The following is a 65732-nucleotide window of genomic DNA, read 5'->3' on the forward strand; positions in this document are numbered from 1 at the left end:
AGTACACCCAAAACATGATTAGCCTTCATTTTCTACTCACCCCCATGCTGAACAACACTCTGGAGTACTTTTTTGATATCTCAAATGCATCTGGAGATCTGGGAGGCTTCTTGCTGTCTGCTGACATTCAAATAATGGAGGTCTATGGCGCCCGAGGCAGAAAGGTCCATAAAAGTCCACAAAAAACGTGTCAATATTCCTCCATACTGCTCGTCCAATGTATTCCAAGTGTCCTGAGTGGGTAGCGTCCAGAATTTACTCGAAACGAAGTCATTTAGAATGTTTTTAGAGCATAAACAGTAGTGTATAGGATTTCCTGAAAGCGCGTTCACGAGTCTACGGAAACCGCGGCAGACCAAACCAGATGAAAGTGCACATTCAGCTCGGCAAAGAACTCATGCTCTTCCTCAACACTGAAGTCCTCAGACATTTTTCTTTCGTTGTTTCTTTCTTTGCACAGGTAAACAGCACATTTCTTCTTCTACGCTTGCATTATTGGCAGAGCAGACGCTGAATGCGCACTTTCATCTGGTTTGGTCTGCCGCGGTTTCCGTAGACTCGTGAACGCGCTTTCAGGAAATCCTATACACTACTGTTTATGCTTGGAATACATTGGACGAGCAGTATGGAGGAATATTGACACGTTTTTTGTGGACTTTTATGGACCTTTCTGCCTCGGGCGCCATAGACCTCCATTATTTGAATGTCAGCAGACAGCAAGAAGCCTCCCAGATCTCCAGATGCATTTGAGATATCAAAAAAGTACTCCAGAGTGTTGTTCAGCATGGGGGTGAGTAGAAAATGAAGGTTAATCATGTTTTGGGTGTACTATTCCTTTAACACCATTGTTCCCTGAGAACAGACCAGTCCTTTGGTAGAATCATGCTGCAGACACCTGAGACTAAAGTGATGGTCCTCCTTTAGTCTAGATTAGTATTCCTAATCAATCAGAATGGCCTAGTCAAAGTCTGAATCTGTGGAGCCTTTGGTCTGTCTTAGCTAAAGAAGAAAGATCTGAACTAATTTCTGCAAATTTTTGTATTAGACTCTGACTGTTCAGCAGGTATAAATACTTTTGTGGAGGAACTTTATAATCTGCATCAAAGCTTTGATTTCTCCATCAGTGATGTTTTCAGGCTGGGTGGGATCCTCTTAATGGAAAGCAGCGCTGTGGGAGGGGCTCACATATACGGTGGAGCTCCTAAGGACGAAGCAACCAAAGCTGCTTCTCTGTTAAACTTTAGCAGAGGAATGTTTTGGGTCAAAGTTAAGCCCAATTCTCTCAGTCAGACTGAAATCCCAGCAGAGCTAGGCCCCCTCCCCACTTCTATCCCCAACAAAACAGCATCCAGACTTTATCCGTCATTCGCAGGGTTGGTAAAAAGGCAGGCTGGCCTCTCAATGAGATGAGGAGCATTTTTGGGGGGCAGCCTGCGGTTGCTGTAGCGATGTCATTGAGGGGTGAATAGCGCAGATGTCAGGGTAATCCTTCAGCGAGGACCGAGCTTCTCTCCTGCCCCGCAGCTCAGAGCCACATGCAGCTCAGAGAGACTTCAAACCTAAAGATGGAAACCAAAGAACCTGCAGCATTCATTAAAACTATACCTGCTTCTTCAGCATCACAGTTCAGCTAAAAGCTCTGATGAAAGAGAACAGCAGCAGCTGGAGAACTAGGTTCCTTTCTGGGATCCTTTTACTGCAACTAAAGGTAGATTTGCTTCAACAAAAACAGCTGAAAAGAACTGATCTGTTTTCTAGATAAATCCTCCGTCACACGATTAAGACCAGTGCATGCCTGACCTACGAAAAATCTGACTAGAACGCTGGTATACATTGGATCATTTATAAGCACGCTGAAGTACGCTCAAACACTTTGTCATACGGCGAGTACGTATGCCAGCGTCTGCCATCCGTGGGCCGTCAGTTCCAGGTCAGTTATCTGATGGTTGACGTACGTTCAGTGTCAGTTCCTCATCAGTCGTGGCGTCTAGCTGATCCTAAACCTCTGCGTAACTTCTCTCCAACGCATATCAAGGTATCTGACGTGTTCCAGACGAGCGCTGAACGTGTTTCTAACTTCCAGCTACTGTATAATGGCGTATTGGCAGCGTTTTGGTATAAAGGGGGTTCACAGGAGGAAAGCGTCAGTTCTCCTCCAGACTTCATCCCCATCATAGGGTGAGCCAGAAGGTGAGTGATGGATCCTCCCTGCGTTCACGCCCACCACCAACACACTTCCTAGCAGACATGACGCTCAATCTGCTGACACCAGAAACCTTCTTTACGGGATCAAATAAATCTTTCTCTGCAGGCCGAGCACAACCCAGGCGCATCGCTGCCCCCTCAGGACACTGGCTTGTGCATCATTTCATGGGCATTACGCTGCCGTGCGTTATGCAGAAGTTAGGGTGTCATTCTGGACTGGTAATAAATACTCTATGTATACTTCCAAAATAGAAAGTTCAGTGTATGCCAGCGTTTAGGAGAGTCTGGGACGTCAGGCAGATGCTGGATGAATGAGGAAGGTGTGACAGCAGCTTAACCAGTGAAGTTTCCAGAGCAGCAGCTAAGCCACCATCAGCCAGAAGCTTCTTTCAGGGATTCCATGAGTCACAGCAGATAGGACTCCATTGAAAACAAGGGTGGTCTGATTATTTTCCATGACTGGGAGGGGCTGTTTGGGTGTAACAATAAGCGGGTCAGTGGTGGGTTTCCATCAGAACCGCCCTGCGTGGTGGTTTCTGTCACAGCGATAGAAACACAGTGATAGCTGATGAACCTCTGGGCCTTGCTTTGCTCAGCCGACAGCAGAGGGGGAGAGCTCAAAGCTCCTCCAAGCACAGGAGGTTAGGAGATCTGAGCTAACCTCTGAAGCTAACCCTAACCTTCCTCCACCAAACAACGACTACCAATAAATAAAGACATAAAAATAAATAGAATATATTCTATCAACCATCATCGTGTTCATTACAGGAGGAGAGCGCATCCCGTTAGCTTCAGGACCCAATATGGCTGCTTGGTCAACACCATGCAGCAGGAACAGGAAACTCCAGGCGCTGCAGCAGGAACACCTGTTGATCTGCAGCCGGAGAGGGACCACAGCCAGGGTCTGCAGCCGTGGGTCAGCTGGGGGTTCATGCTCCCATCTGATGGAGTCACAGCAAAGGTCTGGTGACATGAGACCTGTTTGGAGAACTCGTGCTACAGTACAGGGCCCTGCAACCTGCAGGACAGCAGCCCCCAAGGACCCGCTGTGGGCATGGCGGCCATTACAGTCCCATTTTTCTGCTAGCTCAGTGATCTTCAGCTGCTCCAGAGAGCTGCAGCAAACAGCCGTCACTTTCTGCAACATCTTCTTTGCAGGACTTAAAGCAACAGGAACAAAATGAGGAAACATTTAAGCCGATTTGAAACCTTCAATTTAAAGAAACTTGGAATATGTTGATACCATTATTTTCACGGCATTCGTAGAAACCACCGCCAACCAGAGCAGGAAGATGTTTTAGGCACACTACTAAAAAAAAAAAAACACGTTGCTTGATTATTCACTTTAAAGGCCCAAGCTTTTAGCTCAAGTGTTTAACTTTACACAGAGAAAAATACAAACGCCCCAAAAACCTTTTTGCATTTAAGTACACTTAAAGTAAGGAGCTTTGTCACAGAGCAGATGTAGATCAGCCTGTTTTCAACGTGATCAGTAGTTTTATCAGTCAATAAATTATTTCTCTATGAAAGACAGGCTGTTACATGACAGAAAAGTCTGCATAACATCCGACCTTCTACTGCAAACGAGAAACGAGACGAAGAACTCAGCATCCAGTGGCGGCATAGATCAACTCAAGTAGAAGCAGCCAGTTGGAATGGTTGTAGTGCAAAGGCACACAAAAACTCTTCTCTATATATTATTCAAACATCTCTCCCTCTCACACAGTGCAGTCCAGGTGTGCCTCATTAGCATCCAATAAATATCCCTATTTACAGGTGTGCACCTCTGTCCTCTCTCTGCAGGTGTTGCACTTGACGTAGCAGCACCACAGGAACTTGCAGTTGCACTGCCAAACGTGGGAGTACTGGTTGGTGTTGTATCCCCGGCCGCAGCACATCAGGTCGCAACTGTTGGGTTGCAGGGCCGTCTTGTTGCACAGGCGCCCCTGCGTCCCCATGCTGCCAGTCAGCTGGTCGGCCTCGCAGTAGTTGGGCGATCTCTCGATGTAGACCAGCTCCGAGTCTTTAGGCTTGTGGTAGGAGTGCGGTCTCTTGATCTTGAGGAAAGTGGGACGCTTGTTGCGGCTGGCCCGAACCGGCTCCACGTGAACCGCCTGGTTGTACTTGTCTTTCAGGAAGTATCCCAGCTGCCGGAACTTGGGAAGTGTCATCCAGCAAGTCTTGGTGGTGCAGGACCCAGAAACGCCGTGGCACTTGCACTCCAGACGCATTCCCTTCTCCAGGACCTACAACACAGACCACAAGGCCATGAGAGGGTCTAAAGTCTCTTGTTTCTGTTGCATTTCAAAGCCAGTGCAGAGAAATATATCCCTTTGTTAAAAAGCACAACATTTTTTAATAATCATTGAACAGGTAGAGCCAAAGGTTCCAGGTATTTTGGGTGAATGTTAGCATCCTGGATTCTATCATTCTATGATCTACAGTGTGTCATTCTATGGATAATAGCTCTGCCTATTGGCTTCCAGTCAATCAGAGAACTAATATGAACATGTGACCAGTCGTCTGCCAAAGCTAACATGGAAATTACATCCAGCCCCTCTGCGTCTCCCTACGCAGCAACAGCAACTTTAGAATATCAGGTAGCTAGAAAAGAAAACCCAGAACAGACAAATGATGCGTAAAGCTAGCTGTGCTAATGCTAAGGTAAAATAAACATCAGCTGCACTATGTCTCCTGGACAACATCTGGTTCTGTTTCCTCATCCTGGTTCTGATCCATTGATGGTGTCCACCACTGGAGAACCTCTAGAACCAAATGTGCTGCTCTTCGTTCCTAGAATAAATGCTTCCTCTGACCTTCTTTATCACCACAACAACATCCAGAAAGTCCAGTTAACTTCAGGAATTTCTTCTCCTTCTGTCTCCATCTGTAGAATATTCCGGTGAGGCTCCAGAGACTTTAGAAGCCCCAAGTGGGCAGCAGGTTGTTGGATCCTTCCTCTCCTCCTGACCTCAGTGGACCTGCAGCTTCTCATCCTAATGCTGATCAAATGTTCTCCAGCCCCTAATAAATCCTCAGAGCTACAAGGGAACTGAGCTCATTCTGCAGATAAGATGAGTTTGCCCTGACCTTTGACCTTAACAAACCATCTCTTGACGCAGATGACTTGATCAATTATAGACCTATATCCAATCTTTCTTTCTCTTTCCAATATATTTGATTGAATTTTTCTCTTTTAATGTACAATAAACTTACAAACTTAACATTGCAGACATGAACCTCTGCATACTAGCATTCACTCACGCACTCATAATTCAAACCTGCATTTGTTCAAAAATACAAAACTCTTTAGATTATGATACAGAAAAAGTAATAAGACAATATGGAAATAAAAACTGTATTCAAGTCATCAATTTAATAAGCTCCGCCTTCAGTCTCTATAATCCTCATATATGGCTCCCAGAGGTTCTCAAAGTCTTGTTGTTTACCCTTGGCGATATATGTTAATCTTTCCAGTCCGAGTGAATTTGCAATTTCTTTTTTCCAGAGTCCCAGGGAGGGGGCGTCCATGCTCCTCCAGTATAATGCAATAGATCTTCTGGCTTGAAGAAGTCCATAATCTATCAATTTGGTTTTTGACTGTGATTGTCTAAATTCCACTGGGTATATTCCTAGAACACAGATTTTAACCTCTAATGGGACTTTAACCTTAAACACTTCAGATAGACACCTAATAACCTCCCTCCAAAACTTCTGGATTTTAAGACATTCCCATAAACAATGGAGAAGAGTTCCTTTTTCAAGTAAGCATTTAGTACACGTGTCTGGAATATCACTGGACATATGATGAAGCCTAACTGGTGTTATATAGGTTCTCATAAGCCATTTATATTGCAGGAGTTTATGTGTGTTTATCGTTTGTTTTTGCGCTTTTAAACAGGCCTGGTTCCAGTCCTCCTCATCTATATCTTCAAGAGTCTCTCTTCTCCAAGCGTCTAACTTGTCAATTGCTGAATCCTTAGAGGAAAGCATCAACAGATTATAAAAAACCGACAGAAAACCTTTCCCTTTTAAGTCCCCAACACAGATCTGTTCTATTTTTGTTAAGGGTGGAATATCAACTATTCCTTTCATTTTTGATGACATATAGTTTTTCAATTGTAAATATTTAAAAAAATGTTTTGGGGGTATTAAATACTTCTTGCTTAGCTGGTCAAATGTAAGCAACATGCCATCAGCATAAAGATCTTTAACTTTCTGAATGCCTTTGGTTTTCCATATTTTAAATCCTCCATCATTTTTTCCAGGGGGGAACCTTTCATTACCCCAAATCGGAGTAAATTGTGATAGTTCTGGTTGGTCACCTACATGTTTATGTGCTGCGTACCATGTTATAATTGTATTTTTTAAGAAAGGGTTCTTTGTGTTATTTTTTAATGTCTTTATGTCTGAAGAATATATGAAGGTGTTTAATGAGAGATCTGGAACAGATTGCTGTTCAATATCTACCCAAGCTGGAGGCGCCATCTGGCAGAAGTAATGGGTGGCTGATGTTAGTTGGGTGGCCATATAATACCATCTGAGGTTGGGGACTTGAAGTCCACCTCTTTCATAGGGCAAATAGAGTAGCTTTAGACGGAGTCTTGCTTTTCTATCACTCCAAATAAATTGATTAAATAATTTGTCCAAATTGTCATAAAATGAATCTGACAGTGGCAATGGAAGTGTTTGAAAATAGTACAAAAATTTGGGCAAGATTGTCATTTTTAATAAATTTATTCGACCTGTCATGGATATAGGCAAATTTGACCATCGATTTAACATCTCTGTGACTTTTTCCACAAGGGGTTCATAATTTGCTGCGTTTATTTCATTGAGGGATGGAGTGATCTTAATGCCTAAGTATGTAAAACCTTTTGTAGTTGTTTTGAATGGGGTAGTCACAATAGGACTTCTCCTTTCATCTTCATTAAGAAACATTAACTCTGATTTTGAGTTATTGATTTTATATCCTGAAAATTCGCCGAATTCTTTTATTAGATTTAGTAAATTGGGAATACTGGTCTTCAAATTATCTATAAAAAATATGATGTCGTCTGCAAACAAGGAAATGAGATGTTCTCTTCCTCCAATTCTAATACCTTATATTCCAGTATTTGCTCTAACTGCCATCGCCAGAGGTTCTATTGCCAATACAAAAAGCAGTGGTGACAGGGGGCAACCCTGTCTGGTTGACCGTTGCAAATTAAAAGGTTTTGACATGTTATTATTGGTTAAAACTTGTGCTGTGGGATCAGTGTATAGTAGTCTTATCCATTTTAGAAAGGCTTCTCCAAATCCATACTTAGGAAGCACTTTAAATAGGTAGTTCCACTCTATTCTGTCGAAAGCTTGACGTGCGTCTAATGATAGCATCGCTGTGTCCTGACAATTATGTTTTTTATGCAATATATTAAGAACCCGTCTTATATTATGGTAGCCTTGTCTTGTTTTAATAAATCCTTGTTGGTCGTCTATTATTAAATTGGGTAAATACTTATCTAATCTCTTAGAGAGTGCTTTACACAAAATCTTTGTATCACATCCCATAAGACTGATTCCTCTATAACAGGAACATTCAGTCGGGGGTTTATTTGGTTTTAGCAAAAGAGTTATTGTAGCTAACCTCAGTGATTCAGGGAGTATTCCAGCTTTGTATGATTCCTCATACATGTTGAGAAGCGGAGAGATTAATTTATTTTTAAATGCTTTATAAAATTCTGATCTAAAATCCTTGAGAAAGTAGTTGCCAAACAAGTGTGCGATCACTTCCACCATAATGAAGTTTTTGAAGAGTTTCAGTCTGGCTTTAGAGCTCATCATAGCACTGAAACAGCTCTGGTGAAAGTCACTAATGATATTCTCATGGCCTCAGATGATGGATCTGTGCTCGTCCTGTTGGATCTCAGTGCTGCATTTGATCCAGTTGATCAGAATATTCTTTTAGAAAGACTTGAATATTTTATTGGAATTAAAGGAACAGCACTAGACTGGTTTAAATCTGATCTATCTGATCGATTTCAGTTTGTTCACGTTAATGATAGAGTCAATGAATCGATGAAATCAGCTGGTTTTCCTTAGATAGAAAACTTTGAATCAATTTGACTGGATGATCCGGTGAACATGACAGTGACCTGAGACGACGTGTTGTGAATTGGGGCTATAGAAATAAACTGAATAGAATTCAATTGACGTCCAGTCAGGGACAAAACTAGAGCTCCTTCTGGAGGAACCACATACAGACTAACTCTGAAGCTTAAAGTAAAGACATGAATGAATGAATGAATGAACAATAACCTATCTAACAGTGAACAGCTCCTCCTAGATCTTCCCATCTAGATCTGTCCACCAGTATCTCACCCAGCAGTACCAGAAGCTTCTTGGCCGTTAGCGGTTCCTTCCTGTTCTCTGATGGTGAACATCTGGTGAACATCTGCTGTGGTGATTAGGCTGGTAGAAGAAGAACCTGAACATGGGGAACCATATTCAGGTTCTTCTCAGCCTCCTTAAGGTTCTGCTCATCCTTACCTTGCGGCCCACCTGGTTGTTGTGCAGGTTCATAAGCGTCCTGGCGTTCTGCTTGACCTCCCGTGCGTCCACGAAGACCTTGGAGAAGGCCAGGCCGTAGCGGAGGTCAGCAGAGCAGCCGCCCCACTTCCAACCCTCCTCCTGGTTGTAACTGTTCTTCTTCTCCTGGTCGCAACCGCAACCACTCAGCGTCCCTCTGGAGCAGGCCGCCGCCACTGCGTGGGCTACACCGGCGGCCATGATGGCGTAGGTGAAGGCCGCCTCCTTACTACCTGCAGGGGCAGAGAGCAGCCATCAGAGCCGTGGTCAGAGGCCTGGGTGGCCTCCTTACATACCAGACACTATGGCAAACGGAGCGGGTCAGAAACAAACCAGGCGGACCGGGTCAGAAACGCGCCATGCAGAGTGGGTCAGAAATGCCCCAGGCGGACCGGGTCAGAAACAAACCTGTCAATCTCTCTCAGACTGGGGCTCCATGCAGGATCTCAATGATGGTGGGGTCTCAATGATCCTATGCCCAGAACTACACTGGAGGAGCTGCTAAATGACCTGAATACAGCTGGGACCACCGTTTCTATGGTTACTGTTCTCTGAAATCATGCATGGCATGGAAGGTTCCCCTGCTTAAGGAGGAAGAAGAATGATGAGAACCATCTCAAGAACACCATCCCTACAGTGAAGCATGGGGGTGGAAGCATCATGCTTTGGAGGAGTTTTTCTGCACATGGGACAGGGTGACTGTATTGGGAGATTTTGGGGAACAACCTCCTCCCCTCAGTTAGAGCATTGCAGATGGGTGGAGGCTGGGTCTTCCAGCATCACAATGACCCGAAGCATACAGCCAGGATAACCAAGGAGCGGCTCTGGAAGAAGCAGATCTAGGTTCTGGCGTGGCCTAGCTAGTCTCCAGATCTAAACCCAATAGAGAATCTTTGCGAGAAATCTGACTGATCTAGAGTAGATCTGTGTGGAGGAGTGGGCCAAAATCCCTCCTGCAGTGTGAGCAAACCTGCTGAAAAACTACAGGAAACCTTTGACCTCTGGAAACTAATGCTACTGGAACAAATATTAAGATTTATTTTCTCAGGGTTGAAATATTTATTTGTAGCTGTATTATACAAATAAATAAAAGATCATAGATGGGGATTTCTGGAGGGAGGTTCTGGATCAGAGGAAGTTTCTGGACCAGAGGAAGGTTCTGGATCAGAGGAAGTTTCTGGACCAGAGGAAGGTTCTGGACCAGAGGAAGGTTCTGGACCAGAGGAAGGTTCTGGACCAGATGGAGGTTCTGGACCAGAGGAAAGTTCTGGATCAGATGGAGGTTCTGGATCAGAGGAAAGTTCTGGACCAGATGGAGGTTCTGGACCAGAGGAAAGTTCTGGATCAGAGGAAGTTTCTGGACCAGAGGAAGGTTCTGGACCAGAGGAAGGTTCTGGATCAGAGGAAGTTTCTGGACCAGAGGAAGGTTCTGGACCAAAGGAAGGTTCTGGACCAGAGGAAGGTTCTGGATCACAGAGGAAGGTTCTGGACCAGATGGAGGTTCTGGACCAGAGGAAAGTTCTGGACCAGATGGAGGTTCTGGACCAGAGGAAAGTTCTGGATCAGATGGAGGTTCTGGATCAGAGGAAGGTTCTGGACCAGAGGGAAGTTCTGGACCAGATGGAGGTTCTGGACCAGAGGAAAGTTCTGGACCAGATGTAGGTTCTGGACCAGAGGAAGGTTCTGGACCAGAGGAAGGTTCTGGATCAGAGGAGGTTTCTGGACCAGAGGAAGGTTCTGGACCAGAGGAAGGTTCTGGATCACAGAGGAAGGTTCTGGACCAGATGGAGGTTCTGGACCAGAGGAAAGTTCTGGATCAGATGGAGGTTCTGGATCAGAGGAAAGTTCTGGACCAGATGGAGGTTCTGGACCAGAGGAAAGTTCTGGATCAGAGGAAGTTTCTGGACCAGAGGAAGGTTCTGGACCAGAGGAAGGTTCTGGATCAGAGGAAGTTTCTGGACCAGAGGAAGGTTCTGGACCAGAGGAAGGTTCTGGATCACAGAGGAAGGTTCTGGACCAGAGGAAGGTTCTGGACCAGAGGAAAGTTCTGGACCAGATGGAGGTTCTGGACCAGAGGAAAGTTCTGGACCAGATGTAGGTTCTGGACCAGATGGAGGTTCTGGACCAGAGGAAAGTTCTGGATCAGATGGAGGTTCTGGATCAGAGGAAGGTTCTGGACCAGAGGAAAGTTCTGGACCAGATGGAGGTTCTGGACCAGAGGAAAGTTCTGGACCAGATGTAGGTTCTGGACCAGAGGAAGGTTCTGGACTAGAGGAAGGTTCTGGATCAGAGGAAGGTTCTGGACCAGAGGAAGGTTCTGGATCAGGGGAAGGTTCTGGACCAGAGGAAGGTTCTGGACCAGAGGAAGGTTCTGGATCACAGAGGAAGGTTCTGGACCAGATGGAGGTTCTGGACCAGAGGAAAGTTCTGGATCAGATGGAGGTTCTGGATCAGAGGAAAGTTCTGGACCAGATGGAGGTTCTGGACCAGAGGAAAATTCTGGATCAGAGGAAGTTTCTGGACCAGAGGAAGGTTCTGGACCAGAGGAAGGTTCTGGATCAGAGGAAGTTTCTGGACCAGAGGAAGGTTCTGGACCAGAGGAAGGTTCTGGACCAGAGGAAGGTTCTGGATCACAGAGGAAGGTTCTGGACCAGATGGAGGTTCTGGACCAGAGGAAAGTTCTGGACCAGATGGAGGTTCTGGACCAGAGGAAAGTTCTGGATCAGATGGAGGTTCTGGATCAGAGGAAGGTTCTGGACCAGAGGAAAGTTCTGGGCCAGATGGAGGTTCTGGACCAGAGGAAAGTTCTGGACCAGATGTAGGTTCTGGACCAGAGGAAGGTTCTGGACCAGAGGAAGGTTCTGGATCAGAGGAAGGTTCTGGACCAGAGGAAGGTTCTGGATCAGGGGAAGGTTCTGGACCAGAGGAAGGTTCTGGATCAGAGGAAGGTTCTGGACCAGATGGAGGTTCTGGATCAGAGGAAGGTTCTGGACCAGATGGAGGTTCTGGACCAGAGGAAGGTTCTGGACCAGAGGAAAGTTCTGGACCAGATGGAGGTTCTGGACCAGAGGAAAGTTCTGGACCAGATGTAGGTTCTGGACCAGAGGAAGGTTCTGGACCAGAGGAGGGTTCTGAATCAGAGGAAGGTTCTGGATCAGAGGAAGGTTCTGGACCAGAGGAAGGTTCTGGATCAGAGGAAGGTTCTGGACCAGAGGAAGGTTCTGGGTCAGAGGAAAGTTCTGGACCAGATGGAGGTCCTGGACCAGAGGAAGGTTCTGGATCAGAGGAAGGTTCTGGACCAGAGGAAGGTTCTGGATCAGAGGAAGGTTCTGGACCAGATGGAGGTCCTGGACCAGAGGAAGGTTCTGGATCAGAGGAAGGTTCTGGACCAGAGGAAGGTTCTGGGTCAGAGGAAAGTTCTGGACCAGAGGAAGGTTCTGGACCAGATGGAGGTTCTGGATCAGAGGAAGGTTCTGGATATGAGGAAGGTTCTGGATCAGAGGAAGGTTCTGGACTAGATGGAGGTCCTGGACCAGAGGAAGGTTCTGGACCAGAGGAAGGTTCTGGACCAGAGGAAGGTTCTGGATCAGATGGAGGTTCTGGATCAGAGGAAGGTTCTGGACCAGAGGAAGGTTCTGGATCAGAGGAAGGTTCTGGACCAGATGGAGGTTCTGGACCAGAGGAAGGTTCTGGATCAGAGGAAGTTTCTGGACCAGAGGAAGGTTCTGGACCAGAGGAAGGTTCTGGATCACAGAGGAAGGTTCTGGACCAGATGGAGGTTCTGGACCAGAGGAAAGTTCTGGACCAGATGGAGGTTCTGGACCAGAGGAAAGTTCTGGATCAGATGGAGGTTCTGGATCAGAGGAAGGTTCTGGACCAGAGGAAAGTTCTGGACCAGATGGAGGTTCTGGACCAGAGGAAAGTTCTGGACCAGATGTAGGTTCTGGACCAGAGGAAGGTTCTGGACCAGAGGAAGGTTCTGGATCAGGGGAAGGTTCTGGACCAGAGGAAGGTTCTGGATCAGAGGAAGGTTCTGGACCAGATGGAGGTTCTGGATCAGAGGAAGGTTCTGGATCAGAGGAAGGTTCTGGACCAGATGGAGGTCCTGGACCAGAGGAAGGTTCTGGATCAGAGGAAGGTTCTGGACCAGAGGAAGGTTCTGGGTCAGAGGAAAGTTCTGGACCAGAGGAAGGTTCTGGACCAGATGGAGGTTCTGGATCAGAGGAAGGTTCTGGATATGAGGAAGGTTCTGGATCAGAGGAAGGTTCTGGACTAGATGGAGGTCCTGGACCAGAGGAAGGTTCTGGACCAGAGGAAGGTTCTGGACCAGAGGAAGGTTCTGGATCAGAGGAAGGTTCTGGACCAGAGGAAGGTTCTGGATCAGAGGAAGGTTCTGGACCAGATGGAGGTTCTGGACCAGAGGAAGGTTCTGGGTCAGAGGAAGGTTCTGGACCAGAGGAAGGTTCTGGGTCAGAGGAAAGTTCTGGACCAGAGGAAGGTTCTGGACCAGATGGAGGTTCTGGACCAGAGAAAGGGTCTGGACCAGAGGAAAGTTCTGGACCAGATGGAGGTTCTGGGTCAGAGGAAGGTTCTGGACCAGAGGAAGGTTCTGGACCAGAGGAAGGTTCTGGGTCAGAGGAAAGTTCTGGACCAGAGGAAGGCTCTGGACCAGATGGAGGTTCTGGACCAGAGGAAGGGTCTGGACGAGAGGAAAGTTCTTGACCAGATGGAGGTTCTGGACCAGATGAAGGTTCTGGGTCAGAGGAAGGTTCTGGACCAGAGGAAGGTTCTGGGTCAGAGGAAGGTTCTGGACCAGAGGAAAGTTCTGGACCAGATGGAGGTTCTGGACCAGAGGAAGGTTCTGGGTCAGAGGAAGGTTCTGGACCAGAGGAAGGTTCTGGGTCAGAGGACGGTTCTGGACCAGAGGAAAGTTCTGGACCAGATGGAGGTTCTGGACCAGAGGAAGGTTCTGGGTCAGAGGAAGGTTCTGGACCAGATGGAGGTTCTGGGTCAGAGGAAGGTTCTGGACCAGAGGAAGGTTCTGGACCAGAGGAAAGTTCTGGACCAGATGGAGGTTCTGGACCAGAGGAAGGTTCTGGGTCAGGAGGAAGGTTCTGGACCAGAGGAAAGTTCTGGACCAGATGGAGGTTCTGGACCAGAGGAAGGTTCTGGGTCAGAGGAAGGTTCTGGACCAGAGGAAGGTTCTGAGTCAGAGGAAGGTTCTGGACCAGAGGAAAGTTCTGGACCAGATGGAGGTTCTGGACCAGAGGAAGGTTCTGGGTCAGAGGAAGGTTCTGGACCAGATGGAGGTTCTGGGTCAGAGGAAGGTTCTGGACCAGAGGAAGGTTCTGGACCAGAGGAAAGTTCTGGACCAGATGGAGGTTCTGGACCAGAGGAAGGTTCTGGACCAGAGGAAGGTTCTGGACCAGATGGAGGTTCTGGACCAGAGGAAGGGTCTGGACCAGAGGAAAGTTCTGGACCAGATGGAGGTTCTGGGTCAGAGGAAGGTTCTGGGTCAGAGGAAGGTTCTGGACCAGATGGAGGTTCTGGGTCAGAGGAAGGTTCTGGACCAGAGGAAGGTTCTGGACCAGAGGAAGGTTCTGGGTCAGAGGAAGGTTCTGGACCAGAGGAAGGTTCAGGATAAGATGGAGGTTCTGGATCAGAGGAAGGTTCTGGACCAGAGGAAGGTTCTGGATCAGAGGAAGGTTCTGGGTCAGAGGAAGGTTCTGGACCAGAGGAAGGTTTTGGACCAGAGGAAGGTTCTGGATCAGATGGAGGTTCTGGATCAGAGGAAGGTTCTGGACCAGAGGAAGGTTCTGGATCAGAGGAAGGTTCTGGACCAGATGGAGGTTCTGGACCAGAGGAAGGTTCTGGGTCAGAGGAAGGTTCTGGACCAGAGGAAGGTTCTGGGTCAGAGGAAAGTTCTGGACCAGAGGAAGGTTCTGGACCAGATGGAGGTTCTGGACCAGAGGAAGGGTCTGGACCAGAGGAAACTTCTGGACCAGATGGAGGTTCTGGGTCAGAGGAAGGTTCTGGACCAGAGGAAGGTTCTGTGTCAGAGGAAAGTTCTGGACCAGAGGAAGGTTCTGGACCAGATGGAGGTTCTGGACCAGAGGAAAGTTCTGGACCAGATGGAGGTTCTGGACCAGAGGAAGGTTCTGGGTCAGAGGAAGGTTCTGGACCAGATGGAAGGTTCTGGACCAGAGGAAAGTTCTGGACCAGATGGAGGTTCTGGACCAGATGAAGGTTCTGGGTCAGAGGAAGGTTCTGGACCAGAGGAAGGTTCTGGGTCAGAGGAAGGTTCTGGACCAGAGGAAAGTTCTGGACCAGATGGAGGTTCTGGACCAGAGGAAGGTTCTGGGTCAGAGGAAGGTTCTGGACCAGAGGAAGGTTCTGGGTCAGAGGAAGGTTCTGGACCAGAGGAAAGTTCTGGGTCAGAGGAAGGTTCTGGACCAGAGGAAAGTTCTGGACCAGATGGAGGTTCTGGACCAGAGGAAGGTTCTGGGTCAGAGGAAGGTTCTGGACCAGATGGAGGTTCTGGGTCAGAGGAAGGTTCTGGACCAGAGGAAGGTTCTGGACCAGAGGAAAGTTCTGGACCAGATGGAGGTTCTGGACCAGAGGAAGGTTCTGGGTCAGAGGAAGGTTCTGGACCAGAGGAAGGTTCTGGGTCAGAGGAAGGTTCTGGACCAGAGGAAGGTTCTGGACCAGAGGAAGGTTCTGGACCAGATGGAGGTTCTGGACCAGAGGAAGGGTCTGGACCAGAGGAAAGTTCTGGACCAGATGGAGGTTCTGGGTCAGAGGAAGGTTCTGGGTCAGAGGAAGGTTCTGGACCAGATGGAGGTTCTGGGTCAGAGGAAGGTTCTGGACCAGAGGAAGGTTCTGGACCAGAGGAAGGTTCTGGGTCAGAGGAAGGTTCTGGACCAGAGGAATGTTCTGGGTCAGAGGAAGGTTCTGGACCAGAGGAAAGTTCTGGACCAGATGGAGGTTCTGGACCAGAGGAAGGTTCTGGGTCAGAGGAAGGTTCTGGACCAGATGGAGGTTCTGGGTCAGAGGAAGGTTCTGGACCAGAGGAAGGTTCTGGACCAGAGGAAAGTTCTGGACCAGATGGAGGTTCTGGACCAGAGGAAGGTTCTGGGTCAGAGGAAGGTTCTGGACCAGAGGAAGGTTCGGGGTCAGAGGAAGGTTCGGGACCAGAGGAAAGTTCTGGACCAGATGGAGGTTCTGGACCAGAGGAAGGTTCTGGGTCAGAGGAAGGTTCTGGACCAGAGGAAGGTTCTGGGTCAGAGGAAGGTTCTGGACCAGAGGAAAGTTCTGGACCAGATGGAGGTTCTGGACCAGAGGAAGGTTCTGGGTCAGAGGAAGGTTCTGGACCAGATGGAGGTTCTGGGTCAGAGGAAGGTTCTGGGTCAGAGGAAGGTTCTGGACCAGAGGAAGGTTCGGGGTCAGAGGAAGGTTCGGGACCAGAGGAAAGTTCTGGACCAGATGGAGGTTCTGGACCAGAGGAAGGTTCTGGGTCAGAGGAAGGTTCTGGACCAGAGGAAGGTTCTGGGTCAGAGGAAGGTTCTGGACCAGAGGAAAGTTCTGGACCAGATGGAGGTTCTGGACCAGAGGAAGGTTCTGGGTCAGAGGAAGGTTCTGGACCAGATGGAGGTTCTGGGTCAGAGGAAGGTTCTGGACCAGAGGAAGGTTCTGGACCAGAGGAAAGTTCTGGACCAGATGGAGGTTCTGGACCAGAGGAAGGTTCTGGGTCAGAGGAAGGTTCTGGACCAGAGGAAGGTTCGGGGTCAGAGGAAGGTTCGGGACCAGAGGAAAGTTCTGGACCAGATGGAGGTTCTGGACCAGAGGAAGGTTCTGGGTCAGAGGAAGGTTCTGGACCAGAGAAAAGTTCTGGACCAGATGGAGGTTCTGGACCAGAGGAAGGTTCTGGGTCAGAGGAAGGTTCTGGACCAGATGGAGGTTCTGGACCAGAGGAAGGTTCTGGACCAGAGGAAGGTTCTGGACCAGAGGAAGGTTCTGGACCAGAGGAAGGTTCTGTCAGCTGCTGTTCCACCTCCACCCTGCAGAGGTGAGTCTGAGAGGCATGCACATGAAGACGGTTCCAGCCCATAAATCTCAGAGCTGCGCTTTGGAGATAACTCCTGGTGGAGCAGAGCTGGACCTCCTCCAGGTCTGATCCAAAATGACCTGGAGATGGTTCTGGTTCTGCTCAGTAGCTGACGCGCTTCCCGATCCCAGTCCGGTCCGGTTTCGGTCCGTCCTGGTCCCGGTCCCGGTCCCGGTCCGTACCGTACTTTTTGTGGACCTACCCACTCTGAGCTCCTTCCCGAACACCGTCCTCTCCCCCAGCGCCGAACAGTTCCAGCGGCTGTAGCGGAATTGGAACTGGCACTCGCTGAGGCCCATTTGGACCCCCTCTCCGACCGCGATGATGGCGTCGGGTCTGCTCTGGCAGATGGTCCGCTGCCGGGGGGCCAGGCCCGGGATGTTGTTACAGATGATGCTGGCTCCCAGAGCGACCACCGGCCACAGCCCCCTGCGATGAGAGAAAAGTTCTGACTGGAAACCAGAACCGAACTGGTGTCTTCAGCTGCAGGTGGAACCAAGGTGTCCAACCCGCTGGCCCCAGAACCCCCCAGAACTCACCCGATCTTCAGGTAAACCAGCCCGAGGCAGAGGAACACCTGCAGAGCGCAGCGCCGGCCCGTCCTGCTCATGCTGGCTCCGTCCTCCTTCGGTTCTCCTCCCGGTTCTGCGGGGTTAGGGTGAGCGGCAGCAGGCCCGCCCCGGAGTCAGGTGGGAGCCTGCGGGGGGGAGGGGGGCATTAGGACAGCTGGTTCCGGCCGCGCGCTGCGATCCAGTTGGACGTCCGCGTGCGTCTGGGTCTCAGTTTGCCTCGGTTCACATTTTCTATCAGGGCTGCTCCAGAGTGAGGAAGCTGCCTCCATCCTCTTCCTCAGCTGGTGGTCTGGCTGAAGCTTCCGGAGAGGTGGGAAGAAAAATCTCTGGAGCTTTAACCCAAACCTCTGCCGACCCAAACCTCAGAAGCAGAATCTCAGAGAACCAGAACCAAAGAGAAACAGAACCACAGAGAACCAGAGAGAACCAGAACTTCAGAGAAACAGAACCACAGAGAACCAGAGAGAACCAGAACCAAAGAGAAACAGAACCACAGAGAACCAGAGAGAAACAGAACCTCAGAGAACCAGAATCAGAGAGAAACAGAACCTTAGAGAACCAGAACCAGAGAGAAACAGAACCTCAGAGAACCAGAGAGAACCAGAACCAGAGAGAAACAGAACCAGAGAGAAACAGAACCGGAGAGAAACAGAACGTCAGAGAGGACCAGAACCAGAGAGGACCAGAACCAGAGAGAACCAGAACCAAAGAGAACCAGAACCAGAGAGAACCAGAACCAGAGAGGACCAGAACCAGAGAGAAAGCGAACCTCAGTGAACTAGAACCAGAAAGAACCAGAACCAGAGAGAACCAGAACTAAAGAGAAACAGAACCTCAGAGAACCAGAACCAAAGAGAAACAGAACCTTAGAGAACCAGAACCAGAGAGAAACAGAACCAGAGAGGACCAGAACCAGAGAGAAAGCGAACCTCAGTGAACTAGAACCAGAAAGAACCAGAACCAGAGAGAACCAGAACTAAAGAGAAATAGAACCTCAGAGAACCAGAACCAAAGAGAAACAGAACCTTAGAGAACCAGAACCAGAGAGAAACAGAACCTCAGAGAACCAGAGAGAACCAGAACCAGAGAGAACCAGAACCAGAGAGAAACAGAACCAGGGAGGACCAGAACCAGAGAGAAAGCGAACCTCAGTGAACTAGAACCAGAACCTCAGAGAACCAGAACCAAAGAGAAACAGAACCTTAGAGAACCAGAACCAGAGAGAAACAGAACCAGAGAGAAACAGAACCGGAGAGAAACAGAACCAAAGAGAACCAGAACCAGAGAGAAACAGAACGTCAGAGAGGACCAGAACCAGAGAGGACCAGAACCAGAGAGAACCAGAACCAAAGAGAACCAGAACCAGAGAGAACCAGAACCAGAGAGGACCACAACCAAAGAGAACCAGAACCAGAGAGAACCAGAACCAGAGAGGACCAGAACCAGAGAGAACCAGAACCAAAGAGAACCAGAACCAGAGAGAACCAGAACCAAAGAGAAAGCGAACCTCAGTGAACTAGAACCAGAAAGAACCAGAACCAGAGAGAACCAGAACCAAAGAGAAACAGAACCTCAGAGAACCAGAACCAAAGAGAAAGCGAACCTCAGTGAACTAGAACCAGAAAGAACCAGAACCAAAGAGAACCAGAACCACAGAGAAACAGAACCTCAGAGAACCAGAACCAAAGAGAACCAGAACCACTGAGAAACAGAACCTCAGAGAACCAGAACCAAAGAGAACCAGAACCAAAGAGAAACAGAACCTCAGAGAACCAGAACCAAAGAGAGAATAAGAACCAAAGAAAAACAGAACCTCAGACAGAACCAGAACCAAAGAGAACCAGAACCTCAGAGAGAAACTGAATCAAAACCAAAGAGAGAAGCAGAACCTCAGTGAACTAGAACCAGAAAGAACCAGAACCAAAGAGAACCAGAACCACAGAGAAACAGAACCTCAGAGAACCAGAACCAAAGAGAACCAGAACCACAGAGAAACAGAACCTCAGAGAACCAGAACCAAAGAGAACCAGAACCAAAGAGAAACAGAACATCAGAGAACCAGAACCAAAGAGAGAATAAGAACCAAAGAGAAACAGAACCTCAGAGAACCAGAACCAAAGAGAGAATAAGAACCAAAGAAAAACAGAACCTCAGACAGAACCAGAACCAAAGAGAACCAGAACCTCAGAGAGAAACTGAATCAAAACCAAAGAGAGAAGCAGAACCTCAGAGATCTAGGATTCAGAGTCTGACCCGACAGAACCAGGAGCCATCAGAACCCACTGAGGAGTACCAGAACCAGCTCAGGTCCAAGAAGTCCTTCAAGGTGAGATGTTGGATGAGTTCTGACCAAACCAAGCCTGGTCCTTCGCTAGCAGGACATCGGCCTCTGGAATGTTCAGCTATTTGGACCGAACCAGCTGGAAAATCTGATCTCCTGACAGAACCACCTTTAAAGGTCTGGTTAAGAGGATCCAGAAGTTCCTGGAAAGGGTCCACTGAAACAGAGCCCATTCAGAACCTGGCCATAAAAACCTTCCTGGCAGACGCTGCCACCTGCTGGTAATAGTGGAGAAGTACAGGTTTAAAACCAGACCCAATGACAACTGGCCCAGACAGAACCAGAACCAGAACCTCTGCAGCCGTGTTAACCCAAAGATCACGGAACCAGTTAGAGAGCAGGAGGCTTTATTTCCATGGTAACAGTTCATCAGAACTTTACAGAACAGATAAAGGTAGAAACCAGAAGGTCCGGAAGTTCCTCCCAGTGTTGGTTCTGACCCAACTTCCTACCAGGTTCTACAGAACCAGGAACCAGAACCAGCAGGTATCAGAAGTAAAGCTGCAAAAAAACTAACTTTTCAAGTTAAAGGAACTTTTCGAGACATCGAGGAATCCAACTTTTCTCCTCCTGGTGACTGCAAAACGTTTCTCCTCCTGCTCCTTGCAGAACGCTTCTCCTCCTGGTGACTGCAGAAGGCTTCTCCTCCTGGTGACTGAAAAACATTTCTCCTCCTGCTCCCTGCAGGAAGTTTCTCCTCCTGGTCCCTGCAAAACGTTTCTCCTCCTGGTCCCTGCAGAACATTTCTCCTCCTGCTCCCTGCAGGAAGTTTCTCCTCCTGGTCCCTGCAAAACGTTTCTCCTCCTGGTCCCTGCAGAACATTTCTCCTCCTGCTCCCTGCAGGAAGTTTCTCCTCCTGGTCCCTGCAAAACGTTTCTCCTCCTGCTCCCTGCAGAACGTTTCTCCTCCTGCTCCCTGCAGAAGGCTTCTCCTCCTGCTCCCTGCAGAACGTTTCTCCTCCTGCTCCCTGCAGAAGGCTTCTCCTCCTGCTCCTTGCAGAACGCTTCTCCTCCTGGTGACTGCAGAAGGCTTCTCCTCCTGGTGACTGAAAAACATTTCTCCTCCTGCTCCCTGCAGGAAGTTTCTCCTCCTGGTCCCTGCAAAACGTTTCTCCTCCTGGTCCCTGCAGAACATTTCTCCTCCTGCTCCCTGCAGGAAGTTTCTCCTCCTGCTCCCTGCAGAAGGCTTCTCCTCCCGCTCCCTGCAGAACATTTCTCCTCCTGCTCCCTGCAGAAGGCTTCTCCTCCTGCTCCCTGCAGAACATTTCTCCTCCTGGTCCCTGCAGAACGTTTCTCCTCCTGGTCCCTGCAAAACGTTTCTCCTCCTGCTCCCTGCAGAACATTTCTCCTCCTGGTCCCTGCAGAAGGCTTCTCCTCCCGCTCCCTGCAGAACGTTTCTCCTCCTGCTCCCTGTAGAACATTTCTCCTCCTGCTCCCTGCAGAAGGCTTCTCCTCCCGCTCCCTGCAGAACGTTTCTCCTCCTGCTCCCTGCAGAACATTTCTCCTCCTGCTCCCTGCAGAAGGCTTCTCCTCCTGCTCCCTGCAGAACGTTTCTCCTCCTGCTCCCTGCAGAACATTTCTCCTCCTGCTCCCTGCAGAAGGCTTCTCCTCCTGCTCCCTGCAGAACGTTTCTCCTCCTGCTCCCTGCAGAACATTTCTCCTCCTGCTCCCTGCAGAAGGCTTCTCCTCCTGCTCCCTGCAGAACGTTTCTCCTCCTGCTCCCTGCAGAACGTTTCTCCTCCTGCTCCCTGCAGAAGGCTTCTCCTCCTGCTCCCTGCAGAACGTTTCTCCTCCTGCTCCCTGCAGAAGGCTTCTCCTCCTGCTCCCTGCAGAACATTTCTCCTCCTGCTCCCTGCAGAACGTTTCTCCTCCTGCTCCCTGCAGAACATTTCTCCTCCTGCTCCCTGCAGAACGTTTCTCCTCCTGCTCCCTGCAGAACATTTCTCCTCCTGCTCCCTGCAGAAGGCTTCTCCTCCTGGTCCCTGCAGAAGGCTTCTCCTCCCGCTCCCTGCAGAACGTTTCTCCTCCTGCTCCCTGTAGAACATTTCTCCTCCCGCTCCCTGCAGAACGTTTCTCCTCCTGCTCCCTGCAGAACGTTTCTCCTCCTGCTCCCTGCAGAACATTTCTCCTCCTGCTCCCTGCAGAAGGCTTCTCCTCCTGCTCCCTGCAGAACGTTTCTCCTCCTGCTCCCTGCAGAACGTTTCTCCTCCTGCTCCCTGCAGAACATTTCTCCTCCTGCTCCCTGCAGAAGGCTTCTCCTCCTGCTCCCTGCAGAACGTTTCTCCTCCTGCTCCCTGCAGAAGGCTTCTCCTCCTGCTCCCTGCAGAACGTTTCTCCTCCTGCTCCCTGCAGAACATTTCTCCTCCTGCTCCCTGCAGAAGGCTTCTCCTCCTGCTCCCTGCAGAACGTTTCTCCTCCTGCTCCCTGCAGAAGGCTTCTCCTCCTGCTCCCTGCAGAACGTTTCTCCTCCTGCTCCCTGCAGAAGGCTTCTCCTCCTGCTCCCTGCAGAACGTTTCTCCTCCTGCTCCCTGCAGAAGGCTTCTCCTCCTGCTCCCTGCAGAACGTTTCTCCTCCTGCTCCCTGCAGAACGTTTCTCCTCCTGCTCCCTGCAGAACATTTCTCCTCCTGCTCCCTGCAGAACATTTCTCCTCCTGCTCCCTGCAGAACGTTTCTCCTCCTGCTCCCTGCAGAACATTTCTCCTCCTGCTCCCTGCAGAACATTTCTCCTCCTGCTCCCTGCAGAACGTTTCTCCTCCTGCTCCCTGCAGAACATTTCTCCTCCTGCTCCCTGCAGAAGGCTTCTCCTCCTGCTCCCTGCAGAACGTTTCTCCTCCTGCTCCCTGCAGAACATTTCTCCTCCTGCTCCCTGCAGAACGTTTCTCCTCCTGCTCCCTGCAGAACATTTCTCCTCCTGCTCCCTGCAGAACATTTCTCCTCCTGCTCCCTGCAGAACGTTTCTCCTCCTGCTCCCTGCAGAACATTTCTCCTCCTGCTCCCTGCAGAAGGCTTGTGTGTTATTGAATTCTCTCAGTGTTTAATGCATTTTTTACTGCAAATATATTTTAAAGCTTAGAGATGATAAATTATTGGTGTAGAAAGTTAGCAAATTGTAGTTGTGTGATATTTTAGATTTAGGTCAAATAAATAATTCAGGTAATATAAAACCAGTTTAAAAAGGTTTTAAGTTTGCCCAGCAGATGGCAGTATCCTACAAATATTGCCTAGTTTGAAGGAGTTCACTCACTATTGCCTGACCTCTGACCTCCGGCCAGGAGCAAACGTCTCCTCCTTCTCAGTTCCTCTCCTACAGAAGCCCTCTAAGCAAGAGAGAAACAAAATCTGGAAAAGAAAGGTTTAAAGTTTTTTTCTGCCCTGAAAGGCAGGAGAGAAAAAAAATCAAAGGAAACATTTTCTGTTTGTTCTTGTAATACTTTATTACGACAGAGTATCAGGGCTAGGCTAGAGACCTTTTTATTATTTTTTTTTTATTTTCAAAATTAGGTCGTGACATTACGAGAACAAAGTCATCATACAGAAAGAAAGCTCGGATTTCCGCCCAGCAGATGACGGCCGACCAGCTCCACCAATCAGCAGCCAGAGTCCACTTTGACCTCCTGCCCAGTTTGATGCTGCTGCTGAAAGATTTCCTGATTGGTCAAACCGATGCTAAAGTTTAACTGTTGTAATTTATGACTTTATTCTTGTACTTTTACGACTTTATTCTCGTAATCTTATGACTTTAGTCTCGTAATCTTACGACTTTATTCTTGTAATCCTATGACTTTAGTCTCTTAATTTTACAACTTTATTCTCATAATTTTACAACTTAATTCTTTTACTTTCACGACTTTACTCTTGTGATCTCACAACTTTATTCTCGTAATCTTACGACTTTATTCTTGTAAACCTATGACTTTAGTCTCTTAATTTTACAACTTTATTCTCGTAATTTTACGATTTCATTCTCATAATTTTACAACTTAATTCTTTTACTTTCATGACTTTACTCTTGTGATCTCACAACTTTATTCTTGTCATCTTACGACTTTATTCTCGTACTTTTACGACTTTTTTCCCGTAATCTTAGGACTTCGCTCTCCAAATGGAAGAAGAACAAATCGCTAGCCTGGCCCTAATACTCTGTCGTAATTCATCCACTAGAGGCGCTGACGTAATAAAACAGTCACTGTCAGCTGTAGTCAGATAGGCCTGGTTTTAAACAATCAATGTCCCAAATATAAAATTAGATTTTTGTATAAAAGCTGTGTATCCATTGGCCATGGCAGGTGTTTATTATATCAACCTTTATTTTTATGACCAATAGAGAATATTTGCAGGGATGACGACATCATTAATGTTCTTTCTGAGGATCAAGATTTACCACATAATCTTAGACCTGCTGTCAGTCGATGCTTATCATTAGTTAACTTAAATTAGACATGGATGTAAGAAATGGCCCAGGATAGCAAGTGTTTTCTACACCCGGCGTGCCCCATCATGACATCAGGTTTGTAACTGAGGACACCTCCCTGGCAGCAGCCAGGACCAACATATCCCTCTGTTCTTAGATCTAGGGCTATCTGAATGCACAGTGACCTAGAGCTATCTGTCTAGAATCAGCTGCTCTGTCTGTGCTCACATTCCCAGAACTTTGAAAATGATCGGATCAGCAGAGCGGATCTAGTTTTAAACCTCTGAGGAAAACATGAACCTTAACACCTAACAGGTAATATTAGTTCCTTCTTCCTTTTGGTTCAGCTCAGCTTTTTAATCCTCTGTTGCTGTTTTTCATCCATCATGGCGGATAGCAGCCCTTAGGACTGAATCTGGACGCCACTGATCTACAGATTTAATGACGTTCCGCAGATGAGAGAAACTCAGAGCAGATATTATTAGTAGTTTATCATTTTATTAAGGTGTTAGTTGTTAGGTTCAACCTTTAACCTCTATTCTATAGAGAAAGAAAGAGGAGAATCAAGACTCTCCTCATTTCTTTTATGTTTGCTCTTAAATGATAAATATCTTACCTTATTTTTTGTCCCATTTCTACGCTGTAGGGACGTTAGATCAAGGTGTGTCTACTGATGAGAATCACAGGGGTCAGTCCCCCCCATCCCATCAGCCCCACCCCCAGCTGCTCCCAACCAATCACAACCATGCTTAGAAATAAACCAGGCCGGACATTCCAGACATCAGAGTCGTTTATTTCTCTGTGAAGCAACTTTTAGAGAGAATAGAAAATCAGTGTTGACTGACTGATTAATCCCCCACCCCCCCCCCCCACCCACACACACACACACACCCCCAACAGAAATGATGGTGAGATGCGGAACAGAACACGCCGTTCAGACGGCTCCTTGTTTAAAAGACAGGAACTCAATAAATAATAAGACACAGCAGAGCATCAGTACGGTCAGTAGAAAACATCTGATGGTCGGGGACGCCATCCGCCGGGTCCGTTCCCATCAGGGGTCTTCGGTCATCTCCACAGCTCCGTCACGCAGAGAATAAAGGAAGGGAGTCAGCACTGCCCTCAGCGCTCCGTACAAAGACTTGTTCTGCTCCAAGGCTGGATCCGTCTGCGAAGGAAAAGCAGTGTCTCAGACGGTTGTTCTTAAGGGCAGGTTATACTCCTGCAGCAGTGTGTCACAATGAGGTTGATGCAGACATTTCTGATTTATGCTCAATTTGGTCTGCGATGCGCTGTGGGTCTAGATACGGCCGAGGCGGTGAGGAAGTGGAGACAAGTTTGTCCGACAACGGAAAGACATGAGGGCCAAAAAGAGCGGGGATCCAGGTGGAAAAAGGCTCCCAGCGTTGTCGAGCACTTCGCTCTTCTAGCTGGTCAAACTTCACGAGTTGTTTTCCGCAATTTTAGTCTTAAAAAAAAAACAAGCCGGCCTCCACTCTCTGCGGTCACCTAAAATTTGGGAGAGGTGCAGCAGTCTGTGGAGGGTGCGGGGATATCTTTGCGTTCACTGCGACACCTACGCAGACAGCATTGTTTCGAAGTATAAATCAGCCTTAAGGCGGACCCTCATGCGGCACTAGCCTCCACCCGGGACAACGCTGACGTCACCCCGCACTCAAAGGGGCGTCTTTAGGTGTAAGCGCTCACCTCAGTGAACCCTGCAGGTGTTAGTGTTTACCTTGTTGAACCTTGGCGGCGCGGCATTATGCTCAGCTTGGTGAACACTGGTGGTGTTAGCGCTTACCGTGGTGAAAGGTGACGGAGTTAATGCTCACCGTGGTGAATGTTGGCGCTGTTAGTGTTCACCTTTGTGAACCCTGGCGGTGTTAGTGCCCCCCTTGGTGAACACTAGCAATGTTAGTGCTCCCTAGCAATGTTAGTGCTCCCCTTGGTGAACACTAGCAATGTTAGTGCTCCCCTTGGTGAACACTAGCAATGTTAGTGCTCCCCTTGGTGAACACTAGCAATGTTAGTGCCCCCCTTGGTGAACACTAGCAATGTTAGTGCTCCCTAGCAATGTTAGTGCTCCCCTTGGTAAACACTAGCAATGTTAGTGCTCCCCTTGGTAAACACTAGCAATGTTAGTGCTCCCCTTGGTAAACACTAGCAATGTTAGTGCTCCCCTTGGTGAACACTAGCAATGTTAGTGCCCCCCTTGGTGAACACTAGCAATGTTAGTGCTCCCCTTGGTAAACACTAGCAATGTTAGTGCTCCCCTTGGTGAACACTAGCAATGTTAGTGCTCCCCTTGGTGAACACTAGCAATGTTAGTGCCCCCCTTGGTGAACACTAGCAATGTTAGTGCTCCCCTTGGTAAACACTAGCAATGTTAGTGCTCCCCTTGGTAAACACTAGCAATGTTAGTGCTCCCCTTGGTGAACACTAGCAATGTTAGTGCCCCCCTTGGTGAACACTAGCAATGTTAGTGCTCCCCTTGGTGAACACTAGCAATGTTAGTGCCCCCCTTGGTAAACACTAGCAATGTTAGTGCTCCCCTTGGTGAACACTAGCAATGTTAGTGCTCCCCTTGGTAAACACTAGCAATGTTAGTGCTCCCCTTGGTAAACACTAGCAATGTTAGTGCTCCCCTTGGTGAACACTAGCAATGTTAGTGCTCCCCTTGGTAAACACTAGCAATGTTAGTGCTCCCCTTGGTAAACACTAGCAATGTTAGTGCTCCCCTTGGTGAACACTAGCAATGTTAGTGCTCCCCTTGGTGAACACTAGCAATGTTAGTGCTCCCTAGCAATGTTAGTGCTCCCCTTGGTGAACACTAGCAATGTTAGTGCTCCCCTTGGTGAACACTAGCAAAGTTAGTGCTCCCTAGCAATGTTAGTGCTCCCCTTGGTGAACACTAGCAAAGTTAGTGCTCCCCTTGGTGAACACTAGCAATGTTAGTGCTCCCCTTGGTGAACACTAGCAATGTTAGTGCTCCCCTTGGTGAACACTAGCAATGTTAGTGCTCCCCTTGGTAAACACTAGCAATGTTAGTGCTCCCCTTGGTAAACACTAGCAATGTTAGTGCTCCCCTTGGTGAACACTAGCAATGTTAGTGCTCCCCTTGGTAAACACTAGCAATGTTAGTGCTCCCCTTGGTAAACACTAGCAATGTTAGTGCCCCCCTTGGTGAACACTAGCAATGTTAGTGCCCCCCTTGGTGAACACTAGCAATGTTAGTGCTCCCCTTGGTGAACACTAGCAATGTTAGTGCTCCCCTTGGTGAACACTAGCAATGTTAGTGCTCCCCTTGGTGAACACTAGCAATGTTAGTGCTCCCTAGCAATGTTAGTGCTCCCCTTGGTGAACACTAGCAATGTTAGTGCTCCCTAGCAATGTTAGTGCTCCCCTTGGTGAACACTAGCAATGTTAGTGCTCCCTAGCAATGTTAGTGCTCCCCTTGGTGAACACTAGCAATGTTAGTGCTCCCTAGCAATGTTAGTGCTCCCCTTGGTAAACACTAGCAATGTTAGTGCTCCCCTTGGTAAACACTAGCAATGTTAGTGCTCCCCTTGGTGAACACTAGCAATGTTAGTGCTCCCTAGCAATGTTACTGCTCCCCTTGGTAAACACTAGCAATGTTAGTGCTCCCCTTGGTGAACACTAGCAATGTTAGTGCTCCCCTTGGTGAACACTAGCAATGTTAGTGCTTCCCTTGGTAAACACTAGCAATGTTAGTGCTTCCCTTGCTGAACACTAGCAATGTTAGTGCCCCCCTTGGTGAACACTAGCAATGTTAGTGCTCCCCTTGGTAAACACTAGCAATGTTAGTGCTCCCCTTGGTAAACACTAGCAATGTTAGTGCTCCCCTTGGTGAACACTAGCAATGTTAGTGCTCCCTAGCAATGTTACTGCTCCCCTTGGTAAACACTAGCAATGTTAGTGCTCCCCTTGGTGAACACTAGCAATGTTAGTGCTCCCCTTGGTGAACACTAGCAATGTTAGTGCTTCCCTTGGTAAACACTAGCAATGTTAGTGCTTCCCTTGCTGAACACTAGCAATGTTAGTGCCCCCCTTGGTGAACACTAGCAATGTTAGTGCTTCCCTTGGTGAACACTAGCAATATTAGTGCTCCCCTTGGTAAACACTAGCAATGTTAGTGCTCCCCTTGGTGAACACTAGCAATGTTAGTGCCCCCCTTGGTGAACACTAGCAATGTTAGTGCCCCCCTTGGTGAGCACTAGCAATGTTAGTGCTCCCCTTGGTGAACACTAGCAATGTTAGTGCTCCCCTTGAGGAACACTAGCAATGTTAGTGCTCCCCTTGGGGAACACTAGCAATGTTAGTGCTCCCTAGCAATGTTAGTGCTCCCCTTGGGGAACACTAGCAATGTTAGTGCTCCCCTTGGTGAACACTAGCAATGTTAGTGCTCCCCTTGAGGAACACTAGCAATGTTAGTGCTCCCCTTGGGGAACACTAGCAATGTTAGTGCTCCCCTTGGGGAACACTAGCAATGTTAGTGCTCCCCTTGGTGAACACTAGCATTGTTAGTGCTCCCCTTGGTGAACATTAGCAATGTTAGTGCTCCCCTTGGGGAACACTAGCAATGTTAGTGCTCCCCTTGGGAACACTAGCAATGTTAGTGCTCCCTAGCAATGTTAGTGCTCCCCTTGGTGAACACTAGCATTGTTAGTGCTCCCCTTGGTGAACATTAGCAATGTTAGTGCTCCCCTTGGGGAACACTAGCAATGTTAGTGCTCCCCTTGGGAACACTAGCAATGTTAGTGCTCCCTAGCAATGTTAGTGCTCCCCCTGGTGAACACTAGAAATGTTAGTGCCCCCCTTGGTGAACACTAGCAATGCTAGTGGCCCCCTTGGTGAATGTTGGCGGCATTATCGCTGACCTTGGTGAACGCTCTGATGGTTCGGGTGAGAAGATCAAGCAGCAGGTGATCAGGGAGGGGCAGCAGGCGAGCGGCACAGCTCAGCACACACAGCAGAGTCATCCTGCGGCCCTGATGACGAAGGAAAACGTCTGATAAAGGCTACATGTATGAGATCAGTTCATGAGCTGCTGCAAAAGGATCTGAAGGAAAACCAGCTGAAGATCCCGCTGCATTACAGTGAAACCCCAAACCTTCCCTTAGTCACTACTGAATATAACCCAAATGAAGCAAGAACCACTCTGGTTTTGGGTGTGGGTCTAGATCTTGCTCTAGGCGTGGTTCTGGGTCTGGATCTGGGTCTAGGTCTGGTTCTAGGTCTGGTTCTGGGACTGGATCTGGTTCTAGGTGTGGTTCTGGATCTGGATGTGGTTCTGGGTCTAGGTCTGGTTCTAGGTGTGGTTCTGGGTCAAGGTATGGTTCTGGGTCTGGTTCTAGGCGTGGTTCTGGGTCTGGATCTGGGTCTAGGTCTGGTTCTAGGTCTGGTTCTGGGACTGGATCTGGTTCTAGGTGTGGTTCTGGATCTGGATGTGGTTCTGGGTCTAGGTCTGGTTCTGGTTGTAGGTGTGGTTCTGGGCCCGGGTCTGGACCAGAACGCATACCCCAGGCCGTGAAGGCACTGTGCCAGGACCAGCGCGTGCCACAGGTACCTTCTCCAGGTAGCTGATGGCGCTCTGAGGATCCACGCTGTTGTCTCTCAGGTTCTGGACGTCCTGCTGGCTGAGGACGGGATCCCTGAGCTGCTCCAGCCAGGACCACATCAGGCTGCAGAGGACCACTGGATCTGTTTCATTGCACAGCCTCTCCCAGGCCCCCTCTCTGGAGTTCAGCTCCACCTGCAGGCCACACCAAAGACCAACCATCAGTTTAAAAAATCTGCTGATTTTTAGAAACCAGAACAGGAAGACTTTGGTACCTGCCACATGGAAACCCTGGCGGACGCCTCTGGTGGCCTCTCAGTGGGGTCCAGAGCCAGAGCTTTGGCCACTGCCAGGCGTCTGTTCTCTGTAGAGAGCTCTCCGCCTGCGTCGCCTGCCGTGGCTTCTAGGCTGCTCTGGAGAGAAACGGGAGGTGGAGCGGCATCGCAGTAAGACTGCTTTCCCAGCTCTGACAGCAGCAAACTTAAACTGTGATGCCTCTTATGGGAGACGCAGCGTCCCACGGCCGGGTCGGCTCCTGTCCTACCCATTCTGTCCAAGGTAGAGAGGGAGCAGCAGCTGGACGGGTCCCAGGTGGTGAGGTTACTGTGAGACAGCCAGTGTCTCAGCAGGCAGCTGATTGGTTTACTAAGGCAGTCTGCCTGGTCCTGGTCGGGGCCACGGCCGTTCAGCAGAGAGTCGCTCAGAGTCCTGCGGCCGGACAGAGACCTCTGAGGGCTGCCCAGATTCTGCTGCCTCCACAAAGGGTCCAGCTCGTTATCACTGACCAGCGGCTGATCCTGTGAGGATTTCGGGACGCTGAGTGTTGACGGTGAACCGGGTCGCACAGGGATGCCTTTCCCCATCATCTCCTGGCCCAGCTGCTGAAGGGCCTGCTGGGACACCGTCTTCTCCACCTCGGCAGTGAGGTCAGGGATCTCCAGCTGCTCCTCCTCTACAACCACCTGTCTGTTGGCTGCGATGTCCACCAGGAGGCGGCACACCAGCTGCACGATCTTGGGGACGTTCTTAAGCTGCCGCGCCTCGTAGCCGTGGAGCAGGTGGCGCTGCCGGGTCAGGTACTGGGACAGAGTGACGGCGCTGGCTTTGGGTTCTGCACAGGAGAACACGCTTCTCAGAGGGAGCAGGAACTGGGCGAACTCGCGTACGCACAGCAGCTGGCCTCTGGTCTGGATGGAGTTGGGTCTTTTGGCTCGGACGAAGAGGATGGCTTGATCCGCCGTCATCCGTGTTGTGAAGACCAGATAACAGGCCAGCAGCACGCCTAAACCAGGACACACTCAATCACTACCGGAACACCGGGGCGCTCGCCCTTTTCATCACACGCATTTACAAACCGGTTCTGCCGAGACCAGCATGGCAGTGGACGGCCATCTTTCCTTCCTGGACAGCAAACGACATCACCTTCACCATGTCTAGGATGGTGGTCAGAGACGCCACGCCGTAGTCCTTCCACCCAAAGTTATAGTAATAGACTGAAACAGCAAGGCAAGCAGACTGAGGACTGGCACTGCAGCATTGAAAAGGAACATTTTTTTAATCATTGGAAAAAATACATTTTTTTTCATTTTCCTTTAAAATATTACTTGATCAAAAGTCAGAAAGATTGAATATTCTGATTGAGATAAATCTTTATAATATTGAGAGAATGATGGATCGTCTGCTGCATGTTTTAACCACGGCTACAACTGAACTTCCTGTCTCAAACCATCCATCCCATCGGTCCGACGCTAAACCCTCCATCCCATCGGTCCGACGCTAAGCCCTCCATCCCATCGGTCCGACGCTAAACCCTTCATCCCATCGGTCCGACGCTAAGCCCTCCATCCCATCGATCCGACGCTAAACCATCCATCCCATCGGTCCGACGCTAAACCCTCCATCCCATCGGTCCGACGCTAAACCCTCCATCCCATCGGGCCGACGCTAAACCATCCATCCCATCGGTCCGACGCTAAACCATCCATCCCATGGATCCGACGCAAACCCTCCATCCCATCGGTCCGACGCTAAACCCTTCATCCCATCGATCCGACGCTAAACCCTTCATCCCATCGATCCGACGCTAAACCCTCCATCCCATCGATCCGACGCTAAACCCTCCATCCCATCCATCCGACGCTAAACCCTCCATCCCATCAGTTCGACGCTAAACCCTTCATCCCATCGCTCCGACACTAAACCCTCTATCCCATCGGTCCGACGCTTAACCTTCCATCCCATCGGTCCGACGCTAAACCCTCCATCCCATCGGTCCGACGCTAAACCCTCCATCCCATCGCTCCGACGCTAAACCCTCCATCCCATCCATCCGACGCTAAACCCTCCATCCCATCAGTTCGACGCTAAACCCTTCATCCCATCGCTCCGACACTAAACCCTCTATCCCATCGGTCCGACGCTTAACCTTCCATCCCATCGGTCCGACGCTAAACCCTCCATCCCATCGGTCCGACGCTAAACCCTTCATCCTATCGCTCCGACGCTAAAGCCAAACGTTTGCTGTGGAGCAGAATTACCTGAACTCAGATGAGCCGTTTGCTCAGATCAAAATAAATAGGCGAAAAAAAGACCAATGGTCATTGATAAATTTTTATCGTTGATAAGATCGACTATGTAGACATATCGTGGCAGCGCTATCCGACACTAAAGGCCTCATCTGATCAGAATCATGTCGGCCATTTTAGTTTCAGTGTATTGCAGATATTCTGAGCATGAAAACCTTGAAACATGTGCAACCCTGTTAAAATGTATGATGATGATGCTGCAGTGCATGCAGCCACCGGGCCCCGTGCTAGAGGACCTCAGTGTGTTGCTGGGAACTCACTGCCCGCCTCCATGAAGGCCTCGGGTCGGTACGTGAAGCCGCTCTCCTGTTCCAGCGGGTAGCCACAGCTGGCGTGCTCTCCTGGTCTCTGCAGGTTGATGACGGTCGTCAGGCCGCACCTGAGGACGGTCAGCAGGACAGAAGTGTGTCAGAAGCAGCTCGGTGCCACAGGGAAGGGCCCCGGTGGCCCCAGATCAAATGCTACCTTTGGAATTGCTGCATCAGCTGATACTTCTCTATTGTTTCAGAGGACGGCCTCGCCATGGCGAGCAGGTTGTCGGTAATCCTGCGGACAGGAAAGGAAAGGTGGGAAGATAGAAGCTGGGAGGTGACTAGACCAGAACCTGGAGCTCAAAGACCCACCAGGAGGAGTAGAGGCCTTTGATGACCTGCTCCTCGTCCCTCCAGCGTGACGGGTTCTCGTATTTACAGGCCCTGCCGCCACACGCCATGGAGCACTGCATAGGACCAGGGATCACGTGTCTCAGTGTCTCCCCCATCTTGGTGTACTTGGCGGTGGGGACTCGGCTGCTGGCTGGAAAACAGAAGCCTTAGTTTATTAATCTCAGCGGAGCAGAGCTGGCTTCGCTCTGCACTGAGCAGGTGGTCACCATGACAACCATTCAGACCTCAGATCTGAGGCGGCTGCTGACTGTCGGCCCGCCGTGGACCCAGCAGCTGCCTCCATCTTTGGTCTGTTCATCGTTCAAGCATAAAACGGGAAAGAAAAAGGAATCTGAGATCTGCTCAGGGGGGTTTTCCATCTGGAGTTTCATCCTGCTCCTATTATGTCACCTGGTAACATCAATTCATCCCATTGGTCGGTTAAAACACTGAAACCGTTTCTTCAGTCCACGTTATCCCTTTCTAATGAACGTTGCCTCAAGCCCTGAAAACATCGGCTGCTTCCGACTTTTTGATCTCCAATCAATTTTTTTTTTTCCATGTCCCACTGACTGCGTACAGAGAGGCTCCGACTAGGCAGGCTGAGCAGATCTATTCACTCATTTCTGTGCTAAATATACATTATAGCCATTTCTGACATTTGACTGGAACAGATTATGAAAAGTTATTTAAAATAAATTTAAAAAACCCTGCCGTTTCTATAAAGCAAAGCTCTACTTAATGACTCAGTTCAGCATCTAGAACCAGAACAGATAGAGAATGTGTTTGGAAAATTTTGTTTCTCTTATTTCATATATTAATTTCTCCTATTTACTCACTATAAAAGTAGAGCTGTTAGTAGACCAGACCTAACATTCTTCGCATTAGCAACCAGGATTATTCATAACGTTCTACTTTTTAACCAAAGTTTAATTTGTAGTTTGTGTAATTTGTCTGTAACTTGTTTCCATTATAGTAAGTAAGGAGGAATGGACGCTGTCCAGACGAGAACAGGGCTGATTACCCAGCAGTAAGGGCCGCATGATGAACTGTTCCAACTGAGTGGAATCCATCGATCTCTGTTTATATAATGTGGTGAATCGTCTAAAGAAAAAGGCAGCAATAAACTCTGTGGGACGGTTTCTATGGTTACTGAGGCAGAGAGGGGATTCTCAGAGAGATCTGGGAAGTTTATCCAAGTTTTTCTTTCTTTTTTCCATAAAGAGGTGAGATAGATACGCTGCACTTACCTGCTCTGTCTGCCTCTCATTATTTTGCTTTCTGTGAGGCTCAAAGAGGATCACTACTTTATCCGTTTTCTGAACTCCTGTCATGGGGAAAGTTTTCTTTTGAATGTTTCATTCATTGTTTTTGCTCCAATCTGTCCTGCTTATTATAAACTGACTGTTTCCCCGTGAGATTAACAGATTTTATTTTGGATTTTCCTAGAGATGCACGATATTGGGATTTTGGCCGATATCCGATATGCCGATATTTTAAAACTCATGTAGCCGATAACCGATATCGATACCGATGTTAAAGCTGGACAAAAATAAGTAGTCATTGAAAATAGCAGTTTTGTTATCCATTTCTGACACTTTGAAAAATAATATACTCAAATATATTTTCATATGCTGATATCAAATTGATATTTAAAAACGCGGTATCGATCTATTTTACTTTCAAAATCTCGTGAAATTTCATCGTTCTGTTACAAACTCTCGTGATATTTTGCAAATTCTTGTGAGATTTTGTTAGTAAAATAGATCGATACCGCGTCAATATATCAACATATAAAAATATGGCAACATTTGGTGAATTTTTGGGGGATTTCGTAGCATAACGATGACAAATAGCAATATTTCATTAGTAAAAGAGATTGATATGGTGTTTTTAAATGGCAATATATCAGCATATGAAGATATTGGGATATTTTAATGGATCAATATTTTTTCCCTCGTCTTTAGAAGTTTTTAAGTCTGTAAAAAAGAAGTTTTTGAGGAAGAAGAAGTAGTATTTTTTTTTTTTTTTTTTTTAGACTTTAGAAACTCAGAAGCTGATCAAATATAGGGTTAAATATCGGTGGGGTGGCCGATGTCCGATATTCAGTTTTAAGGCCGATACCGTTAGGGGGCCGATTATATCATGCATCCCTAGCTTTTCCCCCAAAGCGGGTGAGTTTTTCTTTGTAACCGCGTCTCTCTTCCTGTCAGACCCAGATCATGTCGGCTGTGATCATCCTGTTGACTTTCAATGTGCGCTAAACGCTGCGACCTCTAAGGCGCGATGTTCTGCCGGATCGGATGCTAAATGGGATTGGGCGTGTTCTAGACCAGCTGCTCACATTTCATCTGGGATTTTTATCAGCGGTTGTTTGAAAGATGATTATTTTACAGGTTGAAGCTCGTTGGCCGTTAAATGAAGATCAACTAGAAGAAAATCAAAGCAGTAAATGTCATTTTGCTCATGAAACTCAAGTGAGGAAAAAAATAAAAGAAATAAAAACGGATAAATTGGCTGTGAAATGAATCCCATTGATTTCCAAATGCTGCGATCAGAGGCGGAGGTTAAGGCCGTCCTACCTGCCTCCATGTCTGCGGTGATCTCCTCTTCCCCGGTCGCCCTGACGGAGTGGGGCCGCTCAGTCAGGACGCCCACACCAGCTGCCATGGCCGGCCCTGAAAGGTGAGAACAAACATCCTGTCAGCAGGTGGAAAATTACACGGCAGAGGAGGCAGGAGCTGCATCTAAACCTCAGAGGGAGGACTGGGAGCAGCGTTGCCTGGCAGGAGGTCTCAGGGGAGGGAAGCAGCGGCTGAGTGCAGCCCTGCAGCTGGGAGGGGACTGGTTCCACCGAGCTGATGGGATGGTGTGAACCAATCCTCCTGATGGCGCTCTGATCAATAATTCACACCGCCCGCCGCTCGCTGGCAGAGAACCGCAGCTCCACCTCCAAACCTCTTCCCTCCATTAAAGACATTTCATCCCAGCGCTGCGTGTCCCGAGCCCGTGACATCATCAATGACCCCCCCACCATGGACTGTTCTCCCTGCTGCCCTCTGGGAAGAGGCTTCACAGCATTCAAGGCAGGACCAGCAGGTTCTGCAGCAGCTTCTTCCCCACCGCCATCACACTGATGAATGGTGTGTAAAATCGGTTATTTTATGTATATTGTTATATTTCTATTAGGGTTGTCAAAAGTATCGAAACTCAAAAAAGTATCGATACTAAAATGTTGTATCCGAATACAATACTCGTTTTTAAAAGTATCGATACAGTGCCACCACCAGTGGCACCTGAGCAGTCATTCATCTAAAGTGCAGAATAGTGAAAAATCCACTTTCAGAACACTGTGTGATTGAATAATTCTACGCACTTTTCAGTTTCAGACTTTTGTTTTGTAAGAGGTGCAGCTGCTGAGAATTATTTTTGTTTCTTAACCGGTTTGGCCAGTGTCATTGTTATGTGTGCAAAGCATAGCCAAGGAAGGAACACTTCATTTTAATTTTATACGTTTTTTATCAAGCTTGCTTAATATTGCGCACAGCATACAACCTTTATTGTATTTTATTTATTAATGAAAATATTTCTGTAGAATTTTGGAGTCTTTGTTTTTATTCTTGTGGTATCGAAAATGGTATCGAGTATCGAATATTTTCCTTAGTATCGGTATCGAGTTGAAAAGTTTAGTATCGTGACAACCCTAATTTCTATTATATATTTTTTTAAAGTTAGAATTGATTTTTCAAGGCTGCACTTTTAAAAAAGATAAAATTGTCCAGAGAGCTTTTCCAAGTGAAATTTCTTTGATTTTACACTTGTGTAAACAAAATGACAAATAAATCTGTCTAAGTAAGCCTAACTTCTGCATAACGCACGGCAGCATGAGGCCCATATATGATGCACAGTGTCCTGAGGGGGGCAGCGACGCGCCTGGAGGCACCCAGCCTGCAGAAAAAGATTTATTTGATCACAGTATTAACCTAGCTGCTGTTTGCCGCCCGTCAGAAAAAGAAAGAAAGCAGGTTTCTGGTGTCAGCAGATTGAGCGTCATGTCTGCTAGGAAGTGTGTTGGTGGTGGGTGTGAACGCAGGGAGGATCCATCACTCCCCTTCTCTCTCACCCTATGATGGGGATGAAGTCTGGAGGAGAACTGACGGTTTCCTCCTGTGAACCCCCTTTATACCAAAACGCTGCCAATACGCCATTATACAGTAGCTGGAAGTTAGAAACACGTCCAGCGCTCGTCTGGAACACGTCAGATACGCTGATATGTTGGAGAGAAGTTCTGGATAAGTTACGCAGAGGTTTAGGATAAGCTAGAAGCCAAAACTGATGAGGAACTGATACTGAACGGATGTCAGCCATCGCATATGAGGACTCCTCAAGTGGAAAAGTTTTCATTTCACCTGGTTTCATTTCGTAAGAAGCCTTTAAAGAACCTTTGGCTATCAGATTATCCATTAATGGGAAAAAATAATCAAAATTAATGGATTAGCTAAATAAATGTTATTTGCAGCCCTGATGCAGTTTCCTGGCAAACTCCTCGTTAGTGGCCATGGCAACAAACGTTGCCATGTTAGGGCGCATTAAGGCAAGCAGACAAGTTTTAAACACGCTGGTCTCATCAAACATATTAGCATTTTAGCTTTTTGTGAAATAAACTCCATGATTCCCTTCATGCTGACATGCAGGCTGTTCTAGGCCTCATTTATAAAAAACTCATTTATAAAAATCCTTTAACTTCTGTTTTCCCCCCTGGTCCTGTTTGGATGTTTTAAAGCTGCAGATTTGCTCATTAAATCTGGTTTCAGTTCATTGTGTTCAGAGGAGGGAACTTTACATTTCTGAGCTGCTTTTGGGAAAGAGTCTAAAAATGAATCAGATATTAAACTCCAGTCTGCTTGTTTCCATCTTTAATGCTCATCTATAGGAGTGAAATCTAAAGGATCGCAGCGGTTCTAACTTTAGATCCGATCAGTCCTTTAAATGAACCCTGTGGCTGAAATGACTTTCTGGAGAGAGTGTAACTCGTAGGCAGAGGTGTTTTGAAGCTGCTTGTGGAGAGATGTCCTGGGCCGTGAGTAGTGAGGAAACAGGAAGCGATTCTTGTGGGATGGAAGAGGGAAATAGTGACAATGAAGGTTGGAAGATAGCAACATCAAAAAATAAGAAAAAGCGGAAAAAACAGAGATCAGTTAAAGGGGAATCTAGTTCAGAACAATCCAGTGATGAGCAATCCATACATTCCACAGCACAACGAAATGAATTCAAAGTCATATTCAAAGTCGTTAATCAGGCAGACTCTTTTACAAATTGGAATCCGGTTCACTTAACAAAAACCATCAATAAACTTGTTGGAGAAGTCAGAGGTGCCAGAATTCTGTACAGTGGAGACCTGCTAATTAACTGCCGAGACAGCGCCCAGCAAGGCAAAGCAATACGAATCAACAAAATTGACGGGATAAGAGTTCAGTGCAGCTTATTGGAGAACAAAAAGATCAGCAGGGGAGTCATTGGAGGAGTTCCTCTAAAAATTTCTGAAAAAGAGATTCTGGAAAACATAAGCGGTGCAAAAGTAAAAGAAGTAAAACGGTTAAAAACAACAAGAAACGGAGAAAGATCTGACAGTTTATCAGTATTAATTAAATTTGAAGAAGAGCAATTACCAAGCAAAGTATTCATCGGTTACATCAGCTATAATGTTAAAATCTACAATCCTCCACCACTGAGATGTTTCAAATGCCAAAAATTCGGACACATTGCAGCAGTTTGTAAAGGGAAACAGAGGTGTGGAAGGTGTGCAGGAGAACACGAATATGGTAAATGTGGAAAAGAAGCTAAAATAAAATGCTGTAATTGTGGTGGAGAACATACTGCTGCTTATCGCGGTTGTGAAGCAAGCAAAAGGTCTGAGGAAATAAAAAAAATGAAATTTGAGCTCGGAATAACCTACGCTGAAGCTGCAAAAAGGTTCCCTTCTCAGTCAGAAAAACCCAAACCTACAGTTCAACACACGGCAAATTTCAGACCTCTAGAGAAATCTCCAAAAATTGATGAAGACTCACTAATTGTTAAAAAGACAAATTTTGTTCTTTTCATGGTGGAAGTGATTAATTGTACTGCACAGACAACAAAAAAAACTGAAAAAATCAAAATAATAGTGAAGGCTGCAGAAAAATATCTGGACATTAAAGATTTGAACTGGGAGATGGTTGGAAGCATGATGGGAGGACCGATGGGACCATCAGAAACTGGCAAAGTTACGATGACCTAGAGTTCAATTAAAATTATATGGGCAAATGTGATTTAGTATTATGTTGGTTTAAGTTACACAGGTTTTTTTTTTTTTTTTTTTTTTTTTTATTTGGGGTGAATCGTTTCCTGTTTTCTTGCTTTACTCCATATCAGTTGGTGGCGGTAATGCACATTTCACAAGTTTGCCAACCGCCATAAAATCTCATAAGAAGAAGAAGAAATCTAAAGATCAGAATCCTCCACATGGAGCGATTTCACAGGCGGGGTGTGGAGGATGGAACAGCTGCTGGGTGCAGCATCTGCAGGGTTGAAGTTGGTCAGGACTCCGGCACCAGAAGATTAGAAACACCCCAGATTAGAGGAAACGTCTAATCAGCTCCACAGAAACCATTTATATTCATAATCTAATGTTCACTCTGCTCAGATTAAAGGAGATTATTTTAATTCTATATTTCTATTTTCTGTTTATTTTTTTAAATCTTATTTTTGGACAGTTGATGTTCAGGTTTTCTTATTCTGGTCGATAAATCATCAGATATCGTTTTTAAAGCTCTCAGTATCGGTATCGGCCTCCAGAACCACATATGGGTCGGAACCAGCTGCCTGAGGAGGGGATCAGTGCATCTGACCGGTACCAGAACCAGAACCCTGAAACACTCTGGAGTAGGGTGACCAGACGTCCCCGATTTCCGGGGACTGTCCCCGTTTTGGACCACCTGTCCCCGGCTAAAGCTGTCCCCGGAAATGTCCCCGATTTTACCGAGGCGAAAAATGTTGCGTGTAGACTGTTATTACAGTAGAGCTGTTGCGCGTAAAAATAGGTATTACGGTAGCTGGTTGCGCTGCTGATAACATAAAGATAAGGAACAGAGCGCACCACAATAAGGGCGGTAATGATCCTTTTGGATGTCAGCTGCCATTAAAAGACAAAGAGGAAGAGGAGCGCATCACTTTTAAAACAGAAGAAGAAGAAGAAGAGGAAGTTCGTTTTTTACAACCTGTGGCAACTGATGGGGAGCTACGCTGAGTGATGGTAAGTGTGTTAATCAAATAATTTTATTCTGATCGGCCTGATCTTGTGATAAATGTTTGGTTTGTGTCCAGGTTAAAACAATAATAAAAAGTAAGACAAGACCACGAGTTGAGCATGAGTAAAAGACGCTGGGTTAAAATGTAGCAAAATGATTGAAAACTCCTTGTAAGGCGCTAATCTGGTACGCTGGTTCTCCAGGGATCAACAAGGGTTTGTATAAAGATGATTTAGAATGGATAGGTGACCTTTAGTTTATATTTCAGATAGTTATTATAAGTAGAGTTATTTCAATTTGTTTTGATGATTTATGGTTGTGATTTATGAGCATAGACTTCCAGTTTTTGGTGTGCTTTTTTTCTGCTCAGTTTGGATATATATGAAAGTTCCTTGTGAAAAAATAGGAGTCAGTAACAGGAGAACTGAATAAGACAAGATCTACATGATTTGAGAATGATGGAGATAACCACCTGTTTAATGTCCATTTATTATGTGGTTTTTGCTTGTAGCTCCTAATATTGTGGTAATTAGCATTTTTAGTATTTAGATGAGATATTAATAATAATAAGTTTTCATGTTGCACATCCTAATTTTTTTTGGAGGTGATTTTGATTATATAATGTCTCTGTTTTAGAATAATGTAAGATTGATGCTGGAGGAGTGAGGAAGAAGATAGAAAGACAGAAAGGAGATTGAATGAGAGAGGAGGAAACTAGGAACTCTGATAGAAAAAACGGTTGACAAGAAGGGAGAAAAATTTACTTTGAGGAGTAAAGCAGAGAGCAGGAAACATAAGAGGAAGCCTTAATGCACAATACAGAAGCTGTGAAAAGAAGGAAATTATATATGTACATGTTATTGCTGTTTATAAATATGGACTATTCTTGGATTATATACATTGTGTTGATGTTAAGCCTATTCTGCTGTTCAATGGTTAAACTTGTTTAAGACATTAAAAAGGTTATTTTGCTTTTTACTTGCTATGTCTTCTCTTATATTATTTTACCCAAATTACCAGGGCCACTGCCTCAGACCCTGTTCAGTTAATATTTCTGTTTCAAACATTTAAAATGTATAATATGTATTAATAAAGTTCAAGTGATAAAGCGTTGACATGATTTGAGTGATAAACTAACATATTGAGTGATGTAGTGTGCAAAGTATGCTGTGGAACACAGAGTGGCTGTATACTCAGGTTAGTAGGAAAAATGAACCTGCTACTTTGAGACACACAGGCCCCTGATGGGGAACCAACTACCAGTTTTAGTCCGTGAGGCAGACACCCTGTCTACTTTTAAGGCTAGGCTTAAAACTTTCCTTTTTGATAAAGCTTCTAGTTAGAGTGGCTCAGGTTATCCTGATCTATCTCTATAGTTCTGCTGCTATAGGCTTAGACTGCTGGAGGACATAGGGACCCCTTTTTCATCATTCTGCTTCATTCTATCTCTATTCTCCCACTCTGCAGAATCTGTTAGTTCAATCTCTAACGTTCTGCTCTCTCTGCTTTTCCTCAGAGTAGCTTTGCCTCGTCTGTTCCTGTTTGGCTGTGACTCCATCCTGGAAAGAAACATCAGCTGTGCTGCTGCCATCAACACCCTTGTTTATAGATGTTGGAGATCGGCCTGTTTTCCAGTGTAGTCCTGTTTCTCTGACTGTGACTAACTGGATGTGCTCTCTTCGTCCTCTGGCATGGGAGCTGGTTCGGAGCTCGTCTGCCTGGCTGTGTGTTTCCTGGACGGGGTCGCCTTTTACAGCTGCTTTTTGTATCTCTGCTTCTGTCTCCTTGAACCCCAGTGGGCCTCAGCAGATGGCCGCTCACACTGAGCCTGGTTCTGCTGGAGGTTTCTTCCTGTTCAAAGGGAGTTTTTCCTCTCCACTGTCGCTACAAGCATGCTTAGTGTGAGGGATTGCTGAAGAGTCAATGAGTCGATGCAATCAACTGGTTTTCCTTAGATAGAAAACTTTGTATCGATTTGACTGTATGATCTGGTTGAACTGTAAAGGGCCTTGAGATGACATGTGTTGTGAATTTGGCGCTATATAAATAAACTAAATTTAATTGATCTGGCTAGGTGACAGTAAGAAACATATATGAACCTTTACCTGCAGGCTTGACTACTACTTGTTTTTTTTATGTTAATGAAGAAAAAAAATATTTCTTATAGGTATGTAAAGTAGATGTAAACAGAATAAGTATTTGTTGCACTTTTTTGAAGAGGTGGGGAAACTCTGTCTCAACAGACAGCCACAGGCATGGAATAAATGTTTGTATTTACTTTTCTAAATTTCTTTTCATGTCACTCTCCCCTTAGGAGGCGGCAGAGCTCATTGGGCCCCCAAAATTGGAAAGCCCTGCTAATGACCCTTGACCCCTCCGCTCCCACCCCCACCACTTTGCCCCAACCCAGAGACACAGTTCTAGTTTTCTACTAATAACACTATTCATGTTATTAATCTTAGGATATACTAAACGTTTGGAAAGGCACATTCCTGGCTTCTACACTTGATTTTTGTTGTTTAAATATTAATAAATACGTAAAAATATATGAAACCATTACTGTCCCCGTTTCCTAATTTCATCTCGATAAGATGTATTGATTTTTATCCACGAGCAAGAAATGTCCCCAGATTTGATTTCAGAAATCTGGTCACCTTACTCTGGAGCCTCCATCAGAACCAGGCCAGAGTCCGAACCGGTACCAAGAGCAGATAATAATACAAGTTATTTTGGGTTTTCCTTTTCTGTAAATCATTATTAATAAAAACAAACGGCTGAAATACATGTGTAAAAATATTAAACTCTGCAGTGAATCCGTGCAGCTTCAGAACCGGAACCGCTGTGGTTCTGGAGATGCAGCATCCTACTCACCGCGGAGCTTCTGCTGTCGGCCGGCCGGTTAGCCTCCACAGGAAGCCGCCTAAAGGCGAACCTCAGTGGACCGGGAGGTCCGGACGGTACCGGCCTCAGTCCGCTCCTCACCTGGAGCAGCAGTAGGGTTCACGTGTATCATCATCATCATCATCATTAGCCGCGCTCTGAGCTAAGCTAACTAGCTTCCTGACATGCTAACGCAGATACATGATAGAAGAGTGGACGCAGCACTGGCTGTTGGAGCGGGTGAAGTACAGCCGCCATCTTGGAACGGTCAGCGAGGACGCCTCAGCGCTAAGCTGCCTGTATGGCAGGCCCTTATAACATTTATTTGCTTGCCTGAATCCAGACGTCTCAAATTCATTTCTTCCTAATCTGAATAAACATGTCAGACATCTGAAATAAACATTGTTCCCATCTAAAGTGAACTCTGACGAAGACAAACTCACATTTCAGATCTCTATAAGAGAGTTATATAGTCATAATTATTATTTTGGATATCAAAAATTAACATAACATTTTAGATATCCAGAAATCCAATTCTTGACATAAAAAAATCTATTTCTGCTGGTAGAAATGTCATTACAGATATCTACTACTTATTTTATGACTAGTTAAAGTCCAGAAATCTAAGTTTTTATAATACCTCTTCAAAATGCAGTTTTAAATTCTTGCAAAAGAATAATGAGGCTCAATTTTAACATAAAACAAGCAGGCTGACTAGTAAAATTTCTATAATAGATAGACCTAAAGCATTCTACCTAGTCACAATCATAATGTTTCTAGTCAGAACTGTATTTTAGATACCGGTATATACATTAAATTTACCAGTTGAAATAAAATTTGAAGTACTCTGGAATCAAATTTGTTCAGTAATATCTACATTTCAGATATCCACTGGCCGTTTTAACATATATTTGTTTGTATGTCAGATACGTTTAATAGTAGTCCAATCTAAAATGAACATTTCAGATATCTGAAATGTTCATTCTTACTGGTCCAAATGACATCACTTGGTCGTTACTTTCAGATATCTGAAATTACATTACTCCTACATCTAAAACAAACATTCTGGACGTCTAAACATGAAATTCAGATCTCCATAATCCGAGTGTTACTTGTTGTGTTGGAATCGACAGACCTTTGACATCAGAGCTCAGGGATAACTTTTCATGAGTTAAATGGAGAAATACTGTCTGTTTCTCTGATAAAGTTATTGTTCTTATGCCAATCAATGAAATGCCAGCTAATGTTAGCATAGACCTGAGTTAATTCTCTGGGGTTGAAACCTCAGATATACTTATCTGCTGTAATGAGAAGAAGAATGTTGCCTATTTTCACATCAGAATTTGCAGGAAAGGCTTTATTATTGCAACTAAATCAGAATAATCTGCTGATTAATAAGAAAATAACTTTAGGTTTGCAAAGACAGAGCTGAGCCCATGGAGCTGAGTTCACTAAGTGAAGCTGGCGTCATGGGCCTCAGCACTCAGTGACATCATCTGTTCAGACACATCTGGATGGTCTCCTCACAGCTCTCTGAAGGTCCCACATTCACTTCCTCCATCTAAACTTCATATTCCATCCAGCTGCAACGTTCCATCCATTTTACAGCTTTTATTCCAGGACCTTTAACCAATCTTTCCTGTCTTTAATCTAATTCTTTCATATTTATAAGTTAATCATCACCGTAGCTGCATTCAGAGTCAACTCATTTAAATGTTCTAATATTTAGTTAAAAACAACAGTTGATACATACAAATATTGAAATTAAAAGTTCAATCATAAATAAATAAATACCTTTCCGTAAATTTATGTTGTTTGTGTACGTTGGTTAAAAAGCTCATTAAGATGTAAGGAGGAACCTATGTTTTTTGTTCCGCATTTCACATTGTTGCCAATGGGAAAGATTGATTGACACCATTTTTTTTTGCACCTGTTTCTTCAAGAAATTTCACCAGAAAGCTTTAAGACTGGTTTTCTGAGAAAAGCTGTATAAGTTATCTTTATTCCTCTCGAGTTTATTTGCGGCCAATGAGGTATGACTTTGTTTTACTTATGTTTATTTGTGTAAAGCTTTATATTTGTTTTGAGCTAATTTGGGTTCTGTTTCCCTTCTTAGTTCTGACGGCATTTTTGGGGGCTTTATAAGATGTGTCCACAATAAATGGCTGTTAAAAACCAAGGAACGACATTGAGCCTTGATTATCTCGAGAGGAGTAACAATCAGTTTGGTCCTTAGGCTAATAGAAGAACTGGTCTCTTCTCCAGGATTATCTTCAGCCCTTCTTGCTTTGGAAGCATTTGTAGAAACAGAGCAGATCAGGGTTGGGGGGGTGGTTGTGAGGTGTGTTCATGGCCTGTTCTTCCACTACAATGTCGCTCATTTTATTTCTATAGCTCCAGTTTCCAGCATGTGATCTGAACACCCAATAAGGATCATTACCAGCTTATCCAGGAGGAGAGAAAGTCAATAACTGGATGCAAAGTGCTGGTTTTCCTCAGATCTGGTTGATCTGGATTTAGAAAGTGACCTGAGATGACATGCAGCTATAGAAATACACTGAATAACATTGAATGGTCCATGCAAAGCACTGCAGGAATATTGTATGTTTAAATTAGCTGGCAACAGGGAAAAAAATCCACAAATGGTAAATCAATCATAAAGTGCTTAAAAAAAAGGAAAAAAAGATGCTGGAGAGAAAATAACACCTTTATAACATCTCAGCTTTGCATTCGGGCTCAGCCAGCCGATAACAGGTTCTTTACTGCCACCTTCTGGACACTTTCCCCATTAACAGTTATTAACAAAATTGATGTTTTGTTAATTGATGCATCATGTTTTTCATACAGCAGTCTCTAGCAATAAAAATCTAACCTGAAGGTGATAGATGGCAACCACTACAACTAACAATAGAACCTATCACCCATAGAATCTAAAAGTAAAACAAAATTTTAAACACACTAAATCTACAGAAAGATAAATACTTCAGATGTAGACTCTGAAGGACTGAGAAGGAAGGGCAGTCAGGCAAAAAAAACTGGGTTCTTTCATTTAACCACAAAAAAAGGTCAAATTTAGCAAAATGGATCCAGAAAAGAGATCAAAGGAACAAAAACTCCTCAAAATAACCAGAACTAACTCAAACAAATTGACCTGCCTTAATTATTAAAACAAAGAGGAACTTAAATAGTGGCTGATCAGTTCACAGCAGAAACTCACAGCAGGTGAAATTTACACAAACCAAACTAAACCACATGAAGCAAACCCCATCCCCCCCATAGCACTGACATGGTACTGTCCAAATCAGCTGAAACAGAGGATAAATTAAACCAGAATGTGCACTCTCATTTTAAATTACAGCGTAATGGTGATAAACACATTCTAAATAATGAAATGAGTTGTAAATACAACCTTATCTGAAAAACCAATGGAATGATATTTGTTCCCACATCTGTGCGGCTGTAATGTGCAGCCATCCCAGACCAACAAAGAGCAGTCATGTCAGATTTAAAGGCATTCATTTATGGTTAAACATCAGCAGGGGTTGACGTTAAGGATTTTTACCTCTTGCCCAAAGGGCAAGTGACTTTAACATTTCATTTGCCCAGAAACTATTTTTACTTGCCCAGTATAATTTTTGATAAATATAGTTCCTAATATAAATTTTTGTATATATATCAATGAAACATGCTTGTTTTTTTAAATGTTTTTGTAATTCACTGTTTTTTAAGTTTCCAGGTTCCTGGTGTGTATCTGCATGCGTCAGATAATGAACTCACGCCTACATTACCGTGTTAACATGCTTTTCAATCCTTCGTGCACATTTTTTTCAAACTAAACTTTGCGTTAAACTGTTGTGTGCTTGGAAAAATATAAATTAAAATAAACATCTAAAAAAACTTGACAGGTAAAAACTTAAGATACATCACAAGACAGAGGTCAATGTCACAAATGAATAACTTTTATTTTGGAGTCAATGTATGTTTATACAAGATAATATTATTAATATAATGTGACTTTTCTAGAGAATCATTATAATAGTTATTTTATTCAGGGTTTCCACAGTCTGACATCATTTCAGAATTCCCTGACTTTTACTGACTCAGGATTAGTTTAAATGCAGCAACAAGACAATAATAATAACATAACAGGTCACCAATTTAACATGTTTAGCTCTATAACATTTAAATGCACCTCTCCAATATCTAAGAGAAAAAAATTTAATGAACATTTTTTTAATGTATGACCTGCATCACTGTACAGAAGACTGCCATATAATGGCGCTTGCTAGCTTGTTTGCCGTTTTGGTAACTACATCAAAATTACCGCTAGGTGGACAAAAATCACGCCGTCTGGTGGAAAATCACCGGGCTTTTTCAAATCACGTGTACAAAACAACAAAAATGGCGCCAGCAACGCTTCTGGGTCGTTTTCATCGAATGTCTGTGATTTTAAAGTAATTTTGAGTGATAAATCAATTTTTTTTTTTGCGATCACTGCACTCACAAATGCAATGAAATTTGTACTCTCCCAACAATAAAAACTACTGACCCCGGGAGATCAGGCGATGGTTAACATCGAGCACTGGCCTTCGGAGGACGCAGCCCATGAATTCGAGCAGAGCAATAGAGCGGCCATGTTTTCAGGGTCATCCATAGAGCGGGTCATCCATGGAGCGGCCATGTTTTCAGGGTCATCCATAGAGCGGGTCATCCATAGAACGGCCATGTTTTCAGGGTCATCCATAGAACAGCCATGTTTTCAGCTTTATCCATAAGGCAGCCATGTTTTCAGGGTCATCCATAGAACGGCCATGTTTTCAGGGTCTTCCATAGAACAGCCATGTTTTCAGGGTCACCCATAGAACAGCCATGTTTTCAGCTTTATCCATAAGGCAGCCATGTTTTCAGGGTCATCCATAGAGCGGGTCATCCATAGAACGGCCATGTTTTCAGGGTCATCCATAGAACAGCCATGTTTTCAGGGTCTTCCATAGAACAGCCATGTTTTCAGGGTCACCCATAGAACAGCCATGTTTTCAGGGTCATCCATAGAGCGGCCATGTTTTAAGGATCATTTATAGAGCGACCATGTTTTCAGGGTCATCCATAGAGCGGGTTCTTCATAGAGCGGCCATGTTTTAAGGGTCATCCATAGAGCGGGTTCTCATAGAGCGGCCATGTTTTCAGGATCATTTATAGAGCGGCCATGTTTTCAGGGTCATCCATAGAGCGGGTTCTTCATAGAGCGGCCATGTTTTAAGGGTCATCCATAGAGCGGGTTCTCATAGAGCGGCCATGTTTTCAGGATCATTTATAGAGCGGCCATGTTTTCAGGGTCATCCATAGAGCGGGTTCTCATAGAGCGGCCATGTTTTCAGGATCATTTATAGAGCGGCCATGTTTTAAGGCTCATCCATAGAGCGGGTTCTCCATAGAGCGGCCATGTTTTCAGGGTCATCCGTAGAGCGGACATTTTTTCAGGGTCATCCATAGAGCGGGTCATCCATGGAGCGGGTCATCCATAGAGCGGCCATGTTTTAAGGGTCATCCATAGAGCGGGTTCTCCATAGAGCGGCCATGTTTTCAGGGTCATCCGTAGAGCGGACATTTTTTCAGGGTCATCCATAGAGCGGGTCATCCATAGAGCGGGTCATCCATAGAGCGGCCATGTTTTCAGGATCATCCATAGAGCCGGTCATCCATGGAGCGGCCATGTTTTCAGGGTCATCCATAGAGCGGGTCATCCATGGAGCAGCCATATTTTCAGGGTCATCCATAGAGCGGGTCATCCATAGAGCGGCCATGTTTTCAGGCTCATCCATAGAGCGGGTCATCCATGGAGCGGCCATGTTTTCAGGGTCATCCATAGAGCGGGTCATCCATAGAGCGGCCATGTTTTCAGGATCATCCATAGAGCGGCCATGTTTTCAGGATCATCCATAGAGCGGCCATGTTTTCAGGATCATCCATGGAGCGGGTTCTCCATAGAGCGGCCATGTTTTCAGGATCATCTGTAGAGCGGACATTTTTTCAGGGTCATCCATAGAGCGGGTCATCTATAGAGAGGCCATGTTTTCAGGGACATATATAGAGCGGCCATGTTTTCAGGATCATTTATAGAGCGGCCATGTTTTCAGGGACATATAAAGAGCGGCCATGTTTTCAGGCACAGGGTCATCCATAGAGCGGGTTCTCCATAGAGCGGCCATGTTTTAAGGGTCATCCATAGAGCGGGTTCTCCATAGAGCGGCCATGTTTTCAGGGTCATCCATAGAGCGGGTCATCCAATGGATTGAATTTAAAAAGCATCCATTTCTTCCAGAAAAGTCTTCAATATTGTCTTTACGATGTAGTTTAGTATTCTTTAATTATTTAAGGATATAAATAAAGTTTTTTCAGTACCGTAATTACATTATTTTTTGGCGACACGGAAGTTATTCTGTTCGCGCAGGCGCAAATGAGCTGATGGTACAGATCGTGCTACCGGTACGGATCGGGTAGCGACAATCGGGTCATCCATAGAGCGGCCATGTTTTCAGGGTCATCCATAGAGCAGCCATGTTTTCAGGATCATCCATAGAGCAGGTCATCCATAGAGCGGGTCATCCATAGAGCGGCCATGTTTTCAGGGTCATCCATAGGGCGGCCATGTTTTCAGGGTCATCCATAGGGCGGCCATGTTTTCAGGGTCATCCGTAGAGCAGCCATGTTTTCAGGGTCATCCATAGGGCGGCCATGTTTTCAGGGTCATCCGTAGAGCAGCCATGTTTTCAGGGTCATCAATAGGGCGGCCATGTTTTCAGGGTCATCCATAGAGCAGCCATGTTTTCAGGGTCATCCATAGAGCGGGTTCTCCATAGAGCGGCCATGTTTTAAGGGTCATCCATAGAGCGGGTTCTCCATAGAGCGGCCATGTTTTCAGGGTCATCCATAGAGCGGGTCATCCAATGGATTGAATTTAAAAAGCATCCATTTCTTCCAGAAAAGTCTTCAATATTGTCTTTACGATGTAGTTTAGTATTCTTTAATTATTTAAGGATATAAATAAAGTTTTTTCAGTACCGTAATTACATTATTTTTTGGCGACACGGAAGTTATTCTGTTCGCGCAGGCGCAAATGAGCTGATGGTACAGATCGTGCTACCGGTACGGATCGGGTAGCGACAATCGGGTCATCCATAGAGCGGCCATGTTTTCAGGGTCATCCATAGAGCAGCCATGTTTTCAGGATCATCCATAGAGCAGGTCATCCATAGAGCGGGTCATCCATAGAGCGGCCATGTTTTCAGGGTCATCCATAGGGCGGCCATGTTTTCAGGGTCATCCATAGGGCCAAGGGCGCAGATAGCTTGTACGTCAGGGGTGTTCTGACGTACACAGATTCGAATGACCCTCAATCCGTCCCCCCCACTTTTATAAAAAAAAAAAAAAACATATGGCGAAACTCACAGAAAATCAAAAAGCTTTTTCTAATTTACTGCTTTGCAACAACAACATAAAACAGTCAGATCATAGACGGGCAATCGTTTTGTTTAACTGCAGGCTGCCTGCGTCGTAGAGATTCAAATCTAAAAGTTATCCTGTCTCTGGCATTTACGTCTCGAGCCTGGTTTCCATGGTTACTCAGACAGACAGTAGTGGCGGGACAGTTCCCAATTCCGGAGTCCGGACATCAACATGAGGCCAGCCAAACCGAAAAAACAGAAAACAATTGCATCCTTTTTTCGAAAAGCACCAACTGTAAGTAAACTGTTCATTGCGGTATCATATCACCTTGCATTTTTTTGGTTGTCTGTTCGATGTCGCCGTGGAAAAAAGAGTGGAGACGGTCAGTGAGAATAGCGTGAAGAGAGGTGCCAATGTCATAAGGCGGGAGGCAGGGGGAATCGACTGGCATTTATTTATTTATAATGAAATCGACTGTTCCGACTTTTTCTGGAGTTGTTGGGGGTCTTTCAGAAATATGTAGGCTACAGTAGGCTACTTGAATCCGTATTTATGTCAAGCCAAATGGTTTAGGTTGTTACAGGTTGAATCATGAGAAAAACGAACTTCAAAGCTAGACAAATTCCACTACACAGGGGCGGATTTTGGAAATTTTGGGCCCTAGGCAAAGACAGGCATGGGGCCTTCTGAATTGAGAAGACAACATATAGAACAGACCCATTATACAGATACAGAAATTTTAATAGAATAGAAATTTGAGGATGTCATGTATCTTCAAGTTTGTCCATGTCACTGTAACTCGGAGGAAAGAATCTCTCTCTCATATATATATATATATATATATATATATATATATATATATATATATATATATATATATATATATATATATATATATATATATATATATATATATATAATGTGTGTGTGTGTATATATAAATAAATAAAAGGTGCATGTCACAGGAAAGACTAGTGATGTTACAAATATGACAATTGCTTAAACTACAGAACAGTAAATTATTTAATCTATAATTAACGTGGCCCTTAACATCCCCAGCTGTACACAATAACACACATTAAAGCAATGTTAATACAAAGCTGTAAAGTAGAGTGAGACGTTGATAATAACTTCCTTATGTTTTTTGAATGTATAAATTTAATTATAAAGGACTAAAACACCTAAAACTTATGGGTGATTTTACAACATTTAAAAGCCTGAGATTTTACTGAAATTGGGGCTACTGGGGCTCACTGGCCTTAGATGTAATGAGCGAACTGGAAGTGCTGAATACATCGCTCCAAAAAAGCACCCAGACATTGGAGGGCATGGTCTCTGCAGTCTCAGTTGTCCAAGAGAGTTTACGGGACAAAAGAAAGCCAGCCCACTTTGAGGCAGTCTTTAAGGAAGCAGTGGATATGGCTGAGAAGCTGTCTCTAACACATAGGCCCCCAAAGAGATATTCTGGGCCAGCACCTGCACACAGGCCAGAATCTGCTGTGGAGTACCACAGAGTGGAGTTCTACAGAGTTCTTGACAAAGTAGACACACAACTTTCTTCATTTGAGGCCATTTATTGAAAAGCCATGTAAAGTACTTATTTACAAATTTGTTTTTGTATATATGTAGGCTTTGCTGTTCGTGTTTCTGTGTGTTTACAGCCTGCACTTAAAGTCAGTCCATGTTTAAATAAAACCTTTTTTTTTTCACACGTCATGTGGCATGTTTGGTGAGTACTTGGTACCAATACATGTTATTTTCTTGCAATGATGGGCAATTAAGATTGATGGGTTGTCATAGCTGAGTAATAGCCAGTAATAGGGCTCAGGATCCACGTTGCATTGTGGGACGTCGCAGCCATATTGACTGCTACGCAAACGTAAGCATAGCTCTGACACAACGTTGTTGTTGAAAGAAGAGACAGAAGTAGAGAGAAAAAAGATGTTAAAATCCCGAAAAGGATCTAGAATTTACCGGGACACATTAAATAGAGAAGCCAGGGACCGGTATGGTGACAAAATCAGCATTGTTAATCATTTGGATCCATATAAAGTTCCAAACAATGAGTGGAGCACCAATGAGTGAGCGCCTATACTTCAAAACAGTTCCCAAGCTACAAGTCCCTGGAGTCTCATGTGCAGTTCATGAATGGATGGGTTCAGGAGCTGCAGATCATAAAGCCAGCAAACAGTGGGAACACAGTAATCCGTACGAAGGTAAGCTGTGATCAGAGGGGCTCTGGAACCTGCTAGTTTAGCAACTGCTAACCGCTAAGGCTAACAACCACTCACGCATGTAATGTACTTTTAACTAGCTGCTATGTGTTTAAAAGGTGTAGTTAGTAACGTTAACTGCCAACCCTCCGGGTTTCTCGCGTATTTGAGCCTTTTCCCGCTGCCGTTTTTATTATTTTCCCGTAAAAGATCCCAACTTTGAAGGAAAGAAACACTGTAGGCTATAAAATAAAACCGTGCATCTTTAACTTACCAGAATGAAAATGCAGGGAACATACTCTCATTGACATCGGAATACTGTGGAAAGTTATGTTCGGTCGTCTTACAGCCGCGATCCAAGCTAGCCGACGACTCTTTATCTCTGACGCTTGGTCTCCATGGTTACGCCTCCAGTCAGGAAAGCGGTGGAAAGTTAACCCATTTTCTATGTTTCCATGGCGATCATGTGTTGAGCTGTTACAGCCCACAATACAGCAACGGTTTACCATGGTTGAAATCAAGTTAAGGTGAAATTAATCAAATTAAAACACGGCTGAGAGGGAGTACAGTACGCGGTAGTCATAGGCAGTAGTCTGAGCTGCTGTAAAAGACGCATTCAACATGGCGGCGACGCGAAGTGCTTACGTCACGATGACCAAGCCCTATAGTAACTGTCCCCCACAGTTTCAAAAACCTATCTGCGCCCCTGCATAGGGCGGCCATGTTTTCAGGGTCATCCGTAGAGCAGCCATGTTTTCAGGGTCATCCATAGGGCGGCCATGTTTTCAGGGTCATCCGTAGAGCAGCCATGTTTTCAGGGTCATCCATAGGGCGGCCATGTTTTCAGGGTCATCCATAGGGCGGCCATGTTTTCAGGGTCATCCATAGAGCAGCCATGTTTTCAGGGTCATCCATAGGGCGGCCATGTTTTCAGGGTCATCTATAGAGCAGCCATGTTTTTAGGGTCATCCATAGAGCAGCCATGTTTTCAGGGTCATCCATAGAGCACGTCATCCATAGGGCGGCCATGTTTTCAGGGTCATCCATAGAGCACGTCATCCATAGGGCGGCCATGTTTTCAGGGTCATCCATAGAGCAGCCATTTTGTTTTCAGTCTTTATTCGGATCAACTGATGGTTGATTCGAATAAAGTTCTGTGTGACGCTGCGCTCAGAATGATTCAGAATGACTTTATTAATGCCTGCTGGGAAATCCTTTAACAAACCAAGAAATGAAGTAAAGAAAGGAAGGAGAACCCCCCATCATTTCCTTCTGCCTTGCCTGCCTCTCTGCATGATAGCTGCCTTTGCATGGAGTTCATCTGAGCCAGAGGCAGGAGGCGGCCTGGACCAGCCCCGCTGGGGAGGGCGGAGCCACGGAGGAGGTCTTAACTCCAGAAGGCTGCTCCCCTCCTCACTGCCAAGGTGCGGGGCTCAGCAGGAGCAGTAACAGGCCGTGCACATGCTGGGACCATCATCAGCCCCCCCCCCCCACCACCACCACCCTAAAGGAGAGGAGCTAGCAGCTCTACCAGGAACCATGACTTGTTGTGACTCTGAGGTCCTCTGAAGGAGCGAGCATCCGTGAACGCGCTTGGACTGGACCGCACGGCCCGCAGGATGCAGCACCCGCTGGACATGAGCGCGCATTACTACCCGCCGGACGTGCAGCCGGACCACAGGACGCACCGGTACCGGAGCTTCATGATAGAGGAGATCCTGACGGACCCCCCGGAGAACAAGGCGTCTGCACCGGCCGGGGAGCTGCTGAGGTTCGGGGTCCAGGCTCTGCTGGCCGCCCGGCCCTTCCACAGCCAGCTGGGTGAGAACCGGAGCGAACACGGACTCAGTGTGAGCCAGAAGCTTAATCAGTTATTGATTCTGATTTAATCTAATCCTAAATGGAGATAAATGTTCAAAAGATTTGATTTTATACTTTATTTTCAATTAGAAAAAATGCAGAAGGTCTCATTAAAAACGTTAAAATGATTAAACAGCTTCTGGAAGAGATAGATCTAGATGGTCAAATAATCAAAACTTCAGGTGTAAAATGGCTCCATGTTGATTCACAGAACATAGAACTAGAACCTCCTGTTGTAACATCACTGACTCCTATATCTCTCTCCTCCCGGTCCTCCTCCAGTGCTGAAGGCCGACCAGGCGGGCCTCCTCAAGCTGCCCCTGCCCCCCCTCTCCTGCTCGCTGGGCAGCCCGCTGCTGTCCGCCCCTCCGGGCCTGCAGGTCGGCTCCGCCGGACACCACCTCCCTCTGGACCTCCACCTCCGCGAGAAGCTGGAGGCCGGAGCGGACGGAGGCGGGAAGAGCAAGAAGGGCCGCCGGAGCAGGACGGTGTTCACCGAGCTGCAGCTGATGGGCCTGGAGAAGCGCTTCGAGAAGCAGAAGTACCTGTCCACCCCCGACAGGTGATGCTCCCCAGGAAGCTCTGCTGGTTCGGCGGAGAAAAGAAAATCTAGTTTAGTTTGATCGGAGGAAGAAAAATCAAACGGTTCGGTTCTGAACATCCAGAACCTTCTGGGTAGAAATGAGCAGCGGAGGTTCTGCTCCTGGTTTTATCTAAAAGATTTATCTCATTTTATTACATTTAAAAATAATCTGAACATGATGCAGAATCATCAGATAGTAAATCTGATTTATTTATAATAATAACTGTTAGAATCAATCATGGTTAAATAATTAATTATTTAAACTGCATAAAGGTTCAAACCTAAAGGTGATTATGATTAAAACTATAAAATTAATTATTGGAATTATTAAACTCATTAGTTTTCATTTTGATCAAATATATTTTATTAATGCTAAATGCATAAACCTTTAAAATAATCTATAAAACTCTAATAAATATTTATCATTTAATGTTTGCGTTGAAATGACTGAAGTTAAATTTATTTATATTTATAAACCTGCTGCTGATCATCTCACTGGTTTTACTGGGATTCTCTACTGGTTCATTTTATTTGGTCAAAAATCCAAAAAGATTTAGCATTAATGTTTTAATTGTTTTTATTTTTAACATGAATAAATGTTAGTATAATGCTTTAATTTTTTAAAAATTTTAACGTGAATTAATTTTAGTATTAAAACTTTAATTAACATTTCATGGCAGCAGGGCTGTTACAGTAACTACATGTTCTTTAATAGATCAATGATTGTATTATTTCTTTAACTGGGAGGTGAAATAAGGAGAGCTTAGAAAACACAACATAGAAAAGTTCTGTCGTTTCTGATCTTTGCAGAATAGATCTGGCTGAATCTCTGGGCCTCAGTCAGCTGCAGGTTAAAACTTGGTACCAGAACCGGAGGATGAAGTGGAAGAAGATTGTAAGTCTGGCTCTGCTGCTTTTTAATCTAGAAGATTAATAATAATCTGCTGATAATAAGGGGGGGCCTCTCTGCTCGCAGGTTCTGCAGGGCGGCGGTCTGGAGTCCCCCACCAAGCCTAAAGGCCGACCGAAGAAAAACTCCATCCCCAGCAGCGAGCAGCTGACCGAGCAGGAGAGATCTGCTGCAGAACTGGAGCCAGCGGCCCGCTTTGACCAGGAGGACTGAAGAACTGGAGGACAGGAGGACTGGAGGACAGGAGGACTAAAGGACTGGTGGACAGGAGGACTAAAGGAATGGAAGACAGGAGGACTGGAGGAATGGAGGACACGAGGGCTGGAGGACTAAAGGACTGAAGGACTAAAGTGGACTCTATGTGAGCCGCTGCAGAGGGGTTAACCCCCCCATGATGGACTCGGTGCTTCTGAGGAAGGAAGGAATCTGTGCAGTAGGTCTGTTCTCCTGCTGGATCGGCTCTGTCTGCATCCCTTTATGTATCCGCCATCTTTAATTATTAAATATATTTTCAGTAACTTCGGCTCCTTTCATTGGAAACCAGAATCAGCTGCTAACTTCACATGATCCCAGTTTAACCGGCAGAGGAGACCAGTCTGCTTTACTGGGGCCCAAAAGATCAGAACCAGAACCGCCCCAATGCTTTGTGCTCTGCACAGAAAGGAGGAGATTATGATGCAGAACCAGAACCCAGCAGAACCAGAACCCTGCAGAACCAGAACCCCGCAGAACCAGCTCTGCGTTCATTTAGGCTCTGCTGGAACAAAGATGGTTTTTCATGTTAAAGCTGCTGCTGGGATCTGAAGAATCTAGATGTTCCAGCAGGTTCTGATGCTGCCTGCTGGGATCTGGAGAATCTAGATGTTCCAGCAGGTTCTGATGCTGCCTGCTGGGATCTGGAGAATCTAGATGTTCCAGCAGGTTCTGATGCAGCAGAACTTTTAACTTAAAGGATCCATTTTTATTTGATTGATAAAAAGCAAAATTAATAATTAAGGCAGAAATAACGGATAGATAAATAACAGAAAGATCAGCATGTTTCCTCAGATTTTCAACAATTCAAACTATTTTTTATTTATTTGGACACAAAATAGAGAAATAAACTAATTTATCAAACAACGTGTTCCTTAAAATGTTTAATAATTTAGAATATTATTAATAAGATCACTTATTGAACTCAATTTAATCTGTCTGGTTCTGCTAATAAATAAAACTATAAATCGATTAATAAAGAAAAAAAAATCAACAAACAACCAGTTTTAAAAAAAAGTTTTTTAAAAGCATCTTAAAACGTTTTTAAGATGCTTTTAATATGAATTATATATATATATAAACACCGTATATATCTAAGTAAATTTGTAGCAACAGTAGAAGTGAAAATTTTTCACTGCAGAAACGATCTAGAAATAAATAAAATGTATTTATCCTTCATTTCAGACGTTAAATAGGTGATCTACTCTTAAAATAAGATAAATAGAAAATATTCACTTCATATATTAATTGTAAATAGTGACCCCCTCTATAAAGAAATAACTTATTTAGATTTATTTTTTATTTTCAGTGTAAAAACGAAGCGAACTAAAATCAAAGAAATTGAAATACATTTTTCTCAGTAAAATCGCAGATTTAGGATCTTGATCGGAACCAGGAGCTGAGGCCGAATCCGGACCCAGAACCGAACCAGAGGAATAACCGGGGCCAAATCTTCAGCAGCGGATCCAGAACCGGAACCGAGGAGCAGAGATTCTGCTGGGCTCCCAGTGAAACCAGTAAACCAGTGAAATGGATCATGAGGAGAAACGATGAGAAAACAGAGGAGGAAAAACGGCCCGGTTTCCCAAAACCAACAGAAGCGAATCCTGGAAATTAGAACCGGACCGAAAAAAATATAATAAAACACAAAGACTGAAAAAATATATATAATAAAACAGAAAGACCGAAAAAATATAATACAACATAAAGACCGAAAAAAAAAATATAATAAAACAGAAAGACCAAAAAAAATATAAAACATAAAGACCAAAAAAAAATATAAAACATAAAGACCAAAAAATATATAATAAAACAGAAAGAGTGAAAAAAATTAATAAAACACAAAGACTAATAAATATCCAATAATAATAGTGTTGTTGTTTTTTTTTGTAACGAAGCTAAAGTTGAAATTAATCTGATTTTAACTGCAGCGTTTAGAAATTCAATGTTTTTTCATCTCAACCTGAAAATAGAGAAATAATAGAACATGATGACAGATCCGCCATAATGATACTAATAATAATATTAATATTATCATTGCTGTTATTTGTTGTTTTTATTATTTTTGTTTATCTGCTGTTTGTTAATAATTAATCTCTGTAGATCATCTACTAAAGCTCGATGCTTACCGGGATTATTCAGCTTTAATAAACCTTCATCTGAAATAATCTCTATGAGAATAATCAATAATCTCTGTCAGACCAGAATCAATATTCTGCTGAAAAAAATTAATGAATGTTTGACATTTTGCCTCCAGTGCAGAGTGACGTCATTAACTGATTGAACTGTAGGATGCTGCAGCTTTAGCATCTTTAGCATCATTAGCATCTTTAGCATCATCAGCAGCTTTAGCATCATTGCATGGGGTGGAAACCAGAGGTTCTGAGTTTGAGTCCCACTCTCACAGCCTCCACTCTGGGTCCCTGAGCAAGACCCTTAACCCCACACTGCTCCCCGGGCGCCGCACAATGGCAGCCCACTGGGGATGAGTTAAACGCAGCGGTGGAATTCCTCCAATGTGAGATCAATTAAGTTCAATTGTTTATCATCAGACGGGGGCGGTTTGGACCCAGCGGGCCTCCGTAGTGGCTGCAGGGTCGCTCCTGACCAGACGGGTGATGAAGTCACTTCCTATTGGGAGAAATGCTCCTTTTTGTTTTCCATCAGCGGTGGAGAGGCGTTTATAAAAAGCCTGTCATCATCATCATTATCATCATCGTCATCATCATCAGCAGCGCCAGGTTTATTTGGCTGGGAATAAATCTGAATGTTTGTTTTAGCAAATGAGGATTAGATGAATTTCTGCTCCACTCTGCTGAGTTTTATTTATACAGCAGCTGTCAAACATCATCAGCAACAATCAAACACACAGCTGTTTGTTCTCACCAGCAGAACCAGGCCAACCGGTCCTGGAACCAGAACCAAGGATCGGTCCTGGTTCCGGCTCAATCCAAGCTTTTTTTTGGATTTAAAAGTAAAACTTCCTGAAAAAGGACCTGGATTTCAGAGGTGGTCTTCCTCCTCTTCAGGGTTGATATTACTGGTTATTATAATAATAACTTTAATCATTTAATTTTGTCTCTAAAATGGAAACCACCAGCAGGCGTTGACTGAATGTCGTTGTTTAACTTTTCTAAATAACATCAAACTGTCCAAACACTGAAATCATCTCACTACAGCTTTAGTTTGAAATTAAATCTAAAATTATTTAATAAATATTAATGGATTGATTTGAAGAGAGACTTTTTACTGAGGCTCAATGTTTAGTTCAGCCTAATATTTCCTTTCATTCTTTTAAGTTTTAAAAAAAATAACTTAATTGCTGCTTTTAACACTGGAAATGATTCATGTCTATCCCTCCAGTATAAATCCTACAGTATAAAAACATAGAAGTTAGAGGATCAACTTCAGCTTTTTACTCCAGTAAAAGTACTATTGTTTAAAACTACTTAAGTATAAAAGTAAAAGTAATGCAGGATAAACTGCCTTAAAGGCCAGAAGCTTTACTGCTCTACTCTATTAAAGGAAAATTTTTCTACAATTCTGGATGATAACTTCCTTAGACTTCATTTTCTTAGTTTTATAACTAATGGTAACAGAGTCACATTTAACTTTGCATCATCTTGAAAAACCTTTTATTTTGGTTTTTGGCGAGCAACAAGTTGGGGCAGCACCAATTACACCCATAAAGAAAAAAAAACCGAATTATTTTGATGGTTTTTATTGTATTTAAATTCCAACAGTCCATCATGAAAATGAGCTTAGATGAAACAAAACTAAGGAGACTATTTTTAAAATATAATGTATATTTCCTCCAGTAAAGTATCGATAGCCAATATTTCTACTGAAGGAAGGAAGTATTTGTATTCTTGTATTCTGGACTTAATTATTTAGTTTAAACAAATTGTTATTGTAGCCTTGTTTTATATATTTAATGCTGCATTTTATTCTTTTGTTTTGTTATTTTTAGCCATGTTCAGTTTTCAGCTGTTTTAATGGGCTCTGCAAATAAAGTTTATATTAATGATATACAGGTACATATAAAATAGAACAGAATTGTTGAAAACTAAGTAGGAAAAAACTTGCAGAGGCTATATCTATATATCTATATAGATATATCTATCAACTAACGATTATTTTGCAAACTGATCAATTTTTTGAAATTTTTTTTAATTAATCAATTTATAATGGGATAACCAAATTTTCCTGAAGAAGATTTTTTACAGAATTAAACCAGTTGAAGCTAAAACTTTTCCATTTGGATTATAGAGCACAATGACAGAAAAAATAGATTTTTAAAATCTTAAATGCATCATGTTTATATTTTTTTTTATTTTTACAGTGTTGGTATAATTACTGCTCTCAGTGGGTCGCTCTGTCAGCTAAAGGCAGGTTTAACAGTCTCTTTACTTCAGTTAGCGATTAACTAAATTAGTTTAAAATGATTTTAATAATGGGGGGTTCTAATCAGCCCCCCACCCTGCCTCCTCCCCATCCTCCTCCTCCTCCTGGGATACGTCTGCCTGGGAAAGCAGAGACCCACGGATCATCTCTCCTAAATCAAATCAATTCACTAAATTAGACTGATTAAAAATCTTTTTTTTTCCATTAATGTGAAAAATAAAGACTGAACTCTGATCTGTGCAGGAAAAGTCCAACTTCATCTGTTGGTCGTCAGCATTGTATGCGATATGTAGAAATGCGGGATGTAGAGCAACAGAGGAGCATAACTAAAGAGAAATAAAAGATATTAAAACCATTGCTGGTTTATTGTTCATGTTCTGCTGCAGATCGCTCAGAAAACGTGTCTGACGTGTAAATCTCTGGCTATCATGATTGATTTCATTTTCAGACTCTGCAGCAGGAGGCCAAGAAAAGCTTCCTCCTATTTTCACTTCATCCATATCATTCCACGCTTTGCCCTCGCTACCTTTTTTTCTTCTTTTTATCTGCCTGAGCACCTGTTGCCAAAAACTTTCCAACCAGAACCAGGTCCAGCTGGCTACCAAAGACTCGTAGAACAGCAGCGGGTCTGTGTTTACAGCTCTGAGCTACGGAGCCATTTTCTGGGAGGAAGTGGGTGTTTTGTGAACTGCCTCCTCTCTGCCGGCCCGTTCCCTTCAGGGTTCCTTTGAAATGGTGAAGCGCTCTGCCCCGCCCCGCCTGCTGACCCAGTTGGTCCTGGTTGTGCCGGGGACGTGGCAGAGTAGGATCAGACCCGCCTGGATTTTGTCTCTGGGTTCAGTCCAAATGGACCTTCATTATTCCCAGCATGGTGTTTGAAGGAGCCATAATCAGTCTAAAGGCATCATTCAGAGCAGCGCTTACAGCAGAGGGAGGATCCAAACCGTTCTTAGTCATGTTCTCGCCTATTGGAGGGCTGAATCATGCGGTACGCAGCCTGATGACAGCTTGGCCTAAACAACAGAGCTGAGGCTGAGGAGCAGAAAAACAGGAGCAGGCAGGGAGAAACAGGCTCCTTCAGGATGCTGGGTCCCTCCTGGGCCCAGTGTTGGACAGTGAGGACTTCCCACATAAATTACAATCAGGAGGAAGCGTCAGCCAGCAGGAATCCACAGATTTGGAACAATCAGACAGTCGGATCATTAATAGGGCCCTCTGTGAGGTCGTGCTTTGGTGTGAGCATTCAGACGCTGAGCCCATTTTACAGACAGCGGCTGTTTATGGAATCTGAAGGTTCATGCTTAAACGCAGCCCTCACCTGGGGGGGTCCTGGGTTAGGGTGGTGGTGTCAAGCCCCTTCTTCAGCGACACACAGGAGGATTTTTCTGCCATTAAAGAGCCCCTGATTAATTTAGCACATGAGCTAAAACTGCAAGTGGAGCAGATGATCCCCGTTAGCCTGAAACCCGCCGCTCCTCTCAGGGGCCTGGACGATGCTGAAAACAACCAGAGGGGCCTCCCAATCAGCCAAGATGACTGAACACACCCCAAACAATAAACTACGGCTGCTACCAAGTAAACATGGTTTGGCTGTGTTAGCGTTAGCAAATTTACTGGCGAACAGACAAATTTATAACTGCACTATCTGATAACGATCTGCTAAAGTGAAACCTTATTTTGGGGCAGGAGAACTCTGTTAAAGTAATCCTGAGGGTTATTAAAAAGTGGTCAGAAAGGACAGGGTTGTGAGGAAATACTGTTATTTCTCCACCTTCTATGTCATTTGTTAGCAAAAGATCTAAAGTAGGAAGATGAGAATGTGTGGGACTATTCACATTTTGAACAAAGCCTAAGGTATTTTTAAAGGCTGCTCTAAAGCTATCCCCTTCAATGTCAGCATGGATGTTAAAATCCCCCACTACGATGACCCTGTCAGTATTTAATATTAAATCAGAAAGGAGCTCTGAAAACTTGTCTAAAAATTCGCTGTGTGGTGTGGAGGCTGCAGCGCCTCAGACTGGAAGAAGGTGAGAACAGCAGAGAGGATCATGGAGGCTCCTCTTCCCTCCATTAAAGACATTTCATCCCAGCGCTGCGTGTCCCAAGCCCGTGACATCATCAATGACCCCTCACCTCCCCCACCATTGACTGTTCTTCCTGCTGCCCTCGGGCAAGAGACTTCGAAGCATTGGCTGCAGGTCCAGCAAGTTCTGCAACAGCTTCTTCCCCAACGCCATCAGACTGATGAATGTTTTGTAAAATTGGTTTTTGTATTGTATTTTACTATATTTTATCATATATCAAAATGTTAGAACTGTAAATTTACAGTCATATGTTCAGTCAGGTTCTGCAACAACTTCTTCCTTACCGCCATCAGACTGATGAACTGTTTGAGAAAACTCTAAATCATGTCACAGACTCTGCATCACACTGATGACACCGAACCAAAACTCTGCACCATATATATTAGTGCTCTGAACTTCATGATCAATGCATCTTTTCTACCCGTCAGGATTTGGTTATTGAGTGTTGACCCAAAGCAGAGGCAGGAAGCCAGAGGTGAATTTCATTGATTTAATTAAAAAGGGATACTGAAAACAAAGGCAGGTTATCCAAAAATCCAAAAGAAAACAAATTCCAAACAAACATGAAACCAGGAGTCCAAAAATCCCCGAATCATAAACAAGTCTAAACGTACCAGAAACCATGGAGACATCAGGGGAATCACAATCATAAGGAGGAAGGCACAGAGAGAAGGAGTTGGAGCAAGTTTGATGGTGTTTGACGAGGACCCAGCAAAGGGGACCTGAAGAGAGAGGGCTTTTAAAGGAGACTGAGACAAAGAGGAGGCTAACGAGGAAACTGGGAGCAGGTGTGCACAGAACAAGAGGGAAAGAGCTAGGGAAGAAGGAGAACATAAGAGGGCGGCAGAGAGCAACAAAAAAGAAACCTGGAAGACTGGAAATACCGCAATGTTAAATTACTAGGACTATAAAACAAGGAGTAAAGCAAGACTGAATACTGAAAATAAAAACATAACAGAAACCTGACAATACCACACTGTTTATATTTCATCATTTCTGCACTTTATGGACATTAAATGTCATGTGAGCTATACTAAACCAAATTTTGTTTTCTATAAACTCTGTGTACAAAATGATACTAAAAGTTTTCCAAATCATAACTAGAAGGAGTTGCCTGATTTATGCTCACAAATTCCTCTTGCTGCAGCCAGGTTTCTGTAAGGAAACATAAATCAATGTGATTATCACAAATCAAATCATTAACTAGCAGACTTTTAGAGGAATGAGATCTTATGTTAAATAAACCACATTTAACATTTTCTGAATTAACATTTTAATTTAAAATTAGATCCTCATGATTTATGCAATCAGTCAATCAGAGAGTGGAGCACTGATCACTGAAGTTCAGAAATCAGTGGAAACTTTTCTGTTAGTTGTGAATAGTCTAAAGAAGCGCAGCCAGGGTGGAGCTTTATTAATTAGAATTAAATATAGAGAAAAAGCATTTGATAAAGGATGAAATAAGGTATGATCTGAAGAGGTTTTTAGGATGCTTTAAAAATCTGTTTTAATTCAGTCCTAGAAGGACTGTACATCATCCTCCCTTACCTCCAGCTCAGACCCCAGTCTGTCACTGTGTCTCCCCAGCAGTGTCTTTCATCCAGATACAGCTCTGTTGAACTAAACTAAACTATTTTTTCAGAGCTTCTGGGGTTTTTCCAAAAACTGATGGAACAATTAATTAGCAGTCTGTGGTGTTATTCTGTCTAGATTCCCCCATTGTAAATATATATGCAGGTTATTTTCTAAAAAACTGAGCCAAAAGAAAGTATAAAACACAAAAATGAGAAAAATGACACCAGCAGGTCACGATAATTTCATGATCTGCCGAGTTTTGGTTCTGTTTAGTTTTCACTTTGAGTTTTCAGTTATTCTTGGATTTCTATTATTCTGTATTATTAAGATTTTTTTTAATCATTTTTGAATTCTTAGTTTTACTCTTCCTTATTATCATTTATTAGCATTTGATGAGTTATTTATTTCTTGGTCCAGTTTTAGTTAGAGTTCTTCTCTCATCTTTAGGTAATATTTTCTATGGCTTCAGTTAACTCCATTCCCTTCTCTTCGAGTTTTATTCTTGGTCATTATTTATTTTCTACCCATTGGTCTTATTTTCCTTTTACTTCACTTTAGTTCTTTTCAATTCAGTTCTATTCAGTTTATTTCTATAGCGTCAATTCACAACACATTTAATTTCAAGGCACTTTACAGTTCACCACATCATCCAGTCAGATTGATTCAAAGTTTTCTATCTAAGGAAAACCAGTTGATTGCATCGACTCATTGCCTCTTCAGCAATCCCTCAAACGAAGCATGCTTGTAGTGACAGTAGAGAAGGCAGTCTACCCTTTTCCGCCTCATGACCATGGTCTCGAATTTGGAGGCACTGATCCTTATTCCGGCCGCTTCACACTCGGCTGCAAACCGCTCCAGTGAGAGCTGTAGATCACGTCCTGATGAAGCCAACAGAACCGCATCATCTGCGAATAACAGAGGCCACAAAAACAGATCCCCTCAGCACCTTGGCTGTGCCTAGAAATTCTGTCGATAAAAGTAAAGAACAGAATCGGTAACAAAAAGCAACCTTGGCGGAGTCCAACCCTAACCGGAAATGAGTCCGACTTACTGCCGGCAATGTGGACCAGGCTCTGACACTGGTCATACAGAGACCTAACAGCCCTTATTAAAGGGCCTGGTACTCCAAACTCCCGGAGTAACCCCCACAGGACCCCCCCGAGTGTGACAGTCGAATGCCTTCTCCAGATCTACAAAACACATGTAGACTGGTTGGGCAAACTCCCATGA

The 65732-nt window shown here is 44.9% G+C and overlaps 3 protein-coding genes across 5 annotated transcripts; 1 reads left to right on the top strand and 2 right to left on the bottom strand.

Annotated features, from left to right (window-relative positions):
* Positions 1 to 3889: 3889 nt before the first annotated feature.
* wnt7aa (wingless-type MMTV integration site family, member 7Aa) lies at positions 3890 to 17810 on the bottom strand. Of its 2 annotated transcripts, none has more exons than XM_038276474.1 (4): positions 17416 to 17810; positions 17079 to 17305; positions 8746 to 9005; positions 3890 to 4451 (listed from the first exon to the last, which is right to left on the bottom strand). In XM_038276474.1, exons 1-4 carry the CDS (start codon positions 17484 to 17486, stop codon positions 3972 to 3974), a joined length of 1038 nt encoding a protein of 345 aa, XP_038132402.1. In that variant the 5' UTR covers positions 17487 to 17810; the 3' UTR covers positions 3890 to 3971. The 2 variants fall into 2 exon arrangements, with proteins under 2 accessions (XP_038132402.1, XP_038132401.1); XM_038276473.1 differs by having other exon boundaries at positions 8734 to 9005; positions 17416 to 17801.
* A 7261-nt stretch (positions 17811 to 25071) lies between these two features.
* ptpdc1a (protein tyrosine phosphatase domain containing 1a) lies at positions 25072 to 43440 on the bottom strand. Of its 2 annotated transcripts, XM_038276475.1 has the most exons (10): positions 43167 to 43440; positions 35592 to 35687; positions 32989 to 33160; positions 32831 to 32911; positions 32626 to 32744; positions 31136 to 31273; positions 30056 to 31062; positions 29790 to 29975; positions 29101 to 29211; positions 25072 to 25367 (listed from the first exon to the last, which is right to left on the bottom strand). In XM_038276475.1, the coding sequence occupies exons 2-10, from the start codon at positions 35677 to 35679 to the stop codon at positions 25254 to 25256; spliced, it is 2016 nt and encodes a 671-aa protein (XP_038132403.1). In that variant the 5' UTR covers positions 35680 to 35687; positions 43167 to 43440; the 3' UTR covers positions 25072 to 25253. The 2 variants fall into 2 exon arrangements, with proteins under 2 accessions (XP_038132403.1, XP_038132404.1); XM_038276476.1 differs by lacking the exon at positions 43167 to 43440 and having other exon boundaries at positions 35596 to 35687.
* A 10861-nt stretch (positions 43441 to 54301) lies between these two features.
* barx1 (BARX homeobox 1) lies at positions 54302 to 56412 on the top strand. The gene is made up of 4 exons (XM_038276477.1): positions 54302 to 54655; positions 54977 to 55256; positions 56088 to 56172; positions 56254 to 56412. Exons 1-4 carry the CDS (start codon positions 54454 to 54456, stop codon positions 56398 to 56400), a joined length of 714 nt encoding a protein of 237 aa, XP_038132405.1. The 5' UTR covers positions 54302 to 54453; the 3' UTR covers positions 56401 to 56412.
* Positions 56413 to 65732: the final 9320 nt, after the last annotated feature.

Source organism: Cyprinodon tularosa, unplaced genomic scaffold (genome assembly GCF_016077235.1).
Source record: "Cyprinodon tularosa strain WSP-4 unplaced genomic scaffold, ASM1607723v1 ctg1249, whole genome shotgun sequence".
NCBI classification, from domain to species: domain Eukaryota; kingdom Metazoa; phylum Chordata; class Actinopteri; order Cyprinodontiformes; family Cyprinodontidae; genus Cyprinodon; species Cyprinodon tularosa.

Bases quoted from the DNA above. Each gene is read 5' to 3' on its own strand.
- wnt7aa (XM_038276473.1), bottom strand. From the start codon at position 17,486: ATGAGCAGGACGGGCCGGCGCTGCGCTCTGCAGGTGTTCCTCTGCCTC. The intron at 17,306-17,415 runs GTGAGTTCTGGG...CTCTCATCGCAG, and splicing joins CTGGTTTACCTGAAGATCGG to GGGGCTGTGGCCGGTGGTCG. The intron at 9,006-17,078 runs GTAGGTCCACAA...CTGCCCCTGCAG, and splicing joins CGGGAAGGAGCTCAGAGTGG to GTAGTAAGGAGGCGGCCTTC.
- ptpdc1a (XM_038276475.1), bottom strand. From the start codon at position 35,679: ATGGCAGCTGGTGTGGGCGTCCTGACTGAGCGGCCCCACTCCGTCAGG. The intron at 32,912-32,988 runs GTGGGTCTTTGA...TCCTGTCCGCAG, and splicing joins AAAGGCCTCTACTCCTCCTG to GATTACCGACAACCTGCTCG. The intron at 29,976-30,055 runs GTACCAAAGTCT...TGTGGCCTGCAG, and splicing joins CCAGGGTTTCCATGTGGCAG to GTGGAGCTGAACTCCAGAGA.
- barx1 (XM_038276477.1), top strand. From the start codon at position 54,454: ATGCAGCACCCGCTGGACATGAGCGCGCATTACTACCCGCCGGACGTG. The intron at 55,257-56,087 runs GTGATGCTCCCC...TGATCTTTGCAG, and splicing joins TACCTGTCCACCCCCGACAG to AATAGATCTGGCTGAATCTC. The intron at 56,173-56,253 runs GTAAGTCTGGCT...CTCTGCTCGCAG, and splicing joins GGATGAAGTGGAAGAAGATT to GTTCTGCAGGGCGGCGGTCT.